This window comes from Chamaea fasciata, unplaced genomic scaffold (genome assembly GCF_029207755.1).
Source record: "Chamaea fasciata isolate MVZ Bird 193981 ecotype frontalis unplaced genomic scaffold, bChaFas1.0.hap1 SCAF_12, whole genome shotgun sequence".
Taxonomy (NCBI): Eukaryota; Metazoa; Chordata; class Aves; order Passeriformes; family Sylviidae; genus Chamaea; species Chamaea fasciata.
In genome coordinates this window covers 12,729,590-12,800,033 of record NW_027094097.1, presented here as the reverse complement: position 1 = coordinate 12,800,033, position 70,444 = coordinate 12,729,590, and the positions used below count along the sequence as shown (strand labels likewise).

At 43.6% G+C, this 70,444-nt stretch overlaps 4 protein-coding genes across 6 annotated transcripts; 1 reads left to right on the top strand and 3 right to left on the bottom strand.

The window, feature by feature from the left end:
- Window positions 1-35,631: 35,631 nt before the first annotated feature.
- On the top strand, window positions 35,632-43,418 carry MPHOSPH6 (M-phase phosphoprotein 6). 2 transcript variants are annotated; one of them, XM_066194684.1, is made up of 5 exons: window positions 35,632-35,791; window positions 39,217-39,329; window positions 40,890-40,980; window positions 41,932-42,029; window positions 42,477-43,418. In XM_066194684.1, the coding sequence occupies exons 1-5, from the start codon at window positions 35,741-35,743 to the stop codon at window positions 42,637-42,639; spliced, it is 516 nt and encodes a 171-aa protein (XP_066050781.1). In that variant the 5' UTR covers window positions 35,632-35,740; the 3' UTR covers window positions 42,640-43,418. The 2 variants fall into 2 exon arrangements, with proteins under 2 accessions (XP_066050781.1, XP_066050782.1); XM_066194685.1 differs by lacking the exon at window positions 35,632-35,791 and adding an exon at window positions 37,312-37,344.
- Window positions 43,419-47,251: 3,833 nt separating this feature from the next.
- On the bottom strand, window positions 47,252-52,177 carry LOC136295936 (arylamine N-acetyltransferase, pineal gland isozyme NAT-10). Its single transcript, XM_066194683.1, has 2 exons — window positions 51,779-52,177; window positions 47,252-49,849 (listed from the first exon to the last, which is right to left on the bottom strand). Exon 2 carries the CDS (start codon window positions 49,842-49,844, stop codon window positions 48,972-48,974), a length of 873 nt encoding a protein of 290 aa, XP_066050780.1. The 5' UTR covers window positions 49,845-49,849; window positions 51,779-52,177; the 3' UTR covers window positions 47,252-48,971.
- Window positions 52,178-52,327: 150 nt separating this feature from the next.
- LOC136295935 (arylamine N-acetyltransferase, liver isozyme-like) lies at window positions 52,328-63,042 on the bottom strand. Of its 2 annotated transcripts, none has more exons than XM_066194682.1 (2): window positions 63,005-63,042; window positions 52,328-54,474 (listed from the first exon to the last, which is right to left on the bottom strand). In XM_066194682.1, exon 2 carries the CDS (start codon window positions 54,467-54,469, stop codon window positions 53,573-53,575), a length of 897 nt encoding a protein of 298 aa, XP_066050779.1. In that variant the 5' UTR covers window positions 54,470-54,474; window positions 63,005-63,042; the 3' UTR covers window positions 52,328-53,572. The 2 variants fall into 2 exon arrangements, with proteins under 2 accessions (XP_066050779.1, XP_066050778.1); XM_066194681.1 differs by lacking the exon at window positions 63,005-63,042 and adding an exon at window positions 57,223-57,311.
- On the bottom strand, window positions 60,066-63,094 carry LOC136295934 (arylamine N-acetyltransferase, pineal gland isozyme NAT-3-like). Its single transcript, XM_066194680.1, has 2 exons — window positions 63,005-63,094; window positions 60,066-61,105 (listed from the first exon to the last, which is right to left on the bottom strand). The coding sequence occupies exon 2, from the start codon at window positions 61,096-61,098 to the stop codon at window positions 60,226-60,228; it is 873 nt and encodes a 290-aa protein (XP_066050777.1). The 5' UTR covers window positions 61,099-61,105; window positions 63,005-63,094; the 3' UTR covers window positions 60,066-60,225.
- Between the last annotated feature and the right edge of the window lie 7,350 nt (window positions 63,095-70,444).

Sequence of the window (70,444 nt, the reverse complement as noted above, 5' to 3'; positions counted from 1 at the left end):
GGGTGGGGAAGGAAAAACCTGGGGATGAATCCTGCCTCTCCTGAGTGCTTTGCACTCAGAATTCAATGTAAAACCCTCATCCTGTTGGAGAGCTAAAAACCTCCTCAATCTGCCCCAGTCTCAGAGAAGGTGACTTCATGTCACAGGCAGTGCAAGCAACAGCCCCATGTCAGGAGCCAGAAGATGTATTTCCTCTTAACACAAGATATGGTGGGTCTAAAATGACTGCAATTGCCATCACATTGAAAAATATGTCTGCTGCCTTCAGGGTTTTGATGTGAGGTGCTCCCTTCAGTCTCTCCTTAGCTGACAGCTGCATTTCATGGTCTCATGTCCACTCCAGAAACAAAAGCAACCTTTTCACCTCAACAACCAAGAGTGGATGACCTCCCTGGAAGCACCTTCTGATTCATGGGCGTTCATTTGTCCTGCCTTGCCTCTTCTCTCTCTGTCCCCCTGCAGGAGCCAGGACACAAGGTGCCTGGAGCTTGCGTCCATCCCTCTGTGTGACCTTGGGTGAGTCACTTTGCTCCCTGCCGTGCTTTGCTGTGCAGTGGTGGGGATTGCAGAGGTGGAGGAGGTGGAATGACTGGCACTGTGCATGGGGGTCTCAGTAGCGACTGGCTCTGTGTGTGGGGGTCTCAGCAGTGGTCCCTGTCCCCTCGTGTGGCCAGCATTGCCCATCTCTAGGATACTCTGCAGGAGCAGAACCAGCAGCTCCAGCAGTTCCGACCGCAGGAAGCACGTGCTAATTCCTGATCAGCTTTTAATGATCCCAAACCCTGCTACTGACTCACACGACAGCTAAATTTATCCCAAGGTTAGGGTGACTCTGCTGTACTGAAATCTATTTAAAGTCAAAGCAAGCACTTCAGAATAACAAGTTGTTATACAACTCCAGAGACCAGGCAGCTTCCCGTCTTCTTTTTTTAATGCAAAAGATAACACATTTCCGTATTTTGTACGTGCTAATTGTTGGGAACACTGTCAGATGGTTCAGCAAATTGGAAATGACAACATCAACCTGTTCAATCCATTAAAATCTCTCAAGGATCATAAGGGACATTGTCAGCCAAGTGATGCTGGCACCCCTGTGGCAAAGCCATCTTGATTCTCATTAATGACTGGCTTTACAAATGAGCAGGTTTCCTCAGCGTGCCCTGCTCCATCACATTATCCAGGAGGGGCACGGGCACAATGTAAGGAAACCCAGAGGTAAAAGAGAAGACTCTCACCCCAATGCAGACTTAATGAAGAGAACAGATGAGTAAAATTTAAATAGGTCCCAGGCCACACGGCCAAGATAAAAGGCTGGGAATCGCTTTCTCCTTGTCCAAGGACCTCCATAGGAGTTTAGAGGGAATACAGTGCAGATTCTGGACCAAGTTTTTATAGGAATGAAGTGATACCTTTTGGAAAAACTCTCGCGTCCCATCTTCAGGAGAAGCTAAGGAAAACAACAACCCCAAATCCCCAAACCAAGCCAGCTGTAATTCAGCTCTGGGCAGTCATTCAGGGGAGTCAGTGTTTAATACCTTGACCTGAACCCAAGCTTCTCTGTGCAGAAACACAAGCCAGCTCCAGTCCAAAAAGCTGTAGAGATAAGTTAGTGCCATGCTATGCCCAAGCCAATATATTGTAGTATTTATTTCCACTAGTATTTATTACCTTGGCTGTGGTATTTCCCAAAAGCAGAAAGCAGCTGTGTCTAACTTCCACACCAGAATTTTCAACTAGCCAGGACTGAAGGCAGAAAAAACTTGCATCTCTTTTTATCCATCCTGACAGACACATCCAAAATCATTTTGCTTTTGAAAATGTTGTCATAAAGCTGTTAATTCATTGTAGCTGTGAGATATTCAGTCCATCCAAAAGCTGAATGTGAAGATCCTGTATCTCACCCAGTTCATCGTGGGCAGAGCCCTTAAAGGACAGTAGCACTGTCATAAAAAAAACCCAATATTTCATTGTCCTAATATTGATGGTTCTCTAATACAAAAATAATAATAATTTTTCACTTCCCTATTATTTCTGCACTCTCCTTGTCTCTGCAATGTTACAGTGGGTATAGAAGCCTATCGGGATGGAGCACAGATAGAGATTGCATTAATTTAAAACAGTGATGGAGTAACGGCTAGGACACGGGAGAAACACAAGGCTGTTATTTAAGAGCAAAATTTTATTTAAGAGCAAAATTCCCATTGTTTTGTGGTTTAGGACTGTGGAGTAAGTCCCAGGAATGGCACATTTTCTCCTTTGATATCCCCAGCTGGGCCACGTTACTGTCTCATGAGCCAAGCTGTTGCAGACTGTTAGTATTTCTTTATCTTTCATTTATGCCATCTTGCCTGCTCTCCTGGGCTGCTCCAAGGCAGGCTGGCATTGCCAGGGAGATTTACTGCGTGTACTTTGTATACAATTTAATTAGGTCTCTATTCATGCCTCTCACCTGACACTTACATAAGAAATCACTCATAAAGTGCTCACACAGCACGCAGATCAATACACGTCTTAACTGCACGGTGACTTTCAGGCTGAAATGAAGTGCCTGCACTTCCTCAGGCTGTGTCCACCTCTGCTTTATGGGCTTGGAGACACATGGCTTTGTTCATGGGGTTTTCTGCAGCCAGGCTCAGCATGCTTTGGTCACACAGAGGCACCAGCTGCCCCAAGCACAGGGGTCTCAGCCCATCTGGGATGGGGTATTCCCCATCTCCTCTCATTTTGGCACATAGTAGCTGCAGCCAAGCAGGTGTGCAGGAATTAAGGCTTTAAACAAGGAATTGTTTCTTTTCGTCACCTCAATTTCATTTTATTAGAGTTCCTGACAGCTTCAAGCTTCAAACATAGCTGGTAAGAGTAGCTAAAACATAGTACTATTATAATATTGTCACTTCCATTTTTGCCTGTGTTTCTAATAGAAATCTAAATTATTAACTTTCATGCTCCATCAATGTAAGGCAGAAAAAAAATACAGCTGCCTATGTTAAGGTCTAGCACACTGGAAAGGGCCCTTTTGGAGAGGGGATTTTCTCTCAGCTGTCAGGGTAAATGACTTTTCCTCATCCTGGCTGAGATGGGCCTCCCATTTACTGGGCAGATCATCTTCAGAGCAGGAAGGATGGATTATTATTCTGTTTTGGGGTGAATATTCAACTTGTGCCAGCACTGTGCCCTTGTTCAGCCCAGCCCACTGCTGTCAGCAAGGCTGAGCTGTGAGTTTGCATGAGTTTACACCCTAATCGCTGCTCTGTTTCTCTTCTTGCAGCCTTGTGAGTACAGAACCTATAAAGAGAGGGTCTGCCTAAACATAACCTCCCAAGTTGCATGGGGCAGTCTTTATTTCCAGGCAGAGGGAGGTGAAAACCTGCAGGAACCAAGTGTGCAAGACATACAGGAATCTACAGGGAAAATCAACATCTGAGGTGCAATCCCCTCCAGAAAAAGAATGTCTTCCATATAGAGCTAACATGAAAAAATTTTAATAAAACTTGAAAAGACACATGGCCTATCTAAACACAGACTTGCAAAAATACAGGAATTCAACTGACAGCTGAAGGGTTTTTTCATTTTTCAATTAACAAATGCATAGCAGAGCTCAATTTAGTATTTTTTGTTTGCCTTTTGAAAAGAAGGTACCTGGGTGCATGCATTCAAACCTGCTCAGGACACATCAGTCATTCCCTGAGTTTTCCTTTATACTCCTAATTTCATTTTCATGTGTCCTTTTCCTCTCAGCTGTGACATTCAATTCCAGAGCTCTTTCTCCTGCTTCCTGGCCCCTTGAGAGCCACTTGCACCTCAACAGTCTTCTTTTGAGAAGAGGGAAACTTCATCAAAGGAAGCTATTTTGGCAAATGTGGACTGCACTGAGGGAGGTGGGAAGCCTAAATTTCTCTCCCATTTGGATTCTCTTTTCTTGGACTAAAAACCAAAACTCTTTTTTGGCTTCAATGAATGGTCCCCACAGGCTGTTTTCCTCTTCTCAGAGACATCTGTTGATAAATCCTTTCCACCTGGCAGCATTATTAAAATTTAATCTGAAATCATCACACTGTGATCTACAAGATTTCTTCCATGTGATACAAACAGCAGCACTGTTTTGAAGATCAGAAATGAAAGATTGTATTTCCTGCATCTGGACACTTGAAATCTACATTTGAAATCTCGACATCAGGAGTCAATTTTGAAATCTTCAAATCCAGAGAACTTAGGGGGGATTCCCATTCTTACAGTTCAGAGGAAAGACATCCTTCTGCTCATGAACACATCCAGTAGAATATCTCCAGATGGAAATTAATTTGTAAGCAGAATAATAGTTCCATTAATAAGATTAATGCCAGGTACAGCTCTATAGATTATTGAAAAGACAAAGTAGCCTGATCCATGCAGTTAGAATGAGATACCTGCATTAATTAGGATACTCATCTGACAGTAATGGTTACATCAAACAGATCAAGGAGCTCAATCTCCTCTCATCTCATATTTCTTTCTGGTTATTGTTGTCGATAGCTTTATCAGTTTTCTCCTGTCATACATATTTAGGAAGAATAATATTGCTGTTCTGACACGCAGCGTAAAATCCCTTCTTTCTCCATCTTGGTTCTGATCTAAGTGATAATCAGCATCAGGTTTTTTGTGTGGACTTATTTGAATGAGGGAAAAATCCAGAGGTCTGGTGGGTGTGAAATAGGGCAGCACTGGCTTCCCTTATCTGAGCACTGGACACTTTCCCCTTCAGACAGAAACAGCAGAATTCACCACCTCAGTTTCCATTGTGGTGTCTGCAGATTGCCCTCCATTGAGTCCAAACAGAAGGCAAACAACAACCCAGGCAGGAGATAACATAATTCCACAGTCTAGAATCCTCCTAAATGTCTAAAACAACCCCAAATAACACACTGCTCAAGCAGAGGACACAGCTCAGGCCCGTGTTGTGCTGATGCTCTGCCCTGCAGTGGGGCACCTCTCTGGCCTCGTGTGTGCCCTGGTTTGGGGCCAGGGCTGTGCCATCCCCTGGGTCCTGCTGATGCAGAGCACAACACATGAGTATGGATGAGGCCACTGGCACCTGGGCAGTGTCCCCCTGCTTGTGCACCCCCAGGACAACTCCCTGGTTTTAGCCACAGGTGAACTTTCCCTCACTCTGTTCTGCAGCGTTGCTGGGAGGGTTTCTGTGGTGCGGTGAGTCAAGCACCAAGAGTGCCACATCACCCTAACAACCATCCTTAGGGAAGGAAATCACTCTGTTCTGCTCTGTTGTACTCATCCCCAATTGTGAGCCAAGTATCTCAGTCATGAATGTCAAAACAGATAATGTCTGGTTAAATGATACAAGATAGGAGCAGTTAAGCCATAAGCTGTCATGCACCCAGAAGTGATTGACAGGGAAGCTGTCTCCTGATGGTACCTGGGAATTAGTGGAATGCTTAAGGTGAAGTTATGTCTGCTTAGCAGAGCCCCTGTTGTTCCACATTAGATGTAATTCTGGCAATCTTGCTGTTACAACGCGTTATTTCCTTTTTTTTTTTTTTTAACAAAGATTACCATGCTTTTGTATCTTTCTAAAAATGTGTTGGGCCCTCTAACCTGCTGTGATTAATTTTCAAAAACCAAAGCTACAATTTAGACTAAAGAAATGCTCCATTTTTAATCTCTGCATCCCATGAACCACATTGTGCTCAAAACCACTGCTCCCCTTTGAGGGACGGGTGCCCTGAATGGTGAGACCTGGAAACGGTGCGACTCTCCTTTGATTTCTGCCTGCACTGAGTTTTGGCCATTGCTAGTGATGCCCAGCTGTGAGATTAATGTGTCATTCCTGTTATGTCAGAATTACTGGCATGCTGTTCTCTCATTTTGCTGAGCTGCAGGAGCTGCTGGGCAGCTCTGGATTCTCTCCAGCGGGGATGAAAGGAAGTATCAGGCGAGGTACAACTGGGGAATCTGTACTTGAGATCTCGCTGCTCCAGCTCTCAGAGTCACCTGCTTGGTCTTGGCAGGTGCTAAAATCATTTCTGCCTCCTCCACTGTTGTGAAGGTATTCACTGTGAGCTTACAGATGGGAAAGGATGGCCAGGTCAGCCAAAACCAGTTTAACTACATGGCCACCCTAAGCCCTGAGCTCTCCTTACACACTGGACCTATCTTCTTCTCTCTACCCTCCAAACCACTGAGCAGCAGGTGGCTGAGGGCTGGTCTGTGCTCAGAGCAAGGGGCTCCATCCACACCCTGGGTGGGTGATAGATTCACAGGATATCCTGAGCTGGAAGGGACCCATAAGGAGCAAAGTCCAACTCCTGGCCCTATGCAGGACACCCCAACAACGTCCCAACCATTGTCCAAATCCTCCAGGAGCTCTGTCAGGTTTGGCGCTGTGATCACTGCCCTGGAGAGCCTGTTCCACTGCTCAGCCATTCTCTGGGTGTAAAACCTTTTGCTGATACCCCCATGATGCCATGAGCAGATGCTTCAGAAGCAGATGGGTGCAACAGCACAGGAGCACAAGGACGGGATGGGGGAATATGAATCTCCACTCTTACAATGACTTCTAGAAGAAGAGTAGAAGAAATAACCAAACATACCCCAAACCATGGTAGCTGTACGTTGAGGCCTTCTTTCAGCTCTGGAATCTCCACCATCAGCTATGCTGAGAAGTGTTCCACTTCCACCCCATGTACTTGCCAATTGTATTGCCCCATGGAAATTCAGATTTCTTCTGAGTGGAGGGGAAGTTGTAAAGGTCTTTGGATGCTTTTCTGCCCAATTATAAAGAAAAGAAATCTTACAAAACAAGCAGGAGGGCTGTCAGTACATCTTTACAAACCTGAACTGTAATTTCTTGTGTTTTTATACCAAATCATTTGTAGCAGGTTGGAGACACACCTGAACCCCACGCATATCCAATGCACAATTGGCCAACAAGGCTGGGATATCAGCTCCAAGCCCAGACACATTCAATTTTGCAGAAGAGTTGCTCTAACTCAGCTTTATTTGACCTAAATCCCACTCTGGATATTTCCAGAGCAGCAACCACTTGGGGTCAATTTGCAGCTTTCAGACTGGAAGCAAAATTTGACCTTTTTGCTGAGAACGCTTTTCCTCAGGCACCCCAGAGAGTGTCCCAGCAAAGGGGGGTGCTAGAAGGAGGCTGAGCTTCTTTATCCTGCCCTCCAACCACATCTCCATGGTACTTGGACAGGCTGAGCAGTTTCAGGATCTTCCCACCAGTTTGGGGTGTTCCAGGGACACCCCGCACAAGCTCTGGTGTCTGATGCTCCCTCACACTTCTCTGTTTCTCCAAAATACATTTGAACTCTGCCCATGGTGTTTGTTGAACAGGGAGTTGTTTGGATAGCATTTGAGTCTGCTGTGTTTGAAATGTTCTGATTCTGCATAAATTTGTCAGGCCTGAAGATTATATTAACCAGAAACTCGCAGAGGGAAATCTCCCAGCCGTGCACACTTGAATGGACTTGCTAAGTGCTCAGGCTCAGGAACCCTTTCAGTCCAAGTTCATGAGTCAGTGAACCAGCCCTGAAATGCAATTTCAACCCTGAAAGTGAGATATGCTCTCATTTCACTCCCATATCTGCTGAGCTTTCTTTTTTTTTTTTTTTTTTTAATCCTTTTTAACATTTTCTGCCCTGGTGTTTATGGCCTGATTGGGCTTGTTCTCCATTGCAAAGAGTTCTATGCTTGACAACATTGGGGGCAACCTGGAAGATATCTTAGGAGATCTTGAACGTTACCAGAAGGCCTGAGGAGGAACAATTTAGCTGGCAGATAAATCATTGTAATAAGTGACCTGACATTTCCTTCACGTTTGACCACATTGCAGGGTGAAAATTGACAAAATCCTGTTCCAGTTGAAAATATTTTCTCCTGGTTATGTAGCTGGTTAATCCTTACAAACACCCAGATTTTCCATCCCATCACAGAGGAGCTCAGCTGTGGCTGTGTGCTCATTATTCCCAGCTGGCTGGAGATATTATTCAGCTTTTCTCATTCCCAGCTATTGTTCTAGTTCACCTTAAGCCTGTTACACTAAAAACATCTTCAAGAATGGCAGTGGCACCATTTTCTGGGCAGTTGACGACTTGAAAGCATGAAAGCTAAACAGGCAGCCAGAGTCAATCTGCAAAAGTCAGCTCAAAATCAAGAAGATGATGCATTTCAGGTGAGAGGATGCTGAATAGTTATTTTAAAATGCCTTGGGATTAGACAAAATGCACTTCCCACCCCATTCATCTATAATAAGCTGTTGGCAATTTCTGCATGATTGAATTTCATTTCATATCTAGGTTTTATAGTAAGGTTCACCTGCACCTGTATATTTTTTTTTCAATCCACAGATTATTTTGAAATGTTTGGGGTTTTGGTTTTTTTTAATAAAATAGTATCACCCTGAGGGCAACTGGAGCAAATAGTTCTCTGGGATGTGCCTTCTGTTGAAGAGCTTTGCTAGTAAATAAAATTGTCCTTTTGGGAATGACAGATGAAATACAGTTTGTGAGAAGGAAGCCAGGGGACTTTGCTGTGGGATGTGAAAGTTTGCAGCCCTTACAGCTTCCCTGAGGGTGCAGGAGCAAACCACAGCGAGTGGGTACTCCAGAAATGTGTGAGCACCTGCACAAAACAGCACTGAATGGGGGTGTGGGGGGAATAATGAAAGCTCACTCCCACAGTAATTTAGTTAGCTCCATGATTAATGATTAATGAAGAAAACTTTAGCAAGCTCAGTACAGAGAAAATGCTGGGGCTTCTTTATGTAATTTCCCTCCAGTTTGTTTGGGCAGTATGTGCACACTGGAGGTGAGCTGAGTGAATTTCAGGGATTTTTCTTCCTGTGTCTTTGCAAAACTTGAACTGAGCCTGGTATGTTCAGGGTCTCCTCTAAGTGCTGCAGTGTGAAAGGGAAGGGCTGCCACGGTGGTCCAGGCTCAGAGGGCTCAGTGCTGGAGCATCACAGGGATGTGACAGGTTTCATCTCCTCCAGAAAGGGCATGGACCAGGCACAGAGTCCCTGCAGCTTCCATGGCTGGTCCTGCCCACCCAGCTGCTCCTCCCTGACCTCAGGAGCAGGGCAGAGCTCGGGTCACAGCCCCTGCACAGCTCCACACTGGCAATCCAAACATCGTCACTTTCTCCAAACTCTCTGGGATGCAAACCTGATTTCCTTGTTTACCATCAGCTTCCAAGTTTCCCACAGCAAAAGTCAGCCCGTGTTGGGAAAAGCCCTACCACCTGTGTGCCTGTTAGTCCCACGCCTTTCCAGGGTCACCCTCTGCTGCAAACAAATCTGTCACTCTCTGGGGTTACTGATCATTTCAGTGCATGATTAGTATCGTGATGGGGGGGGAAAAAAAAAAAAGCAGCATAAAGATATACATTTTGCCTCCAGTAATTCCTCCATCTGTTGATAGGCCTAGCAGGGTGTGATGCTCAGCCTGTACAGATTTCAAATTAAAGGTTTGCCAAGACACTTAACTGAGTTAAAGGCAAATCAAATACAGCAGTTTCAGGAAATTACAACCAGCCCATTGTTTGACTTTCACAGTCTCTATTTCAAGCTGCCTGATTCTTAAGCGAAGCAAGATTCACCTTTGTATTTTAACAGTGTGAGATTCAGAGCATACAATTACAGGTGGGACAACTGGTCTTTTGTGGTCAGAGGGACAAAAGTGCAGATTGTGGTTGCCCAACATCCATTCACATGAGTTTGGCGTGTCCAAACCACACATTCACATGAGTTTGCTGTTTCTAACCACCACTTGGGTCCCAGTTATGGAAATCATGTACAGACATTTTTTAAAATCTCCCAACTGATATGAATAAATAGTAATAATGTATTTTATACATTAATGGCTATAGAAGGGTATAAGTTGTCCAAGAGAGATAAAGAAATGCCTTTTCCTGCATAATTAGTGACTTTAGAAATGGCATCTGGATGAATTAGCTCTCACAAACATGTAGGTAGATGAGCAATTTCTTAAGTGAAATATTGATTTTAAAGATTAACAACATTTTCAGAACCTGTGCACTGCCAAGTGTTTTTGCCAGATGCCCAAATACATAGCTGTGTAGCTAGAATGAAGATTTAAATAAGTATCTGAGTTGAAATAAATGTCCTATTTCCTACTCTCTAATCTTGTTTGAAGCTCTGGGAGTCCCTCCATTCTCAACATCAGTTGGTAGTCAACAAGCAAATAAAGCCTATGTTGGATTAGTGGATTTTTGTTCCCCCCTTAGGACCTGAACATTTTTTCTTTTCTTTAATGTTCAGACTGAAACACTTACTGCATAATAACAACAACCTGAGTCAGATGCAAGATGCATAACTGTGAAAAACATGTTCATTGCTTTCCTTGCAGCCTGCCAGTTTGGGAAAGAGAGACCCTGGCTCACGATCAAGCTTTGGGGATTGTATCATAATTTTGAATGCAGCCCAGCATGCACCTGAATCAGGAAAGTCAAAGAGCCAGGGGGGTTTATCATCTTAAAATACTACTGGAAAGATATGAAATGGTCAAAGAAAAAATCCATCAGGTGAGGGCTGTAATTAATCTGTGGGAGCTCCTTGCAAGAAGGGCCGTGCTGGACACCAGGTGCGCACACTATGACCTGGTGCCAGACCTTATCCCCCTCCTCATGCTGCCTCGCTCTACAGCCCACCAGACAGGACAGCAGGGACCAGACTCCCTGTTCTAGAGCACCAGAACTGGTGAAATTGAGCCTGTACACCAACTCCCTGCTTTAATCTTCTCCTTGTTCAATGCCAGAACCCCAACTCGGATCAGCACGTCCAAAGATGTAGAGCTGGTTTTACTCAGGAGACAGCTGACAGGAGAAATCATTTCGTTTCTGGGCTGTGTGGGTGGTTCCAGCCAAGCCTCATCTTGATGGCAATGTGCAATTGTGAGAGAAATGTCCCTTCATTCATTTATATAGAAATAATTATAGATGTATACAGCCATATAATGGAGACATGCAGAGATCAGCAGAAATTAATGCAAACTGTGTGTTTATTCTGATACAGGAGAAAAGTTCATCTAGGCTCCACTTCCCCTGCATTCTTGATTCTAACTGTGCCCAAAGCACGTGTCCTGGACAGGGTGGTACACATGGGCAGGAACTGGTGATATTTGCCAGCTGTAAAGTCCCAATCCCCAGCAGTCTGTCCTCATGTTTGGTGATGGAGCCAGACAACACAGGCTCCCAGCCAGAAGCCGGGCAAGGCCAGAATCTTCTCCTACAGGATTCTTTCAGTGGGTCTTGCTACTGACTGAACATTCTGTGGATTTTCTATGTGTTTTCTCGATGAGAAAAGACCTTCAGTGACTTTTCCTACTGTTTGTGAAAAGCCAAAATTCAGCTGTTGGTGCTGACATGGCATCACAACTTCCTTTGAAACTGTCATCCTAGCAAGTCTTGTCACTGGCTTTGGTGGGATCAGTGAAATAAAAATAGAATGAGCTCTCAACAGGTAAGTCTGTGGGAATGCATTCCCCTCTCCGGATGTGGCACTGACCTTATAGCACTGCAACTGTCCCTTCAGGCAGAAACATCTCTTCTTTCACACCACACATGAACCTCACATTCTGCTTGACTCTTCTGTGAGAGCTGAACCTCAGTTTATCATCAAGCAGCTGCTGTGTGACTCTGCATCCTGCACAGACACCTCAGCAGCATCAGTGCCTCTTCCAGCATTATGTAACTGGCAGGTTTCACACTCCCCCTGTGACATGTCACCCCAGTGCCACCACCAGACCTGCAGGGACAGGAACAGCACCTCTCATGGCCCTATACCATGGAGCCAAAGTCTTACCCCTAAAGCAGAAAGGATTTCCTTCAGCTGTGGTTGAACAGAGAAATGATACCTGAACCCTGCCCATTCTCTGCCCAGGCTCTGGTCCCTGTCACTGGTGAGAGGTTCAGACCTTCAGTGTGGCTCTCACCCAGTGACCCTTTGTTGTACCTTTTGTGCTGCTTTGCTCCTCCAGTTTGTGCATCTTCCCAGTGCTAGATTTTGAGACCATTTATGACAGAAGACAGGAAAAACTGGCAAAATAACCTACCTATTTTTAATTTCTCCCAAGACAACTAGACCTATTCCATATGCACAGCCTGCTAACATCTCCTGCCTTTCCCTCCTCATTAAACCATCTTGAAGAGCAGATCTCATTCCAAAAAAGCTGTGAAGCAGCTTCTTCCCTGGGTAACACTTCTTTGTTCTGGCTCAACTTCTAGAAGTTATTTTGATATTCCGCATGCGTTAATTCTCTGCTTGGAGGAAAGGACTCTCAGAAACGAGAGATTTAAGCTCACATATTTTACCTTACACACACAGTAGCCAAAAAGTGTGGCTGGCTCAGCTCTTCCTACTGGTACACTGCAACAACTTGTTGAGCCGTGGTAAATAAATTGTGCTTCCAACCTCTCAATCTGATGCTTCAACTGCCTTTGAAGGTGTCACCTTCCTTCTTTACACAGCTTGCAGCTTGATTGTTTAATTAATGTAGAATTTATCTTTTCCTAAGGACTTTCAGCACTCCACATGAACACTGGCCATTTCAAAAGGCCCAGTGAAACAGCATTGCGTAGAGAAGATGTTCCATCAGTCAAGGCTGGACCCTTTTCCATATTTTGGAGATGATGAAATGCACATATCTCTCTAATCTGGTTCATAACAGAGTTTTTCTGCATCTTTCCCTCCTCTTTCACCAAAAAGAGGGGTTGAGCTTGGTGTCACATAGCAGTCTATTCATCTCCTTGAATGCCTACATGGAGAAAATGATCAAAGGAAGAAAACAGGAATTCCTGCTGGGCAGGAATATGGGCAGTGAATGCTTACAATGACAACAGGGAACAGACTCACTCCTCATTTTCACCAGTAGCAGGACAGGACACAACGTTTCCCAAATCTTTCCTACCGAGCTGTTTTGAGAGTCCCTGCCTTGGGGCCACCAAAGGAACAAAGCCAGGAGGTTTGAGAGGTGAGAGAGTTCCCAACCTTCTGGAGGGGTGCACGTGTTCCACAGGGAGCCTTGTGGTTTAATTCTGAAGATACATCAGCTGAAGTATTGGAAATACCCTCCAGTTTTCTTCCTGTGTGCTGTCACTTGGGGATTGTCTCAATGTCATCCAAACCCGTGCAACTGCAGCTGGGTCACCTCTGCACAGAACTGCAATGCTCCTGGTGGCCAGGAAATGGCTGTTCATTTACCTGCCTGTTACATTCTCTACAGGACTGCTTTATTTGATCTCAGCTCTTCCAGCTGTGCAAATTTTTACCCATTATGTCCCTTTCCCTCCTGGCTGTTGATGGGTTGGCAGCACTTTCCCGTGGTACTGCTGGCAGGTCACTGAGTTCACAAAGTGCTTCAGTCAGCAGCTTCTGGCTCCAGCAGAAACCTCCTCTGCTCCCCACCGAGCAGCACCACCCCAGAGCTCCATCCAGCCTTTGAACACCAGAAAGATCAGGGTCCTGAGGCTGGATGTTAGCCCAAGTTCCCTCAATAACAACCCAGCGTGAGCCCAGATGAGCTGTCAAGCTGGCTGATGATGCTGCTTTAAATTCACGATAATATATTTTTCTAATTTAATCTCTAAAATGGAAATGCACATTTCAGCTCATGATTTCCAACTTATCTCCGATTTCCTTTCAGCTTTTCAATGTTGCTGAAATGCCTTGTGCTACAGGCAAAACACACTGATTATGATGGGGCTTTTCTTTCAGCAGCTGCCACTGAGCAATGTCACACACAGAGAAAATGGGAAGTTGACTCTGCCCAGTTGTGTCAAACGCTTGAAAAGAAGAGAGGAAAAAGAACTCTTGGTAAAACACAGGTGGTAACTGTGACTGTTGTGTCCTGCTTTAAGGAAGAGTACAGGAAGTTTTTTTAAGGAATTTAGACATGGTAAAACTCCATGAGGTGTGTAATCAAAAATGTATTATTTGTTAGGCACAGTAATTAACTGAGCTCTGGCTCTACAGCATCAAGACAAATGCATCTGTGTATCTTTGAAAAGGAAGGGAAGATAGCAAACTATTCATTTCTACAATGTGACCAAAAAAGCATGGCCAAAACCTCGTTCCTAACAATGTGGCCAAGTCTACCCCTTCCACAACAGGGACAATTTTTTTCTGGTCCAAGGGATGAGTGACACGCTGGAATTTCAATTCTGAAATTAAAGTGAGTACATGTACCCCTTGCACATTGTAGCCTTGGGAAAACACCAGTGATCAAATCACTCACACCAGAGAGACAACTGCAAATTAGAGTGAGAGCTGGGGGGGGCTTCCTAATGATCTGAGGCACATCGTGCAGCACTGTGGGATGCAAGGGTTTCTGCTCAAGGGTGTCCTCTGCCTACAGACACAGAAGAAGCCCTGCTTGGATCCAAACTGGGAAAAACACAGCAAGACACACAGTTACTTGCTGCCTTCAAATAACAGCTGTCCTGAAGCAGCACATCTCTGCCTTTTTGCTGTCAAGAGACTTTGCACTCTGCAAGGGCAACCTCGATTAGAAGCTGCTTGTTGTGACAGCCTGGGGAGAAGTCTTTGTCGGATCAAAAACTCCCTCTTTGTCTTTGGAGAAGAAGGTTGTCCCTCTCTTTTCCAAGGTAACCTCCTCTGAACCAGCACTCGGTGCTCTCACCTCCGTTTTGGATAAAACCATTCCCCCTCAGTGAGAAGCTGAGCCCAGCAGGTGAACAGCCAGGTACGAGGGACTCATCAAAACCAGCAGCTGTTCATGACTTTCCTCCTGCAACAACAATTTTGCAGCTGATGAGGGACATTGATTTCCAGTAGATTTCAGTAGATACAGACCATTTGGGAGTGGGGAGCTTGAATCTCTTAGTCTAATTATAGGCCAGAACTTTGCCATTTCTTTTCTGTGAAAGAAGGGGCAGAGAATATCATGTAAAGAAAAACTGCCAGAGAAAGCAAAGCTGGGAAGAATCTCTAAACCCAGATTCTCCCTGGGTATGGTGAGCTGGGTCACCACGCACCCCTGACGGCACCAAACCATGAGCGAAGGCGGAGAGGGAGGGAGCCAGGCTGGCACATCTGCCATCAGAGCCTGCATAAGAGACATCCTGGCAGGCTCTGCCCTGCTGAACCGGTGTCTTTCCAGCTCGCTCCTGGCCTCCACACAGGCACCTACTGCCTGGCAAAGCTGGGGCACAGCTGCTTTTTGCAGTCATGTCTCTATCTCTTGGCTGCTGTGCTCCCAGAGCCAAGACAGCCCATGCCTCTTCTGTCCTTTCAGCCCATAAATGGTGCTGGCTCGAAGGCAGGAGCACCAAGAGGCCGTTCCCAACCCTGCACAGCTGCACGCTTTGCCTACACCACACATTTTGCAGGAGCGAGAGCCAGTGTGTGCTCCCAAACTGTCATACTGCACAATTCTTCCTTTCCCCCTGTAGCCCTTTTCCCAACAGCTTGGATGTTTCAGCTGGAGGACTGGGAGAAAGCTTTCCCCAGAGTGGAAGTGGGAGGACAGATCCCACAGGACAGACATCTGCCACCCCTGCCTGCGGTACTGAACACATCAGAGCCGAGCTGCGCTCGTCGCGCCGGGGCTCGGTGGGATTTAAACCCAGGGGACCCCATCTCCTCTCCTTTGCTTTAACCACTGTGGGAACTGTTCAGATCTGTGCCATGCACTTTGAAAATGCGAGGGATTAATTTAGTCCCTCGAAATTTCCCTGCCTCCCAAAGTACACAGAGCGAGCGCGGCTCTCATTTAGTGCTCGTGGAAGAGGCTGTCATCCTCGCTGCAGGGAGGCAGGGATTGTTTTCATTCAGAGCAAGCCAGAAAGGTGCATCTGATGTAGGGCAGACAAAAGATGTGATGAAGACGTAGTGCTGGGGAGGAAGGGGGATGGAGAAGCACTCGTGGCGTGGCTTTCAATTAGGTGCCCTATTTTGTTGGCAGGGGTGGGGAGGCGTTTTCATCTGTTCTGTAGGCAGACAGTGATTGCTCAGGACCAGTGCCCTCTGTGAGGATGCTCACATCTCCATCCAAAAGCAAGAGAGAGGGACTATCAAACAAATGTTAAATCATGAAAGCAGCCACACGAGCAGCCTATTAAAGTCTGAGGGAGGGCTGTCGTGTCCGCTTTCCTGACCGACAGCTGCACTTTCAACTTCATTTCACAAGTCAGGAGATGTTCATCACTCAGCCTCTCCCTCAGACTCCTCCTGCATTAGCAACATCCAGATCCAAGGCTTGTTTGCCATTAGATACCAGAGATTTAGAGTGGATTTGGCCTAGAAGCTGGGATTTAAGAGTTGGCTGGCACAAACTTGGTAGAAATTCTACCACCACACTTCCTCATAGGCTTCATTTGTTTTATGAGTTGTTCAACACAGTTCTTGAGACCTGCAAATAAATTCCTTACCTGCTTCTGTTCCCAGCTTCTTGACTGCAGTATTTCTTTGGATTAAATTGGACAGCATGGTTGAATGTGGCTTTGTCACCCACATGGCTTTGGCAGGGCAGCTCCTTCTGATTGCGGAAGTCTAGCAAGGCAATTTGTCTCCATCAGATGCCACAGGAAAGCTGGGAGATGAGAAGCTGTTAAAAGCAGCTATTTGAGCATGGTTCTGGGCTGCAGCCCAGCAGGGGAGCAGGTCAGGCAGCTGCTGGACAGAGCTGGACGACCTTCTGGGGTGAGAGGCATTGGAAAGTGGCCGTTCAGCAAAATCAAGCTCCAGTCTCTGCGCCCAGCACCATGTCAGGGTCAGGACAGAACTGTTTGCCTGTTGCTGTCTGAGATTCCTTTCTTTCTCTGGAGAAAAAGGTGTGTCTTGAAGGAAGTCAATTCAGCTGTGCCTTTAGTCCTTCTTTGGTGGTGAGAATTGTCCAGTGATGATTCAAGAAAACAGAAACTCCAAGAGGTTCATAACCTCAAAATGATGAAAAGCAACTGAAAATGCACAAAAGTTCCAGGTGATGCAATTGTTTGTCCGAAGTGATGCTGCAAGTATCCTGGTGTGTTACACAGTTTTTGTGCTTTCTCAGAAGAGAAATTGTAGCACTAATTCACCCTGTGAATTTAACTCGTCTGAAATTTCTCTTTGCTTGAGGTTCCTGGCTGTAAAAAGTTATTCATTAGGAAATGTAATCATAGGGATATTCATGAAATTCATGATTAAGAAGAAGTGGGGAACCCTCACCTCTGAGAGGGTCAGGAGCAAATGGTCTAATGAGGAAGATTTCTGGCATTGCTGATCCTGCCCTTGTGTACAGGGATGGAGGACAATCTTCCTGAATTCTCTTTCTACCTTATTTCCTCTCAGTGGCCAACCACATACCACCCTGAGAGGGGACTCTCAGGAACCAGGAAAAGGTAATATGTATTTAAAGAGCAGCAGGAGATCCTCAGTATTAGAAGAGAATATGTCTCGGGACCTGTTAATTTTGGTCTCGCCCAGTTCTTGGATCTGGCATACTGCACATCACTGGAGCATTTCCTTTCCTTGTGAGCAGCAGAGGAAGAGGCAGAGGAAGCAGGAGCAGGCAGGGATTCACTGAAGACCATACTCCTCTGGCAGAGCCCACAGCTTCTCATTTCTGACATTTATATTGGCTCCACTGCAACACCACCCTCTGAGCATGGGATTCACCCTGCCTAACTTTAAATGCCTATAATGATTTTTCTCTTCCCAAACTTGCTCAGATGAATTGTACCTTGGAAGAAAACCCTTCTCCCTGTTTGCTGTGGAAGGAATAGAGCCAAGGGCTGCACAGCACAGCACTGGAAGCAGGCAGGATGTGTCCCTGCTGCCCAGTTCTGCCTGGGAACACTTTGCCTGTACTGTAATCCCTGGAATAAAATCAGGTTTCCATAAAGCGTAGCCTCGTGGCAAAAGCATCTAACTTAAAGGAAGCACAAATCACTTTGGGGCAGCAGAATCCATAAAAACTCGTTACCAGTGTCCTGTTGTCTGGAAATTGAGCTCTGGCGTGAGTTTTCTGATGCCTGATGAGAGCTAAACTAACACTTCAAAGGCTTTGTCAGCAAGCTGGTATAAAAACTGCAGAAACAAAATATATCTAAGAGTGTCCCCCTCAGCCGAATTTGACCGAAGTCAGCCCCTGGGTTCAAAATGCTCACAAGCACACGAAGCACTGCAGTGTTGGTTTGATTTCTGCTAAAACCAAATGGAAATGAGATTCTGACTCTCTTGAAGTCAATCACATCTCTGTGCCCAGGAGTTTCCTCAGAGCAAACCTGAAATTATTTCTTTCCACAACAAGAGGATGTTGCCAACTGAGCTCTTTGGAACTGTAAACGCTTCCCCATCATGCTTTATTTTCCCATTATCTTGAGTGCTCATAAACCTATTGTCTTAATTTTAATAAGATTACATACAGTTTGGTATAAATGCCTTCTATCCATCACTATATTAGAGAAAAGAGAAACAATAATAACTTAATTATCTCTTATGCAGAAACTAATTATAATTCTCTGGATTCATAATCAATAGTTTAAAGCTGTTCTATCTCAGAGAACAGTTTGTCAATATTTTATACACTGTTAATAATTCATGGGTTTATTACACAATCAAACAGGAATCCAACTGCAGAAGGTCTCAGCACAAGAGGAAGCAGCAGAGGGAAAGCTGAAATGGAAGAATGCAGAACCCTCAGGGTACAAGGTGAGGGGGAGGTGGACAGCTGCCCTTACACACATCACACACCAGTCTGCTCCACCTCTGATCTGCAGGGGTAAGGCTGTGTTTGGAAGACAGGAGAGTTGGTTAGAGGAAAGAAATACTCCAAAAATCCCCACTGAAAGAACCAGCTAGAACGGAAAACAATTTTTCAAGTGTGATGTCAAAAATTAATATTTCCACTGGGAGCTGTGCCTTTGGGAGTGTAGGAGAGAAGGGATGAGGAATGCCCCATTTGAGAGACAACCAGCATTGTCCTGGCTCAGCTGTACCATCAGCTCTGTCCTAAAAAATGCAGAGACATAAATTACAGTCTCCTTTCTTAATATCCTCCTGTCTTGAGCCAAACACTTGTCCCACGCTTGTCCTTTGTTGCTGCAGTGCTGGAAATGTTGACGCCACTGTCCAAATGCCTGAGCCCAAATCACCCAGGATGACGCAGTCTCTCAGAAACCCCTGCAGGGATCACCTCAGGAAGTACAAAAACTGCCTAAAACCAGAGACATGTGCAAGCACAGTCTCTGTGATGTGAGAAAAACAAAGTGAAATATTAATTATGATGATCTAATTTGAAAGAGCTCATCATCACCTTTTGAAGAAGAGAGAGCCCAAAAAATGTAGGAAAAAAAAGAGCTCCTTGGGTCAGCCTGAACATTTGCTGTCCCATGCGTGGGAAAACACTCTGGCTGAAAATAAGATGTTACAGTCATGAGGACTTGGAAGCAAAATGGGGAAAGTGTTGGCTGTGATCCGGAGCAATTAGGGACAGCTGCCTGTGCTAGTGGGCTAATGTGTGTGTAGGAGAATGCAGAGCCTGCAGCAGAGAGGCAGCTCTGGAATCTGCACTGAGAGGTGATCAAAGAGGACTTCTGCCTCCCAAAGCCTGAGCTGGTGCAGCAGTGGAATCAAGGCTTCCTTACCAAAGGGAAGCCCAGCAGTGAAGCAACAAACACCTTTGTCGGTCTGAGAGTGTGACCGTCACCCTCAAAGTGCTGCTGCAGAGTCCAGCACACAAAACCATCCTCTACATCAGTTTGTTCTCTTCAATGAGTGCAGCACTGGGTTTGCATGGAGACGTTCTGGTAGCAGGGGGTGCTGCAAGGGTCACTTCTGGGAGAAGCAGCAGAAGCTCCCACAGAGCCAAGGCTGGCCAAGGCAGACCTACAACTAGCCAAGGCTGAGACATGGTTGGCATCAGCTCTGGGAGAGCACATTTAAGCAGGGGGAAAAAGGTGTTGCATAACAGCAGCTGAAGAAAGGAATGAGATTTTGTCAGAGAAACAGCTCTGCAGACACTGAGATCAGAGTGAAGAAGGAGGAGGAGAAGTTACTCCAGCCATCAGAGCAGAGATTCCCCTGCAGCCCATGAAGGAGCAGAGATCCACCTGCAGAGCCTGGAGAAGCCCATATCAGAGCAGGTGGATGCCCCGAGGAGGCTGTGACCCACCACAGTGGGAATGCTGTCTGTTTTTTCTCTCTCTTGGCATTTGTACTGTTCTTCATGAGGAGCAGTTTTGGTAGGTCTGTAGAACAGACTGGGACAGAGTAGCTCTCACTGTACACTGACATATTTGTTTTGATTACATTTTTCTTTTCACATCATTATCAACTTCTATAAGCGTCTATAAAATAGGTGCAGGATAGTAAAATCTTCGGAGTAAGTAAATGGACATTGTGCTAAATGACTTCTGCCTTTGACGCTGTTATCTTTAAATCAGCATAGATTATTCAGGCTAGGGGCTTTTAGAATCATAAGTGGCTGACATCATTTCTCAGTTCATCATCCTATTATAATGAGAAAACACTTCTAAATATGAAGATAACTCTTCCAAAAGATCCCTTGTGAACCATTCCCCAGGCGCCGACAATATTTAATAACTCTTTCTGCATTGAAGGGACTGAGAGAAGCTCAAAATCTTCAAGGTTTACCCTGAAACATTCAGCACCTCTGAATTTGCTATCACTCTCCTGGAACCCCTTTGGCTCTTCACTCCCATCTCTAACAGAACTTGTTTAGCTTCCACCTCTGCAGCTTCTTCCCTGCAGTCATGTAAATCCAGCTGCTGGGGCTGAACCTGGAGTGCCATAAAGCCTTTTAAAATTTCATTTCATTATTTTTGAGTGGGTCTGTTTATGCTGATATTAAGTTTCCTTTACATCAAGCATAAGTTTTGCTGTCTCTCCAGCCAATGATTTCTGCTTGCCAGCTTGAAAAAATGACAGCTCCCTTCCCTGCCCAAATTGGGAACACCCTCAGCGTAACCGTGATGAAGCTTCCCTGTCATTCCTTGATTTTTCCACGCCTTTACTGACTCGTTTCCTTATTGTATGGGTAGAATTACCGGGTTTATTTATTGGGCTGCACATTTCTAACAACCTATTTAATGCACAGTTTCATAAGACAGTTTTCATGGAATATAAACTTCATATCCCAGCTCTCGAGTAACAGATTCCTTTTACCTTGCACTGACTAACACACTTTAGGTCTATAAAGCAGTACCTTCTCTTTCTGTTGGGCAAGGTGAGATTTCAGCACACCACACCTAGGAGCTAATCACATCTGGGAAGGCTGCTGCTCTTGCTGAATTTGGTCCCGTTGGATTTCCAAGGAAGAAACTCAGGTCTGTGATCAAGGAGCTGATTAGGTGCCAAAAGCCTCCATACAGTTCAAAGGTCCCTTGCAACACCATTTTACATCGGTTTCTGCTACCTGCATTATAGAATTCCCCTCTGTTGCCCATTTACTCAGGTAGTAAAAATCAAACCAGCTGCATGAAGTCATTCATAGCCTGGCTGAGCTATAAGTGAGTGACTGGGCATCTCAGAGGCTTCACAAAATCTTCTGCATTTCACTGCAAAAATTACCATGCTCAGGTTGGCCAAATCAGCACCATATTTTCATTTCTGTAAGCCATACTTCTGTAAATCAGAGAGGTAATATCTTTTCCTTTTACAACAGAGCAGGAAGCAAATGCAAATGAGGTTTTCTTCTCCAGGTGAACTGGGATATTTTGCATTTTATATAAAGAGCAATGCTACCTCCTGCTTCTGCCCTGCTTTGCTGCTGTTTTCTTAACCTCTTTTCATAGAAAATTACCTGTGCTGATCTAATTATTTCTCACAATTTCTGGTGGTAGTGAGGGATTGTCAGAGACCTGCATCTGCAAAGAGCCCATGATGTTTGCAAATGTTTTATTTCAGAATTGTTTGAACGATTTCACGGGCAAGCACCAGCCCGGGTGTTAACAAGCAGCTCTTTGATGCCAGATTATGACAGACTTTTCTTGTATCATCACAAAAGTTGAAAGAGTCTCCTGTTAGCACCATGTCATACCAGAAGCCCGAGGTTTACTTGCTGAAATCATTTAGTGATATTAAACATGAGCAGCAAGAATTCACAAAAAAAAAAAAAAAAAAAAAAAAAAAAAGACTGAAAGATAGTGTGAAGGGTGAATTATTTTACAATTGCTTCCTGCGTGATCTTTACTCTTTCATCCACAGCATTTCCTGTCAGCTGCTGGCAGAGACAGCACAGTGGGTTAGAAGGACCCTCATCCAAGCCAGTTTGACAGCCACATTCATCAAAAATAGATACTGGCTATTTGTCTGCTCTTTCATTCTTTCATCAGGAGATAATTTTCCAGTTGTCTCTCCATGCAGCTCCATAACTACAGCTAAAATACACTGCAAGATGTCAACATTTAGAAAAACATCCCTGGAACTATCAGTGTCTCCTGGATCTGTTCCCCCACAGTTTTGCACACATATGTACATGTGATGGTTTGTGAGAGGTTTATGCATTATGAAACTCAGTTTTTAAATTAGATGTGGGGGTTTAAACATAGCTGGTTTACTTCCTGCTGTCTTGTCATACAAAGTCTGTGAAATTCTGTGTCATTCTGGGAATTTTTTTGGGGTGAGATTTACTTTCTCTGCTTAGGCAGGGATGGATAAATCAACAGGGCCACACATCTTGGCTTCTTTGAGAGAGTCAGGTTTTCTCTGTAAGTGCTGTACATTGCATTGGATGCCAGAGCTCGGGTTTTGTTTTCTTCTTGTGCAAAAAAGCACCCTTCTAAATAGTAAAAGTCCATTTCTTTACACCTTACTGGCATTTAAGGTGACAGTTGTCCCAGAGATCCCAGGGTGGGACAGGACAGAATACAGATCCTGTTACATCCCTGCAAAGAATCCTCGTATTAACCTGAGATTATTTTTTTCTGAGCCATGTTATTGTTGCTTTCTGAATTTAGGGTTGCATATAAATCAGCCAATTTCAGCTGCATTTAAGAGCCAGTGCTATTTCACTTTTCCTGTGTCTTGAAACCCCACATAAAGCACATTAATTATTCTTAAAATAACAACAATAACAAAATAAATAGCCTACGTATTTTCTCAAACAAACATTTTTTTATAATTTCAGAATGTCTTGTTTAATTACCATTATGCAGCCATTTAAAATAAAGTCTTTCAGGAAAGATGTCTTCATCCTAAAGAATATTTTAAATTGATTTTTCTGTTTTTCATTAAGATTCGCCTCAAAAAAAAGCAAAGACTGCTTTTCAGTATAGACAGGCTCCCAACATGTGCTGCCAAAATCTGTGCTTGTCACTTTTTTGGTGGAAATAGCTATTTTAGAACTGTTTATATATTATCAAAATTAGGTTCCAAAATGAGCTGCAGTATCTATTAAAAAAGGGGATAATATTATTTTAGAGAAACTAATTGGAAACTTGTTTTTAGCTAAAGTAGTTATTATTTCCATTATGACAAGCTGGAAGCAGATGAAATTCACCTTTATCTTCTGCAGCCTGGTGTCTCACACTATTTATTCAAACTGAAATTAAAACCTGAGAAAATCCCAGCGAGACATTTTACACCAGTTAAAGATTATTCTTCTGGAAAAGAACTTTTGCTCAATGATTTCATTATGTTGTTACAAACATATTTACTATAAAAGGGGGGGGGACGGACACATCAATTAAAGTGTATCTGGCCTTGCATATCTCCCCCTACCCTTAATTAAAAAAATAGCTTAAAATTGTACTTTTCTAAGGAAACCAAATTTAGGGAACCTGAAGGAGGGGTGGTGCAGCACAAGGAAAACCCATGGGAAAGCAGATGCTCTGCCAGCTTTGGGAACCAACTGGGCCCTCCCAGTGCTGTGTAAGGGCAGAGTCCAGGCAGCCCATCCAAAAGAAGGGCAGAAAATAAGGCAGAAATCTCTGTCTGCATCAGGCTGCCTTTACCCTGCCCTGTCAACCTGTAGCTCCATGCCCAGGGAAAAAAAAATATTCTGCTTGGACTTCCATGGGAGAAAAGGGACAATGCTGATCCTGCACATTGCACAATTAAAAACAGCACCACAAAAAGCAGCTGGATGTAAACTTTTCCAAGGCCTGCACACACAGGTGTTGTCCTTGGGTGAGTTTAAAGCCCTGAGTCCTGTCCCTCTGTGAGGGCTGCCCCACACAAAGCCACTGGATCCGTGGAGTGCACGGCCCAGCAGTGGCACTGGGAAAACATCACCTGCACATGGAAGCAGCGGGGTGAAAAATTGTTTTCTACTCTACTGACTAAAGTATAATAAAAAAGGATAAGGTCACAGGGGTGCAGGCTACTTTTCATATTTTGAAGAAATTTGTTCCAAGAGTGTAAAATGATAATTGCATGAGGAAAAGGGTGGTTAATAATTTTCCGTATTAATTCGAATGCACAAAAGTTAATTGCGGTTTTGCAGTATGAGATATACAAATTAGGAGAGTTTAATTCTGCTAATCCTCAGTTTAAGTTGCAGGGTATTGAATATAAATATGATTGTCTCACAAAGGGATGAATCCTGCCTCCACCAAAGCCAGTAGGATCTTTCCCTTGGCTTCAGGAGGAGCTGGGTTCAGTCCCACATGTCTGGGTTAGCTGTGCATGGATGAGAGAACTGGCTCAGGGAAAGGGGGACTAACATGATTTTTCTCTCAGAATATGGGCCAAAAATTCCTTGGAGATCCTGAAAAACTTTGGAAAACTTCCCCCGGCCCTGCTATTCAATTCAATCAGCTATTTTTGGCTACTCCCATGCACTGTGGATGAAGTTGAGTTCTCTGTGGTTTTCCATTTCCCACCTCATTGTCTGACTGATCAAAGAGCCAATGCCAGAAAATCCCTAAAATTCAAGGGCTGTAACACAGCCTGTGCTATTTCACATTCAACAGCCTGCAACAGTCCATCAGCTTGACCAAACTCCCCTCCTTCTCTGAATGCTGTTGCCACCACTTGTTTTATACATCTCCTTTGAAAACATGTCAGATTTTAGCCCCTTCCTCCTGTGAATAAACTCTGAGAGATCAGAAGAAAGCCAAGCAAACTTACTGCCAGAGGCTGGATATTCCAGGTGAAAATGATGCTGTAGGCTTCAGTGGATGCAGGATGAGGGATGATGCTGTTCAGACCTCTGCCCCTGAGCTAGTGCATGTTTTGGGGACAATTCTTATCTTTGAATACCTCTAAAATGGCAATAAAGCTATTTATCCATCTTTGCAAGGTATTTGCATAGCTGTATAGCTGAGAAATGTAATTTAAGGTTCATCAAGGGAGAAGGATTTAATCTCTTATGGTGTGATGTACCTGGGCCAAGCAGCTTGCTGTCGCTTGATTTGAATTTGTGTGCACAAATGATGTGATATAAATAATACAATGATCAGTCCAATCAGAAATGTACATTGCTTGAAAATACCCATTTGACTTGAAATACTGCAAGAAAATCAATCCAGGATCTCTACAGACTTTAATAAGAACACAAGTTACCACATACACCTGATGTGAGCCAAACCCCCTCATTTTGAGTTCAGTCATCACTGACCCTTCAGCCATTAATCATCAATTCAAGGGGAAAAGCTGAACCCAGAGTGTTTCCCAAACACTTCCCCTGCCTTCCTGGTGATGATTATTAAATGCTGTTCTAATTAAACAGCTTAATTTACATCTCCCATCATGAGAGATCCCAGCACCAACGCAGAGCTATCTCTCTGGATTGCTTCCCTCAGTCACCATGAGGCTGCAGCAGTACTTCCCCCTGGACCTTTGAAAATGCAGAAACAGAGGTGCTCTGTGATTCTGAGCGAAATAATTTTGATGTCACAAGAAATGTCATTAAAACCACTGCAGTCTTTTAATAAGCTCCTTCTTGGGAGGATGGATTTTCAGCTTCTTCGCATCAGTGCTCGGCAGAGTAACTACAGGGAAGCTTTGTGCCCGTGTCCCTGTTACAAAATCCATTTCTTGAGGGTTTATAATTACAACATGCCTATAAAAATTTACTTTAGTCTGAAGCTCGGGATATAGTTTCTCAGATGGGGAGGAAATATTGCTGGCTGAACTTGGTTTAAATCAATTTTGAGTTTCAAGAATACAAAAATAATAAGGTTTGTGGGTTTTATATGCTTTTTCTGTGGCTCTATAATTCAGAAAGAAATCACTTTGTAGAATAAAGTGTCATGTTTGTTTATACAGCAAAGCGGGAGAAAAAAATAACAGAGATAAAACTTTTTATAGTGGCTAGTGAAAATCCTCAGACATTCATTTTCCCAAAGAATTTCCCTATAGTGTTCTCAGACCAAAGCCTTGCCCTGAATAGATACGATAACGCATTTTGCAGGAGTTCAGTGGGTTGTGGGGAGCTCTTTAAAGCAGCTGGAGAAATAAGGGATGGTGGTTCCTGCATCAGATGAAGATTAGACTGCTTTGTTCCCATACCCTGCTGTCCAGGGGCAAAGGGGCAAAAGGCAATGCTGAGAAACCCTGGCCCTGTGGCTGGGCACAGGCCAGAGATGTGTTCAGTCAAAACTGGCTCGTGCTTAGCTCATTCCAACAGTCATTTTCCTCATCTCCACATTACACCGCTGAGGAGGAAAGCAGAATGTGCCCTTATAAAGATTGCTAATAAAAACATCAATAACTGGGCTGTACACAACTGAGAATTCCCATTTATATCGGCATAGCCAAATGTCTTGCAATATTTAGCCTTTGGCTTTTATCAATAAAGAATGGAATGGTGCTGCTAAAACTGAAAGATTGGCGACACAAGCAAAGCCCAGCAAACACAGGCAGAGAAAAAAAAAAAAAAGACAGAAAACAAACCCTATAAATCTTAGTGTAATATTTTTAATTTCATTTGGAATTCCAAATCAAGTCAGTTTTATCCAATTAAGTATTATTCAGTCTGTCTTTGTCAGCTCTTCCCCATTAGACAAAATGTTCTACTTCTCAATATTCTACTTCTGTGTCAAATTGACAGGGTCATTTTTCACACAACAAGCTGAGATTAAGGTGATATTAAACCACTTTGCATACAACAACCAAAAGCATGCTGCAACAAAAAAGAAAAAAAAAAAAAACCTTGCTATTTTCTTCTGCTGATGTCATTAAGGATGCCCTTCCTAGCTAATCTGGTGGGTTCCTGAATACCTACAGCTCTCCTTGCCCCAGGAAATACTGATATGATATTGCAGGTTTGGAAATTCTGCTTGGGCCCCTAATCATAACACTCTCTTTTTCCCATTAGCAGCTTTCAGCATAAAGCAGCGAGATACAGCCAGTCCTAGGTAACCTCAGGGCCCACTAACAGGCAGTGCAGGGGAACACCCAAAATATTGCAAAAAAGATACATTTGCCACAGGTGAGCTTTTTTCCTTACATTTCAAGGGAAGGAAAGGAAGCATTTTATTAACTAGTTCAGTTAAATTATAAATTTGAAGCCTAGTATTAGGATTTTAAAGTCAATCTATATAAGGAGAATTTCCTCGTTGTGTGTTATTTCCACCTTGCAATGGATCAAGCATGTCACTCCCACAAAATGACTGAATAAATGATCTTTTAAAAAAATAAAAACCTTATCAAGAAACATGGCTATAAACGCATTTGTCCTTCCTTCAACCTCAGGCTTTTAGTATTACTGATTCAGATTCCATATGTAAAGGAATATATTGAGTATGTGCGTGGGTATAAGAGGAAGTATGTATATCTTCCATGCCTGGCTGAAATCCCAAAGTGTTCCTAAATCCCAAAGAAACTCTGCCCATCTGACATCCTGGCAGTATAGGAGCGTGTAACTGTGGGGGAAAGGGTGGGCTCTAAGGAGCAGACAGAGCTGTGCAGAGAGATGCAGGATGAGGATGGTTTATTCCAACAGAAAGGCTGCCCAGGAGTTTAAAAGCTCCACCTCTGTAGCAGCTCTGGAAATCCCAGAGCAGATGTTGGACATAAGACAGATCTCTGGGTAATCAGGTCTCAGCTTTCTGCTGTTGCACCATGTTTGGTTTCCTATCAGCTCAGTCATGGCTCTAAGAAGAAATGTTCTCTGGTGCTAAAAGGCATTGGAAATCAGATTTTTCTGTACATTTGGACTAAACTATGCAACCACAGGTCCTGCAACAACACAGGGGGAAAAAAAAGACACAGGAGCATCATCACAAAACTAATCACTTGCAGTGGTCCCACGGCATGAGACAATCAATACACCACGAAACATCACCGTTTGTCAACCATCTCTTTTCAATATTTTCCTTTTAAATGTCATGGAAAGCTAAGCAGTCTGATTTTTCTGAGTGAGCCTTCAAAAACGCATTTTTCTCCCTTAACAGGAAATTTCTCGTGATCACTCCTGTGCTTCCTTTGGCGCAACAAAAGCAATATTCACCCATATTAAAGCAGTGCTATGTAATGGTCCACTGCAAGAGAATTCAGGAAGAAAAATAAAAAAAACACACTGTAGGAAGGGTAGCCAGACAACAGATACACTTCCCAAATGAGGAAAAATGAGATTCTCGCTGGCCTTTTTCCCAGGGCAGGCCTAAGCCAGTAGCTTTTCCCATTCTTTTACAATATTACTCCACTGCTTTTATTCACCTTTTAGACCCTGCAGTTTCTTAGCCCTATGGCATAAGGTCAGGGGAGGTTCATCTCTGCTGTACAAAACTTTCAGAGAGTGATTTTTTTCCTCTCTCATACTCAGGTAACTTCATAATGAAACTAACTTGGAACCCATAAATCCAGTTACTTTCAAATAAGTTTCAGATGGGCATCAGAACTTTAAGGAACATATTAAAAATAAATGGATTTTTTTCTGGGCTTGTCCAGTAGCATCCAGGACTCATAAAACTACATTAAATATCAGCTTCACTTTTCACAATATTGCAGTGATGAAGAAGTAGCTCAAAATTGATTTATTGATCTCTAAAAAGACAGATATATAAGGTTATTAAGTTACTACGTCAATATGCGAAAAATCTATTACTTGGGCTTGTTAACATTCCTGTGTCGGTTAACAGTGGATATAAAAAGGACAAGGCAGACCCCTCCCCTCTAAAACTGCCCACAGACAAGGACTCAGCATGATGACTTTTCTGGAACGTATCTACTTCTAGGATGGAGTCAGTGAGAAGCATCAGTTGATGTTTATTTGCTTCCAAAATAAAGTTTTGTATTTAGTCCATGTTCCAAAATGCGTACTTGATTTTTCCAACCTCAGTGTCTACAGTTGTACCAGGACTTGACACAGACTTATACTTACACATGTATCTGAATTATTTGGCTAATTCTTTTTCCTATGAAGTTACATGCCAGGAGAAGAAGTGAATGTTCAATGTTAGAAAATCAGCCATGTGCCAAAGTATGGATTTAAGGATATACATATATATCTTTTTTTCAGAGAAAAATGTTTCACTTCACAGATGTAAACAGAATCCTTTTTCAGTCAGAGAAAGCAAGGTCCTTGTGGTTCTTCATTTTGAATCCATTAGAGTTTTCAATGATTTATGCATATGTAGAGTTTGTGTCGCAGTGGGTTTGCTTTTGTCACATCACCTCAATTTTTCTGATGAGTCGCTAATGAGGGGTCAATTACTTATGGAAATTAGAAAAACATTCATTGAGGAACTGGTCCGAGGCAAAGTGTGCTACCCCATAATGTTTTGATATAAATCATTATGGCATTAATGAATATTTTACTCTTTTTCATGTTACAGCTTATTTCCCCAACCTTCAAAATGGCCTTAATATGATTTTGAAACAAACATGAGTAACTGCCCTAAAAACATAATCTTATTGTATTTATGATAACTGGAGATTATCTTTTTTTGCTTTTGCTATAAAAGGTTTGCTCAGGCATCAACATCTTGCTGTGAAAGCTTCAGCTGATCAGAACAGCGGTGTCAGGAACACCAAGTTTGCTGTGCTGAACCACAGCCCTGATCTGGCACCTGCCCTGGCTCTATTTCCAGGTGCTACATGGTGGGAAAAGCACATCCTGTACAGCACCTGGATTGAATCCAAACTGGTGCTTGTAAATTGTCCTCCTGACCCCAGGTACCCAGCACTGCAGGAAAACATCCAGAGCCTGCAGCACCTCATCCTGACCCCACTGCTGGTGAACCCACCCCCTTTTTTAGTTAAAGACCATCAAGAATTGGTGGCAGGTAAGAAGTCAAAACATTTCCTTCTCAACTCACCCTCTTTTTGGGCACCTATTTTGTGTTTTCTAAAGGTCTCATATGAATGGCATAGAAGCAGAAGAAAGGAGGCAGAAAGAATTCCAGGGACCAAGATGGATAGTGGGTTAGTTGCAGTGCCATGCAATTAAATTTAGAGGCCAGGGATATAATTCACTGCTGAAATTCAGCTTTGCGCCACCGTAAGTTATTATTTGAGAGCAGAAGCTGAAATGGCCAGAAAGGGGAAAGTGTACAAGCAGAAGTATAATTGGACTTCAGTATTTCATATTGATACCCTGAGATTTCCACTGCTAAGCACAGTTTCAGAGTCTGACCAGGGTAACACTGCAGTGTAAGTTCTCCCATATTCAGGCCATTTGATTATCCCGTTTCCCCTGCAGGCACCGTAAATCAAAAGCAAAAGATATCCCATTATGTTCTGGAGGACAGTTTTGTTGGCCTTTCTTTTCAAACACAATCTGAACACACATGTTTTTTAATGTGAGTCTCCATTACTTCAGCTTTACTTTCTTGAATACAGATTTAACTTGGGGGGAGTGAAGGCAAGTGAAAAAAAGCAGACCTTGAAACCCAGCAGTTATCCACAGAGAAGGAAGGTGGCAGCTGGTTAAATAAAAAAATATGACTGCATCATCATGTGGATGTGATTTTCCCAATCTCTAAAGAATTACAAGGACTTTATCCCTTTGAACTAGGTTCAGTCTGGACTTAGGTGAAACCCCTGCAGGTTTTTGACTCGGAACCCATCATTTTGGTGTGGAGAAATCCATATTAAGGGGTTGGTCCAAAGTACAGTGCTGCCACTTACTCTTAACATCACATTGCGTGGCACTCAGTTTATGTTTCTAATTCCCCCTCCCTCCCTTCCTTCCTCCTTGGAAAGACAAACCTGTGAACAACAATGAGGTATCCGACTACTAATCGAAAGCAATATAGTTCTGCACAGATCAGCTCCGTGATGGAATAAAGGAGTGAGCATGGATCTAAGCACCTTCTCTTCATATCATAGCCTTCATGTTGTTTTCAGGAGCATTTTTGTCAGGCAGTGATGAAAGGCTGAGAACAAAGTGAACAAAATTTCCTTTTACTGCTTAAAAATTCTCGGCTTCTTTGCTATATCAAAATGCTGTCTCTTTAAACAAATCGCATGGTTAAAAATGCCAAGTTATAATTCAGCAACTAACTCTGAAAATGACAATTTAATCAATCAGAACCAAGCCTCCTGAAAAAGAGAGGTGGGAAAAAAAAAAGAAAAGAAAAAAGATCTTAAAGCTTTCATGCAATGCGAGTGGTTGAAACTATAAAAATGTTCAATCACTGTAGAACAAGCCTGCAGCATCAATGTTTATTAAAGTCAGGGGAGCCATTTATTGACCTGGGAAACAGCAAAGCACCAGCAGCACTGCTGGATTGCATTTTTATAGTTAACAAACGGAGAGTGATGTTTTCCTTTTCTCTTTTAATTGTGATTCCATCAAATCCAAAAAGTTAAAAGCCTCCTGATTTTTAAAGGAAAGCAAAGAGAAGGATGCTCCACACCGTTCTGCAGTCATTCTCTTGGCTCTGACTCCTAACATGGGGATATATCAAATAATTTCAAAGATTTAGGCTTCTCCACACGCCAGGAGAATGACAGACCTGCACGTGTTCTCTCCACCACTTCAGCTGATGGCAGAATATAGGGAGCTACCACGATGAGGCTGGTTCTTTCTGTAATCAAAAAGGAATTACTCTATTTATTCATACTAAGGTCACCCTGCCACTGGACCAGCCAAAAGCACTCAAAACGAATTGTCCTCTCTCAAACTGACACCAGGCATTTTCTCCAAAGACACATCTTAGTTGTTCTGGAGATTTGGTAACTCTGTTTTGCCACAAGCACATTTTTAAAACACACCTTTCTGTGCTGCATAAATTGTGAACTACCGACGGCTGTTAAAAGGAAAGAGTCAGCAACGTGAACAGTGCTCACAGATCCGTGTCACCCAAAATTACAGGAGTCTGGCTCCTGCTGCCTCCTTTCCACATCATCCCCATCCACAGGAAAACCTGCGGTCAGCTGAGGAACGCGGGGCAGGGATTTAAAACGCCCTCTGCGTGTCACCTGCCACCTAAACCAGTGTCAATGCCGCAAAACGGGACTTTAAAGAGAAGAGGGTGATGAGTGCAGTGTGAAGGAGAGCTGGAGCTAGCCCGCATCCTCCGTGGCTGAGGTACGAAGCGGGATGAGCAGCGCGGGCTGTACGTGAGCGCATCAAAGGTGATGAATAGTGAAACAAATCCCCCGGCACCCCGCACCTCAGCAGCTGCCAATACACCGCCTGCATTAGCGGCTCGGAGCGGGGTGGGAGCAGGAGAGATGAAAAACGAGTCCTTCGCTTGAAAACGACACCTCTGCCCCGTGGAGGACATGGCGCTCTCACCGTGGGGAGCACAGGGGACAGAACTGCTTTCGTGATCGCACCCAGCGCTTCACACCTTCCTTTCAGGTTTGCAAACAGACCTCCGGCAGCTCCACCTCTCGTTTTCTTTTCCTCATTCATGGAGAAAAACACACAATATCCATACTTGAAACACAGTGGAGGAGTCTGACACAAATTATTGACTCGCCTATCATCCTATAGGAATTTTGATATTTGCAAGGGGGGGGGGGGGGGGGGGAAAGGCTTCAGGTATTCTGAGAACTGTAAAAAGCTGCTTCGGAATTCAAAGACAGCTCATAAGAAATCAAACCAGCTGAGAGGTTGCTGTAAGGTTTGAGATACTCCTTTTGCACTAAAATCACACTATTACGAGAATATGAATAAATAAAAGGTTATGGGAAAAGTAAGCCACGAGTTCCCTCAAATTAGATCCCATTGGCGTGAAATTACTTCACAGCTGCCACATGTGTTGCTCCAAGAGAAATTACTCCTTAAATAATGTTAATGACAACTTTGATTTGACTTCTGTAATTACTAGAGGGAGAAGGGACCACATTTCCTAGGAAGAAAAATCTTTTATCTGCTTGTTTAATGTACAGTCTTTGATGAGATGGAGCTCCTTTCCCCCAAGTTATTTCCCCAAGTATTTTTGTTTTGAAAAAGAAATGGATTTCCAGGTTGAAAATGGAGCTGCTGTGCAGCACTCAGAGCTGTGGGAGAGACGTCTAATTGTCATTAACAATGACCCTAGATTCTTCTCTAAACGTAGAGAGATTCTTTTTCTCCCCTAACTCTCCTCACCCTCACTCCACTTCACAAGCAGGCATATTTACAGGGCTGGATTCTTCTCTGAGTTGCTTCCACCACCACCAGTAAATCATAAAAATTTCTCCTGCAATCAATGGAGTGTCTTCACATTACCAGACAGTATAATCTGGTCCACAAGGCAGCTGATTGTTATCTATAACCTCCCTATCCAATTCAAGCGATGGGAGATGCAACCCAAAAATTTCCTTTTGACTTTTTTACTGCCAAAATAGATCACATTCTTTGGCAGCCTTTTTACAATCTCCACTTTTCTAAATAAACATCACAGAACCTCTATTGCTTTTACTGCAAAATGATTTTTCCTGCCTGTATTGAGGGGGGTTTTTAGCTGATGCGCCAACAGACAGAGGCAGAAACTCTGTGTAAGTGTGGGGTGCAGCACCAAGACATGGGGTGAAGGGGGGACCAGGGAGCACCGGGAATAATTTTCATGGTTAGATAAGGTGAAAACCCCCTGCACTCTCCTCATCCCAGTTAGACACTGCAGAGTGATGGAAACTATTACAATGCAGCTCCCCAAGAATTGGGGGCAGGATGCTCCTCAACAAAAGTTGAGAGGAGCTGTCACGTGCCGTGCCTAAATCCCAAACAGGCTGTGAGCAGAGTCTGCTGAGGAATGGTTGAGCTGGGATGTTCTGCAGGATGGAGGGACAAAAGACAGCTCTTGCAAAGACCACCAAGCAAAGCCAGGCACTACCACAGCTCAGTGGCTGCCAAAGTGCTGAGGAGAGCACAGTATTTAGAAGAAATCATTCAAAGTACACTCCTGGACTGTAAATGAACTGAAGCTGCTCAGAAAAGCCCTGACACTGAAGGTCATGCAATTAAACACAGAGCTCTGATTTGCAATGATCAACAGAAAGTAAATGCATTATTAAAATGCACAGCAAATAGAACATAATACCAAAAATGAACAGATTCTGGCCGTACTGTGCAATTACATTAATTAACAGCTTTCCCCTATTGGTTTGCTCACTAAGATTCAAACATATTCATTCTTTGATGAACATTTGTACTCAGAAAACGGCAAATTTCTTCCCAGCCTTCTTTTGTTGGGAAGAGATGATAGCTCTTAATGAGAAAGGGAACAGAGAAGGAGTTAAACAGCACAGCTCCCACACTCACAATGTGACTTTCTCACTGGGGCCTTGAACTTCAGAGCAGCTTCAACTCATTTACAGAGCCAGGGAGTGAAGGTGCCTTCCCTATATGAAAATTAAATATTTTCGTGCAGTGTTATGACTTTGCCTTGAAGCATTTGTGGCTCCATGTTTCATTGGCATTTGTGGTCATTTTAGTCCACTGAGCTTAAATGTGTAATAAGAATGCCTGGATGTGGATAATTCTTCCTCCTTTCCCACTGCAATCAGGTTTTGTCCTTCATTATACCTTTCTGCGGAGTCTATTAGAGCATAAATCTTTACAGAGTTCTTCAAGCTTTGACCTACATCTTGCATATACAGGAACTTTTCTCCCTAAATTGTCTTTTGGAGCACACCAGTTCATTAAAGTTTTGAACACTGAACCTTCACTCTTATTGCTTTATCACCCGGTTTATGTGCCAAATGTCAAAACAGGCATCAGAAACCTGATTTATGAGGATATATAGAGAAATTGTGGTACATGCTTCTGACTGGGAGTCAGCTGGCAATTCCCCATCAGGATTTCCTCCTCAGCTCCCAGTGCCCAGCACGGCAGTCCAACAACAGCGCTGCCAACATCGAATTCACAAATCACCATCCAGGACTAACAAAGCTTTGAGGCTTTTTGCAACATCCTTGAATTTGCGCGCTTTCCAGTTTTAATCACATTTGACCATTTTGTGATTTTCTCTTTTTCTTTTTTTAATAAAAAGTCAGCGCTGGTTAATAAAAAAAAAAAAAATTAAAAAGTCAAGCAGTCTCCAAATGCCAGTGCGAGAAGTATTTCATACTCTTTTTGAAATATCAGAAAATTATGGGTGAACTGTAAGCCAGCGGTGCTAGACAGCACACAAGCACGGGTAAGGCATGCCAGGTTCCCCTGCTGATCTACCATTTCATACCGAAGCGGAATCATGCCCCGCTCGCACCCCCGACCTCCCTGACCCCGCACAGCCGTGAAGCTTTATATTTCCATGGCCGGCTCGGCATCCGCGGCGGCCGCCCCGGCCGTGTGGGCAGGGAGCCGCGGCCGCCCCCGGCCGGAGGGTGGAGCCGCGCCGCCGCCTCGCCCCGCTCCTCCCGCTCCTCCCGCGCCGTGCGCGGCCTCGGCGCTACGCGAGCGCGGGGATCCGCCGCGGCCTGTGGGCCGCCATGGCCGGGGAGGTGAAAAGCAAGCTGTCCAAGAACCTGCTGCGCATGAAGGTGAGGGGGAAGGAGGGGAGGGCGTGCGGGGGGGGCTGGAAGCGGCGGCCCGGGGGGCTGGAAGCGGCGGCCCGGGGGGCTGGAAGCGGCGGCCCGGGGGGGTACCCGTGGCTGGGGCCCCGCGCTGTGGGCCGGCTGTCCCCGGCCGCACGCGGCCGTCCCTGGTGCGGGGCATCCCGAGCCCATCGCCGGCCGGCCCCGGCTCTCCCCAGGCTCCGGACACAGCTGTGTTTATCCGCGGGCTGCTCCCCCGGCAGGACATCGCTGCTGCCCGAGCGCGGCCGCCGGGCTCGGGGGTTACACACCGCAGCGTTCGGTGCAGGAGAGCAGCTTCGTGATTCCAGCTAAAGCCTGGCCTCAAGAGCCGGCTCCAGCGCACCTTTTCGTTCCACCTCGCTCCTCTGCAGCTGGGTTGCTTATTGGCAATTATTTTAATTTAAATTAAAAGATTTCAGTAGCACATCAAAATGAAAATATCGATGCTGCTTGCTTTGCTTGGGGGTGGGGCTTTTAGTATTGAGGGACGAAAGTTTAGGTTTGGGTGTGTCCGTTTTTTACCCCTGTTTACGTTGCTGGCTAAGGAAATCCCAGCCCGAATGGGGATTAATATCCAGTACTAGCCAACTTTCCCAACTCGTAAATGCCAGGGGTCTCAGTAACATCCCGATGTGCTTGTTACCCTTGGAATTGCGAATCTCATGTCACCAGAGTGAAATTAGCCTCTGCTCACTGGCTGATGGATTCTGCTTTGCACCATGTACTACAACTCCTGATTCATGAGAGTAGGCTTTCCTCTGACTGATGGTCCTTTATTGCTGGAAAACAACCAGGAAAAGCTGAGTTCCTTTTTTTATTATTTTAATGTTAATATTCAGATTTTTTTAGCTGACTATGATGGGGCCTTTGTGGCTTCTTGCTAGGGGTGGTTTATATAGCCATTTTTTTCCCCCACGTATTTCTAGGGGCCTATATTTCACGTTCTGGCTGAAAAGAGTTAGCTGACTTCAGTTCAATTTTTCACATAAAGTGCACTCCGCTACAGTTGGATGATGGACTATTTACCCTAATTAACAGATGCTGCTGAATCTAAAACTTGTGCACAGAAAGAACAAAATACATCTTGCCTCGCTCTCAGAAGGGAGTAGGTGTTGAACTGAGTCAGCCAGCAATGTGTGGCTCCCATAACCTGGATGGCAGCATCACTATTTTTCCTTATTTTTATATAATACACGTTTTAAATGAAATTTTTTTCTTTCTGTTGTTTGCCAGTTTACTAACCCCCTGGAGATTTCAGAAGCAGGTTTCTTGGTTGTTTGTCTGTGGGAGGCAGTGGAGAACCCGCCATGTGAATGTGCTGCCATGACATTTGCAGGTTCACAGTCCAGGCAGTAATAACCAGCTTTGAAGAGATCAGTCGGTTTTGAAAAGGTCACGCACAGATCTTGCATTGAGCACTTTGTTTCTGCGGGTCTTCCTGTTTACAAATGTTTTAATTAAGCCTTTAGCAGCTGCCTCAGCTGGTAGTGATCCAGTGTATGACCAGGATTCGGCAGGTGGGTGAAGTGGCACCCAGGGGTGACCTGTGGTTGGTGGTGGTGGAAGGATCATTTGCAGTACATACTGGGCCACATGGAGACAAACTTTGAGATCTTGCACCATTTGATCCAGGTCTCACAGCTTGGGGAAACTCACCCAAACATCTCCTCAGTTACTGGCTTGCATATTCTGTGCCTACCACAATGGGTGTATTTTTAATTCATCAGTGTGTGTTTACATTCAAGAGAAACCTGATCACATAATTTTTATCTAGGTTTTTCCTGTAGCAATCTTAAGGAACATAATCTTCAAAATGGAGTGTGAAATGATTATTTAATTGGGTTCTTGTAGCAGAATTTCTTGTGTTGAGATTTCTGACTGGCTAACCAATTTCTGTGAGCAATATGTTTTTCCACATGATAGACTCACTTATTTTCCTCAAGAAGATACTGTAATTTTAATTGGAAAGCTTTGACATATTCTGAATCGACTCAGAAAACAGGAGTAAATTTTCCTTTCATTAAAGATCTTGTACAGTGGATGCAAATAGAAATAGAATTGAAAAATGAGACACTAGCTCTCTTGGCTTGTACTTCTGAGTTTGGTTTGGTTGGGCATTTTGTAAAGACTGAAAAGATGTGTGGGTTGTCTATAATACATACATTGCGCACCTATGTCACATATTTTTACAGGACCATGTGTGAACTGTGCTGTTAGACTTGCCTCTATCTGGGGGTTAGGTTGGTATAAATGTAGACGTCTGACACAGTTATTCCAACACCAATTTCTGTAGATCCTCAGGGAGGTCCCAGCTTTCAGGGATGTGGGGCTATATGGATTATCACCATAAAATTTTGAAGAGTTCTGTTTTTTTCCCAGCATATTTCATTGACATTGTTTAGACTTAATTGTCACTCAGTTCAGGCGCCTGACTTGAGACAAATGGAAATTAAAATGCTGTTTCACAGGCCTCAGGTCTGTAGTTCTGTGCTCTCAGCAGTTTTTTATGGGCTGTGACAGATGTCTTCTTCTGCTCCCAGCTGTTGAGAGGTTACTGTTCCTACCTGCCTGTTCCCATCCTCTGACAGAGGTTATCCCCGAGGAGGCAAGTGACAGCAGTGTCCTTGTATTAGGAGAAAATAGCACTCTTGCCCTAAACTTCATTTTTGGTCTCAGCTATTTTGGCAGACTGTTCCTGCAGTGAGTTAACAGGTGATTAAATTTAGTGCTGGGCCATTCTTCTGTGGGTCAGTGAGAATTGAGGAGCTGGGAACATCTTCCTTTAGCACAGCTGGATACAGAGGACTTCTCTTCATAGTCTGGTTTCAAAGTCTTACATTTTTCCACTTCCAAAGGCAGGCTTGTGCCTTCAGAGCTATAAATGCAATCCAGTTCATTAAATCTGAGAAAAGAAGAAGGTGGTTGAAAGTATAGATGTTTCAAAAAATGGCCAGCCTGGTATGACCCCCCCCCCCCCAGCTCTGAGCTCCAGTTTGTATGGGTGGAGTTGGTTCCTGATGTGCAGCAATAACTTCATTACCTTCTGTCTGGGTTTTGCTGAAACATTAGAAAAACATTAGTTAAATTAGGGAATTGTAACAACTCCAGTCCCTCAGAACTAGCCAGGACAGCTCTGTTTCTTCATATGTAAGTACAGGTGTGACTGTTGACTTTTGGTAGATAGCAGATCAGCAGCTGTTTCAATTTTCCATTGTCTATTGGCCCAAACTTTGACCAAACTCAGAGGGAAAAAAATCACCAAAAACATTTACTTTGTATCAACTGCTAAACATTATGTAATGGATAATTGCCATCATGTAATTACTGCATATTCAGAAGATAACTCACAATGCAGAAAACTGAAGCTGTGTGTTTGTCTTTCTTTCTAGTTCATGCAAAGGGGTTTGGATTCACAAACTAAAAAACAACTGGAAGAGGAAGAAAAGAAGATAATTAGTGAAGAACACTGGTATCTTGATGTACCAGATCTAAAGGAAAAAGAGTAAGCTTGTAATCTTTTGTACTTCTTATCATTATTGAATTGTTTTGAAATGGAAATAGCATATTCTTTTTTTTTTTTCCTGTAAGATAAGTATTATAAATAACCAGTTAACAGAAGCAAAAATAGTGACAGACTGGCATTACAACGTTTTTTATTACTTATTTTTAGGGCTGTTCTTGAGGTTGCCTAGTGTAGTTTGACCTACTTTCAATTCTTGTGTGTGTTGTTCTCACTCAAACATTCTTCTAGATGCATGTAATTAGTTTCTTTCAGTCAGGATCCAATTCATTCATTGCTGGTTTTCCCCTTCATTTGAAAAAAGAAGTTTGAAACCTTGTGTTAGTAAATTCACCTCCAGTCACATGGTTGATTCAGGACAGTTCTGTCCTCTTGTGTCCAGCTCACTTCAAATCCTGGTTTTGAAATAGGAGAGAGAATGGCAAATATAAAGGAAGGCTTAGCTAATAAGGAAAAAAAGTGTCCTGCTCTTTAGAAAGGTCCTTTAAATAGCAGAAGAACTACTTTTGAAATTGCTTGGGTTTCATCCTTTCAAAAGTGGAAAAAAATTCCTCTGAGGGAGAACACACATACTTTTGAAAAAGCTGGGAACCAAGGAATTAACTGTAATTGAATAATGCCATTGATAAACTCTTTTCCATAACTCTTGGTGGATATGACAGAAAGGTATTTGAGCTTCAGTTGCAGCAAGGAGTGTTCAGGCTGGACATTGGGAGAGTTTTTGTAACAATAAGGCTATTGAAGCTCTGGAGTAGATTGCCTGAGGAGACACTGGGATTCTTCATCATGGGAAGTCTTTTGAGGACAGGTTAGCTGGACCTCTGCTGTTCCTGGCACACGTGTAGCTGATTCTGCCTTGAGGCAGGACAATGAGCTCAGTCTGCTCAGCCCCAATTCTGTGATCATGAGAGTTTGATTTACATGGGAGATGAAGAGGATGAGGAAACAGGTACATATGTGTGAGGAAAAGGATGGAACAATCCACGGAAATACTTTTATCCGATATGTGTATTATGAATGCCTCAGGGTCATGTTTCTTTTCTCACTCCATGCTCATTAAAAGAGGGAAAAAAAGGAGGGAGAAGGGGGAAATCTGTCTGCTGAACAGAGAGTGACACAGTGTTTTATACCCTGACAGATTCAATGAATGCCTGGTCTAACAGCACAATGAAAAATTAATTAGAAGCTTTTGCTGGTGTAGTAGTGCCACCTGGGGAGTGATATTTATGTGGTATTTTTATTCTGGCAAAATGTTAATGTAGGTGGAACCATCCAGCAAAGAGTACTTTTTGTCAGGAGAGTTAATTTTGCTTGTGGAACTGGCACAGCTTTACTGGCGAAAAGGATTCCTTTGCACTCCAAGCTCCTTGTACTGATAGATTTATCAGAGCAATTAAGCAAAAAGTAGTTGATGGTTTAAAATACGCTGTGGCTTTGTTTATTTGCGTGGGGGGAAGACAGCACATCCTTTCTGCATTTGTTTAATTTGATTATTTTAAAGTGCATGGTTTGACAAAGTGCTGGGTTTGGGGTTTCATGCAGGAGCTGTATAATAGAAGAGAGAAGCTTTCTGCGATGTGAGGATCTCGTTTATGGCAGAATGTCCTTCAAAGGATTCAATCCAGAAATTGAGGTACCATTTCAATGTCCTGGTTTGAGTTTGTGTTACATTAGGATTTGAAGCCCTTGGAGATGGGGATTTGAGTGTTCACACTGCAGCCTTATTGGCCTTTGCAGCACCTTCCATAAATCCTCCCATGTCCGGAAACTCCCATCATTCAACCCTAAATGTTGATCAATGCAGCATCTGGTAAATAGAATGTTTTTACCTCCCTCTGTTGTTGGTCAGTAATTACATGACTCCTGCAGATTTTCCCTCCCTGAAGTAAGGAAACCATCCCACATGCTGCTCACCAAAACAGAAGCTCACTTTTCCTCCTGACATAGAATGCAGAGTCCAATCTACAAACATTCAACCCTATTTATTCAACACTTGCTTGTGTAAGTAAGGGCTTAGAGTTCCAAAGTAAAAATGCTGGGCAAGAGAGTCTATAATTTCTTTGTGGAATGATTCATGCTGATAGAAGTACACAGGGACAGTAATAAAAAGGTTACCACTGAACTGAAGCAGGAGGATGAAGGTGTAAAGACTAAGAGATTTGCAGAAGGCAATGTAAGGTAATTTACTGGGGAATTCTTTTAGTTACTTTGAACTTGCTGTCCCTGTGACTCAGCATATGATTGCTTCATGGCTTTTACTGTAAATCCTTGAAGATATTCCTTCTTCTTAACAAAACCATTTCAAGGTCTCTGTGCTAACATCACAATGAAAAATTAATTATGATCTAACTCTCTGGTCTCCTGGAGATGTTTGGAGTGCCCTTTAGGAAGCTTGAAAACACCATCTCTCTGTTGCCTTTTCTTCATGAGTTTTCATAATTATGAGCTCTACCCTAACCAGGAACAGAAAATGATAACTACTAAATTTGATTCTTACCTCTTACGCTCTTCCACCAATGAATTTCAGCACTGTTGCCATTGTGTCATGGTTACATGTTTAAGCTGTTTCTCGCTTCATTTTCAGAAGTTAATGATCCAAATGAACTCAAAGTGCAAGGAAGAAGAAATTGAAGAGGATGATAAAATGGAGGCTGATGTATCAGATGAAGAAATGGCCAGAAGGTAAGTTAGATTTTGTGACATAATCAGTACTAGCTAGGAATATGATGTGTTACTATATTATGTGTGGGGAAATAAAACCCAAAAAGGAAACAAAACGAAAAAAGCCCACAATAGGTATGGAACTGTACCAGATTGATTTTCCAGGAATGCTGGTGTATATTCACTTGAATCTACATCACACTGGGGGGTAAAATAACTTATAGGGGTTTTCTGCCCTTTGATATCCAAGTATTCCATGCTAATTCCCTCCTTGTTACCAGTCGCTAACAAACTGAAACCATCAGAGTGAATAGTAATGTAATAAGTTATGCAGTGCTTGTGCTTCTCCAAGCTTTTAATGACCAGGTTTTTACACCACTTAAACTGTTGATTAGGTTTAGGATATGCCCCATGATTTTTTCCCTCTGATTTTAGTAAAAGGTGTAATTTTTTTTATTCTCTCTACAGATATGAAACATTAGTGGGAACAATAGGGAAGAAATTTTTGAGGAAAAGGGACCAACATGTACTCAAGGATGATGATGAAGATGAAGATGCTGAAGTTGAAGAGGGGAATAACAAAAGACCTAGTAAAAGAGCTAAGAAAATGTTCTTAAAACCTCAGGATTAATGTCAACTGCACAAGTGGAGTACCAAGAGTACCAAGAACTGGAGATTGATTGGAGTTTTTGCTATTTAATGTAAAGGGTGGATTTGTAAATCTGTTCTATTCTCATTGAAATTTCTGCCATCCACAGGACAGACACTTTCTGAAGTGGGTGTTTATAAAATGGATGTTGTACATCCTTTCCTCTCTCAGCAGCTTTTCATGAGTGGGGCACTCATCCCCTCAGTCTCTTTAAATGTTCTGCGTAGTTAAATTGAGTGTTGCATGCAATCAAAAGCAACATTATTTACAATATAGGATAACATCTGAAAGCAGAATTTGGAGTAAAGATGAGCTGTGTCCAATTCAGTAAGGCAGTTCAGCTTTCACTGCTTGCTTTATTATGAAAATGAAACCTGTGCTCTCTTTAGATTAAAAAAGTGTAGCAGAAACATGCTTGGCTTGTGGGCTTTTTTACTGCGCTAAAAATAAGATGGGAGAAGAACAGAGAGATAAAATCCACTTTATTGAATTTTATTTTTTATAAAGTTTATTTAAAAATAGAGGATTTTGTAGTGAAACTTTTTTTTATACAGCAAGCAAAATATTGGGCAACGTTTACAGTTTGACATCTGAGCAGATTATGAGTCTTAGTTTCTGCCTTCCAGAAGAAGTTTCCTAATTTCTCCTCTTTTTCAGCAAAAAATTCCAATCTTATAATTATGTAAGTCTTGTCATAAAAGCATAATAACAGTTTCAGAAACACACTTGAAGGCTGAATAAAATCTGGGGTTTTGTGTTAATGATTGTGGATTAGCTTATTTAATGTAAAAAATCGTGCTTAATACAGTCTGATACAAGGAGTGATCCTGTTCTGTGCTGGCCACAGATGTCTCCCAACATTAGCTGAGTGCACTGATTTTATTTAGCATGTGGTGAAGCCATCTGAAGTAGTATTAGGATAGAAACACCATTCTCTTTGGTCAGTTGGTGCTCTGGGCCTGTTGAAAAACATCAGTGTGGTGTTGTCTGAAATCACAGCAGGTCTCTGTGTGCAGCCTTTCAACAAGAAATACTGCTATTGCTACATTTCCTCAGGATGTCCAAGCTACTCATTCCTAACCCTGGCTCTCTGGAGAAAGAGCAGTTTGTTAATTGAAGCGAGGAGTGGCCATTCTGCCTTGGGCATGAGGCTTTTTTTGGTCTTTTTTTAACAGCTCAGTGAAGCAAGACATGAAACTCAATTATTTAAAAAAGGACACACTGTCTCTGCTGTAGTTTGAATGTGATATATGAACTATGATCCATATATCAGGAGCACCTAATTAGATATTCAAGATGGATCACACATGGAAAGAGAAATATACTTTTAACCTAGTGAGGGGACTTTGTGCAGGTGGAAAGGCTGTGATTCATGATCTGAGATAGTTTTTCAGAGCTAATTAAATGCTACTGGTTCAATTACTTAAAACCTGATCATATATTACTGCTAGCTGAAAAGGAGTTAATGATGGCAAGACATTTTTCTTCCCATGGAAGATGTGACCTAAGCTAAGAAATGATTTATTGTTGGTCATCACAAGAAAAACGTGGAATATATCCCATTATTCTTTCTTGCTTATTAGTAGGAAAATGATTCCTCTCTCTCTGAATGCATTTCTTGAATGGAGAGTGAATTTCTGCATAGTTGTGCTGAATAGTTGAGGGGTAAAGTGTGTTCTGGTGAACCAGCAGCAGCCAGGAGATGTCACTGCAATTGCATGTCCTGGGAGACCGTGGGTTGGGCAAGTTTCCAGTGGTGCCATGTAAAGAAGTTTTTGGGTTATTTTGATAACAGCAGTGGCTGAGATGAATTCTATGTGGAGCCTTCCTTTTTTAGGGTTCTGCACAGAACTCTCCTGCTTTGCAGGGTTCTGTTCGGTCCGGTGGGGGTAATTCTCATCAAAGAACATTCTGCCTCCTTAATTTCATGTAATTTCCTGAGGGGTAGCTGTATATGTGAGAGGCACAGTCCATGAATAAGCACATGAGAAGCTAAAGAGCTTCCTAGAAAGTCCATGAACTGGGACAGAGGAAGGTTGATTCTGTTTCCTAAACATGCCCAACAGCAACTCTGAAGAAAAGGTAGATTTTAGTTTAATGTCTTTCAATCTGGGGGCTTTGCTGTTCATATTCAGCTGGTGGCTCAGTGCTACAGTAAGACCAGCTACTTATTTTTAGCACAATCTTTTATTCATGGGGCGTTTGCAAAATGTGTCTTTAAAAGCACCATCCATAGTGTGTTACTGTGAACAAGACAAAACCAAAAGTCAGCCCTGTGTGACTTTTTAAATGTACTTTAAGTACAGAATTACAAGCAGACATGGTGGGATCTTCTGAAATACCTGTCTGCATTTGCAATGGTATAAATACATGGATGCTTGGATTTAAATCTGACTCGAGCTTCCTACCTGAGGTAGAAACATTCTGCTGTATAAAATCTGTGCTTGAACTACTCTTGACTGAGGTTGTAAGCATGGCAGTGAAATATTCACAAAGCAAACCTGCATTGATTCAGGCTTTCTGGGCTCTGTCAGACTCCAGTACATTTTATGTGCAAGCTCCTAAGCTGTAGGACTTTCCCACGTGGTCATGTTTCTAAATGAAAAGTGTTTCTTTGACAACAGAAGCAAGCTGGGTAAGTAGTGTTTTTATTTCAGAAAATGGCTACCTGCAAAATGAAACTGGTAAAGTGCTACCAGAAGTGTTCGTGCCTGTGACCCTGAGGTGCCTCAAGTGTGGTTGTAGGTGGTGCTCACTGACAGCTCACATATCTCTGTCCCTTGTCATGAGAAGTTTGGTCCCTCCCTTCGGCAGGCTGGTGGTGCTTATTTTGTAATAACTGCTGGGCTTGAAAATATGGAAGTACTGAACAACTTCGTCTTTCTTGCTGATGTTTCTCTTCTATTCTGCTTAGTATTGGATCTTAAAAAGCCCAGGACCAGAGTCCAACTGAAGTGAGGCATCCAGTGTGAATTTAGTAATGCTTGAGCTGATTAAACTTTGGTTCTTGGGGAGGGGCAGGATGTTCATTGGTGCCATGGAGTTTGAACCGTGTTTCTTGTGCCCTGTGTCTTGTTCCCTAATGAGACACTCCATTATGCAATGTTACAGCCATGGGTGGCTGTTGTTGCCATTGGGCATTTCCTGTGCGTGTAATGGGCAGCTGGGCTGGGATTCTGGGACTTCATCCAGCATTCAGACTTTAAAAGAAGTTGTCTTATCTTTCTCTTGATTGGAATACCATGCTTTAAAATTGTATTTGGAATTAGATGAGACTAGGGGCGGAGGGGGGCGGTTTCTCAGCATTTGTTTTGCTTCATTTGAACAACAGTCCACAACTAAAACTGCAAAATCTCTTAGGCTCTCATTAAACCTTTCTCTGAGAGTGCTAATAAAGCATTGGGGTAGGGAAGGATGGCAGGCATCCCACAGTTCCCCACCACATGTGAATTCAAGTTTCTGTGAGAGCCGATGCTTTAAGGATTTGGTGGTTTGTTTCCTTTTCAGGCTGGGAGAACATCAGCTCCTACAATACTGCCTTGCTAATGGAACCCCAGCATGAGGCCTCGGGGTTTGTTTGGTTTTGTTTGGTTTTACAGCATTCTCATCTCAAACCTCTGAGGCATTTTGGGCCTGCCATTCACACCTCAATAACCTGCTTTCATCAGCTTTTGGGGAGCTTTAGTTAAACTGTGAAACTGTTCCTTAGCTCTATGTGTTGACATTTCTTTTTGTGATTTCATGTTTCCCAGTGAGGACCTGATTATAATTGTCACGTCAAGATGAAAAATCCCTCTCAGAGAATGGTTATTAACAGATGGGAGTCAGGAGGGTGGTTGGGGCCTGTCACCAGCAGCACTGTAGATCTTTGGTAAAAAGCAAACAATTGAAGGGGTAGCTGGGTGAGTCCCATCGCTGCAGGCCCGGTGAAATGCAGATAGGAGCCCATGACTGCCCAAGAAACCCTTGCATACCAAATTCGAAGCAAGTATCTGGGAGCAACAGCAGGAAAGCCTCCAGGGAAGTTGTGGGGCAAAATAACCACCCTGTTAATGGCTGTCCTCAAGACAGTAGAACAGCTGTGGTTGATGGCGCAGAGAAATGTGGTTTGGTGAGCTGGGTAAATGAGAATCCCATCGGAATGGAGGTGGTCAGTGTTTTGAAGCTTGTAATGTTCCCTGAGGTCTTGGGGAGCACCTTGTCATGACCAATTACTTAGAAAGGGGTAAAAACCTTTAATGGGACATTAATATGAGGGAATAACCGGAATGCAAACTACTGAACAAATTCCTTAATTCCATTATTAACAGAAAAGCTGTGTTCTGGCCTGTGTGTAAGGTCTTTCAGTGTCCCCTGTCACCTCCTGCCTGGCTCTCAGTTCCTCATCGCTGTGCAACTATCTGTGCACCCAGGCCATGAGCTGCCACTGTGGCTGGTCACAGAAAGAGCTGGCACCCACCACAATGAGCCCAGAGCTGCTGGCTGCCAAGCCCAGCAGAGATGACTCCTGGGCCTCCTCTTCACTGATCATCTTCCTCAGCCTATGACCTCTTCATCCAGGTACCTGTAGGAACTCGCCATCTCCAATACCACTGCTGTATTTCTTCAATATTGGCCTGTTTAGATCAAGAAGTAACAGGTAACAGGTTCCAAAGGAACAGGTAACAAGTGACTGAGTAACAGGAAATGGCCTCCAATTATGCCAGGGAAGCTTTTGATTAGATACTAGGAAAATTTTCTCACAGGGTTGGAAAGGACTGGAAGAGTGCCAAGGGCGGTGGTGGAGTCACCATCCCTGGAAGTGGCACCTGAGGACAGAGATTAATGGTGAACATGCTTGTGACGTTGGGTTGATGGTTGAACTCGATGATCTTAAAGGGCTTTTCCAACCTCAGTGATCCTGTGATCCTAAGAAGTTGGAGGTGGGAAGGGCTGGCCAGCAGATCAGCAGCGTGAGTGAAGAGCCCTCACTGGGCAGATGGTGTGTGCAGGAGTCAGTGCAGCTGGGGGCAGCTGTACCTGAAACAACTTGTAATGTCTTCATTTTTCTTTTATTTATTTTCAGGTATACACTTAGAGCATTTGTGAGATCAATGATCAGATGATGTCTTTGAGCCAAAAGACTATTCAGTGGGAGGAATCAACATTTGACCAATACTACAGACTGGGAGAGAGAGTGTTTTTCAGTGTTTCTGCTTATTTTTGATGCATTTAAGAATGTTTCCTCTTTCTTAGTAGTTTCCTTGGTTGGGCTTTTTGCAGAAAAGCGTGGTAGGAGAAACAACATTTTCTGAAAAATGGGGAAATGTGATTGTGAAAAAAGGTTTCCTTTAGATTTGGCTGGCTCCTTGGGTTGCTTGGATACAGATGAACAAACACTAATGGCATTAACGCTCCTGTGCTAAGGGGTACCCATTCAGGACAGCCATATGGACACTCATGTTTGCAGGACAAAATTAAGGGTATAGCAGGCCTAGCTTCATATACAAATATAATGGAGTCCTAAAAGTACAGAATTTCCACCCCTTTTGGGACAAAAGTAAATCTAAGCCAGCTGTGACATTTAAGTACCAGTCACAGTTTATAGGATGATTATATCTCAGGAACAAAGCTTAGTAGTTATCTCCTTAGAGCCCATCAGCCACAATAACACTGCGATATATAGAATTTTCATCACCAGAATAGCTACATACCAAAAATTACTTGGGGCAGTTTTCTGCAGCAATGGCCGGAGGGACGCACATGATGATGATTTTCACTTTGTTCTATGGTTTGTCTAAGGATGATGGTGAAAGAATTATGCCTCCTAATGCTCCTTTCCAAGATGACAATGTTTTACTCATATTAAAGGTAGAGGAATGAGATGAGCTGTGAGAGGTTGGATCTTGTAAAAAATGAAGTTTTAAATGTGTACTTCATTGTCTAAATGCTCACAGATGACTTGTCTCCCTATAAAAACCTTAGAAAATGTGCTGGCAGCATATCACAATTAATAATCCATACTCATGTGCTACAGGCAGTCCAAAATTCCCCAGACATATTTCTTACCCAAGCTTATAACCAGATTCAAATCAAATCCTACATTTGTGCCAAAAATTGAACTGCAGTCATCTCCCAGCAAATAATTTTACCTAACTGACTCAAGAGTCTTAAATTCCTGATTTTCCCCAAAGTGAAATTCACATTAATCTCATATTAATGTATATATATCCTTCAGTCACTTGCAAAAGAATCCCATAACCTTGCAGTATGGATTGCACAGACAGTGGAAGGTGCTGTACACACATAGCATTACTGTAGGTTTTCCTGGCCATCTAGATTGTGTAAGATCCTTTAACATTAATGGGGACAAGTTTTCTCTCTAGGGTGATGTTGAATTTCTCTTTGAGGGTTTTTTCCACCTCTTCATCTTCAAGAGTTACAAATTCCACCAGATCCATGTTTTCCTTGTAGTTGTACGTGGTCTCAGTGAGCGTCCACCCAATTAGCGCTCGGAATCCATCGGTGGTCTGGAGGGCACAGATGGACTTCTTTGTGAAGAGGGAATCTGGGGAGGTCTGCAGGTATGTGCACTGGAAACGGAAATCTTCCACTGTCCGTGGCTCAAGGCTGAACATATAAACTTTCCTACACTCTTTCTTCTCCAGCAGATCAGAGTTGGAGAAGCTCTGATTGGGGATGTACTGTTTCCGCCTCATCTTCTCCAGGTACCAGACGCCGTTTTTTTCTGTGAAGCGGAAGACGCCGGGAGCCTGGGGCTGCTCTTTCCCTGACACAAGCTCCATGGGCTGCCACATCTGGTAGGACACCCCGAAGCCTCCATCAACGACGTAGGCTTTGCCATCGATGACGACCTTCACCACGAGGTGAGTCATGAGGGTGGCGTAGGCGTTCTGGTGGGGGTTGAACACGTAGGCTCCCAGGAAGCTGGTGTCGTACCCCAGGCCCTTCAGCACCCAGCCCAGCAGCTGGTTGTTCTCCATGCACCAGCCACCCCGCTTCCTCCTCACAATCTTGTTGTAAACGTGCTCCAATTCCAAAGTAATTTTCTCCCCGCAGTGGATGCTGAGGTTTTCAAAGGGAACGGCACGGATGTGGTGCTGGAAAATATCGGTTAAGGTTTCCAAGTCCTTTTTTTCAGTGGAGCCTTTGTAGCCAGTTCTTGCAAAGTACTCTTCAAGGTTCATCTCACCTGTAAAGGAAGGAATTGTGTTTTGGTTTCATTACATCAGTGATTTATGATGCTGTGAAAAGCTGCCCTGGCTCTGCCAGCAAAGATTCTTTAATTCACTGAACCTCATCAGAACAGCTTTTAAAGGAAACAAGTATTCCTATCAAATGGTTCCCTGAGCAAAGAGCAGTGCACGTGACGGTTTGCTTTTGTCTTAGAGTCATCCCTCTGGCAAACAGCTGATGCCATTTCAGTTTCAGATGAGGCGGCTGTGAGTTGGGGATTTGCTGTATTTGCATTGTAACAGCGGGGTTAAGAGGAAATGTAAGATCATGCTGGGGAGTGTGTACAAGGGTTCATGAGAAATGGTCTAAAGCCACTGCTCAGTGACAGGACCGTCACTGGGGGAGGCAGTGTCATCTGCCAGTGGGAGGGAGGACAGTCTGAGCCAGGATTCACACGTTCTTTCCATGAGTCTGCCACTGATGGACGTGACAGTAAATGAATTGCTCATTCAGTACACGTTGCTCTTCCACCACTTACAAAAAGTTAACATGGAAAATAAAGTGACAAGCTTTATTCAGATAATTATAACTGAAAAAACTCTGACTTTTGAAAGAGTCACAGACCACTGAGTCTTATGTCTGCTCTGAGTGTTGTAGGAACTCATTTTGGTGTTGGAGTGATGGATCTGAACAGAGGTAAGTGGCCTAAAAGACAAGGAGCACATCTCCATTCCCTCCTGTGCCCTGTGTCTCACAGGCCACCCTGAAAATGAACAGGGGCTGATTTACTTTCTCTGGTCCTGAGCTTTCCCAAAACTCACCAATCCTTAAACTCAGCAGTGAACTGTTGAATGTTTACTGCAAACTAGACTTTCTCAAGATGATTCTCAGTGGCAGATTCCTACTGTGCATATTCATGGTGTAGAGGCAGCTGCCCCAAGTGAATGGAGAGCAACCAGCAAAAAATACAGGTTACCTGCTACAGAGAGAAATTTAGCTTTCAGTGATACCTAAGTGTATTATTGGAGGATCTGTTCAATCTAATATTTGCTAAGTGTAACATAAAAGTCATGGCACTTTCAATTTGCAGAATCTGAGTATATCTGATCATATCACTCTGACTGTAAATGCTAAATAGAGCACACCAGTATAAAGCTGGTTCTCGAGTTTGTATTATTTGTGATTTCTTTCTGCAGCTCCATAAAATGCTTGATCAGCATTAGATCTGGACTGCAGGAGATGAAAGCCACTGTTCTTTTGAAATGTGAGCAGACCAGATGAAAAGCTAGGTACTGAAAGGTCATCCACAAATGTGGCTATTATTTATGCAGAGAAAAACATCAGCAGAAGAATTTTAAAGGTGCAAATGAAGGTGTTCATACAAAAATATTCCTTACCAGGACTATACACGGTATCAGCAATTCCACTGTTGATAATATGTTATTTGTCTTCCTTTATCCTAATACATCAGCACATGGACTTTCTGGATTACACAATCCAGTCTGTAATTTTTTAAAGTTGTTTTTAAAAGGCTGTAATTTTATTCCCTTAAAGCAGAAATCTATTGATTATTATACTGAACTTTTGCTTCCTTTGCACTTGCAATACTTTTAAACAAATTTAGGTATCTAAAAGCATGACTTCCAACAAGAAGTTGCAGTTCTAAATTCATATCTACTATTGTACCTAAACAAAAGAACCTATTTTATAGTGAAGCTTCTCCTGAAGAGTGAAAGGTACAAGAATTGAAATTGCACACCAGTGTTTTGCCCTCTTTAAGAGCCCCTGTTTAACAGGTGATATTTTAGCTCTATATCCACACATTTTTAGAACATTTTTCCTAGACAATGTTGCCTACGTTATTGTCCATGACCTTTACCATCATAAAGAAACCAGGTTTTTTGTATCTTTCTTTGGAGGGGTTTTTTAAAGAAAAAAAGCTTACCTCTTATGAGATCCCTTTTTTTTATTGAGGTATTCAGTTTCTGGGTGGTTTATTACAGGGGCAGCAGTCAGTGAAACCAGGAGTGGATACAGATTGTGAGGGTTGTCTTTCTAAGCTCTGCTGGCCCTCGCTCCTGAATCTTAAATTCCAAGAAAGGGCAGAGTCCATCCAAAATGAATTCACATTTTTGGACTTCGCTGATCCGTGAGCAAATTAAACTTTGTTTCTTCTCTATTAGTAGATGTTTATGCTTTCCCCTAGTTAAGACCAGAATGAACTCGTTTTCCATATTAAATAATTACAGTAGGCTGTTGCACATGGCATTGTAACTTTTTAAAATTAAATACTGTTTTTTTGCAGACCAGCACTTTGCAGTGGAGGATGTTCATCTGTGCCCTGGTGGGGACACTGAGGTGCCAAGGTGTTCCAGGCTGTGTGTCCCTGAGCTCCATGGATGCACAAATGACCCTTCTTTGCCCACACGGGAACTTTTTCTATCAGTTCAACCCCTCAGCTGCAGCAGGGAGTTACAGTGGAGCTGCCACACCTAACGAATGCCATGGCAAATATTGCTTTGCATTTCTGCTCTTAAACTTGGCCTCCTGCATCCTTGAAGCACTGCAGTGCTATTTATTTAATTCTCCCTCAGTCAAGCCTGTATCCATTTGATGGAGGTGGAATATCAGAGGAGGCCTCTTTGGGAAAGGCAAAGAGCACATTAGAGTGCACCTGGGGAAGCGCCTGAGTTTTAGTCTGTGTGGTTGACTAAAATAAGCATCAAATTCTTTTCCTTGGCTGATGTTCTTCTGTCACCCTCTTTCATGGCACATCCTGTACAGTACCACAGGTATCATCAGGTAAAAGGCTTCTGTGTTACGGATGTCACACTGGTGGCATGTCCTCACTTCCCAGAGCTTCCTTTTGCATCCACACTTTTTAAAGTAGCTTTTGTGCAGAATACTGTTTGTAATGAATACGAGGACTTTTATCTATAATACTGTCATGTCCTCTTGACATCAAATGAAGGCTTGGTCCCGAAAGTTTAGATTATGGTTTGATCTTTTTTTCCAGTTTTGATACCAAAAGCCTGATTTTTAAGAACTGTTGAGTCACCTCATCTTCTACAGACTTTATTTTGAGTTCAGAGACACAGATAAATCAGACTCAGAAAAAGTGGGTACTCAAAATTAGAGAGATTTTGGGAGGTTTAGGTACCCTTGGATAAATATCTTACTTTAAGTCAATTTCTGAAAAGGGAACAGGATTCAAGTCTTTCAACTTTTCATAAGCTAATCAACACCTAATGGTGGCTTGTTTTGAGAAAGTCTTAACCTTTCTTTTTTCTACAAAGTCTTTAAAAGTCAAATTCAGCTCAACTTTAAGACTGTTAAGGGAAGCAAATAATTTGTAAAAGTCACTGAGAAGATTGGAAGTAATGCCAGAAAAGGTTAGAGGTCTTTCGTGTAAAATGGTAACACAACCTCTCCTTCTGCATCATTTTGGTCTCATTTGCCATAAAATATATCTGCAATAAAATGAGTTTTTGAGAAGGTGATCAAAAAGTTAAGGAGTCAAAAAACAATTTCCATGTGAGCAAAACAGTGCTAGTAAGATGTCTTGGTTTCTAGAGGAGAGGTTTAATAAAAAATCTGCAATCAATATATGCAGTTAATTAGAAATGTACTAGAATTTACCAAGCTTGGTGACTAGCTCAAGTTAAAAATGAAGTTATTGTAATTAATGTTAATTTTAGAATTTTCCTCTTGGCTATTTAAAGATCCATCTCGCAGAGTGTTACAGTTGGATCTTATCCACTAAATTAGGTGGCAAGCCACGGACATTTACTGGTACAAGTTTGTTCTCCAGTACGATATTGAATTTATCTTTCAGTGTCTTCTCAACTTCTTCATCTGTAAGGGTTGTGATGTTCACCAAGTCCATGTCCTCTGTGTAGTTGTACTTCATCTCAGTGAGGGTCCATCCAACTAAGGCAATGACCCCACTGGTGGTTTGGAGGCTGCAGATTGACTTCTTCTGGAGGATGTTATCTGGAGACACTTGGAGGTATGCATTTAGCTCCTTAAAGTCGTCTATATGCCGTGGCTCAAGAGTAAATCTATGTATTTTTCGGATATTCTCCATTTCTGGAGTATCAGGGGAGGCATTATGACTGTGCTCAGGAATAAAATGCTTCCTTTTGACTTTCTCTAAGTACCAGGTGCCATTATCTTCCATGAAGCGGAAAATGCCAGGGCCCTGGGGTTGGTCCTTCCCAGAAATCAGCATCAGTGGCTGCCACATCTGGTAGGAGCCACCAAACCCAGCATCTACTATGTAGGGATCTCCCTTGATCACCACCTTTAGCAGGATATGGTTTATCTCAGCAGTGTATCCCTTCTCTGCTGGTTCATAGCTGTTTGCACCAAGAATACAGACGTCGTACCCTAACTCTTGCAGGGCCCAGAAGAGGAGGTGGTTGGTCTCCAGGCACCACCCACCACGTTTCTTCCTCACAATCTTGTCATAAGTAGACTGCAAATCCAGTTCAATGGCCTCCCCACAGTGCATGCTGAGGTTCTCAAAAGGAATGGTCTGGATATGGTGCTCCAGGATGGCTGTCAGGGTTTGCAAGTCTGTGTCCTTATGGGGCTTGTTGAAAGATATTCTTCCAAAATACTCCTGAATGTTCATTTTGCCTGTGTGAGCAGAAAAGTAGCCAGTTAGTGCTGTGCAGCTGTCAAGGGGTTCACTCCTGTCTCTGTATCACAGGTTAACCAGCCTGCAAATATAGTCTGGGCCATTTTATTGAGGATCTAAAAGAATTTAAAGTATTTCTTTAAAAAGAGACAAGGACAGGAACAAGTGGCAATAATGCTTTCCCTCTCTCGGGGGCTGCCTTCAAACCAGGGGGGTGTTTTTCCCATGGGAAGACACAGCACATGCCATAACAGAATCCCTGGCCACAGAGGAGGATCCCACATGAAAATCAAGAAACAACAGGTTTGCAGAAAAGCTGCCACACCATACCAGCATAAAAATCACAGGAAGAGCTTACTGTTTCTTTTACTATACCAGGTAAGCAATTCTTTCTTTATCCCACTGGATAATTTAACTGAAAGGTTTTGCATTTGTGGATTCAGTTAACTGAGATTAACATCTCAGTGTGTCACCATTTCAGACAGGTTTCCATGTGAAGTAGATCGTTGTTGTCTTAATCTCTTAAATTTCCCTGAGGAGTTTACACAGGGCTTTGGCGGTGAAAGGAAGGGGCTTTAATTTTTCTAACCTAAGGATCAAAGGAATTGATCTAAAAGTACATACAAGGCATATTCATAATCCTGTGGTTTCTTTGACCATCTTTTACAAACTAAAGGCTTTAGTTTCAGATCAAATTATGGGAATTATTTTGTGTCTTTTTATCTCTGATCCACTTTCATTAGCAGAAGGACATTGTCATTGGCACTGGTTTTGTGGCCAGGATACAAAGGGTTCCCTGTAAGACTTCTAATTCAGTGACTTCCCTCTGCAAGGATTTCTTTTGCCTTTAGTTTAGATTTAATGTGGCTTTTTTTCCATGCAAAGATATTTGTTGTTCAGAACAATTCACAATCTGTTAAGGGCTGTGTTAATTTCCACAAAGTCTGAGGATTTCTTGCTTCCTTCAATTGTATGAATGTTCCCTGGGGGGATTTTCCAAAAATCCTTTCATGTGGATGAGACAGGACAAACTCCCTTCCACTGAGTATTCTCAGCTTTGGTCCAACTGTTTCCCCCCAGCAGTCTGACCCCATGTCCATGCCAGAAACTTGTGAAAATCCCACCTCAAATCCATAGGTGGAAGTGCCCTCACCCCAGCAGATGAGCACATCCAATGGCCAAATCTCTAGACTAACCCCAGTCTTGATTCCAGCAGCACAACTCACATGACTTGGTTGTATTGATCCTGATCTGCACTAGTACCAACATTCAGACTAGCTAATGCAAACCCACAGGAAAATATGATAGAATAGAGGATTATCCCAATAAAGGAATAAGAAATAAACATTTTCACTTCAAAAGGACCCAAAGAGTCTACATGAAAAAACAGTAATGTCTCTTTGATAATGCATTTTATGATTTCTTTTTTCTATCCCTTTTTTAGGACAAGGGCACTCATCTCTGGCAGGATCTCCTTGGAAACACTAGTAGAAAGCCATTTCCTTCCCAACACACAGCACATGTGTTCACTGGCAGGCTCATCTTGTGGTCTTCTGCTTCGTTTTTCTTTCTATTCCCACTTTCAGCAATTTTACATAGGAAGATAGAAACATCTTTACCCCATGAGGGTGTTGAGCTGAACCTCTGTGACCAGCAGGAGTCCAGAGGAGTGCATCAGCCTGTTGGGTCTGACATGCTTGGAATTTACCTTCAAGCAAAACCACATCAGTCCCTGCCCTGGGTTACAGCAGAAGGCCTGATGCCCTCCCTGTAACCCATCTCCTGGGTCTGGGGATCCCCACTACATGGGGAAAGCACAGGATAAACCCAGGTCCCCTCATCCAGCCATGGAGAGCCCCCATGGGGCCCTGGCAATGAGGCCTCAGGAAAATATATTGGGAGAGCATTTTGGGAAATTCCCTGCCTGTGCCTCAGTTTCCCCAGCTGCCCCTTCTCCGGCCTCATCAATTTAAAGCCTGCTTCAGAGACAGCCTTGGGGTGGCTGACAAAATGTGCTCTGGTCTCAATGAATACTTAAAGAGATTTAAGTATAATAAAGCTGCACTACAACATCACTGACATTAGGGAGCATCCACATAAATCAGCGTTTACTCCCTCGCCTTCCTGGAGGCAGATTTTTCCTTGGCACGGCCATTCCCGCTGTGCGAGCTGCAGCAGTGAGCAAGCCCTGTCCCAGGGGACAGCTTGTGTTCCAAAACTGAGTTGCCAAATATCCCGAGCCTCATCAGCCTTGTTTGCTTCTGCCCCTGCAGCAGCTGAGCTCTGCTCAGCGCTCCTGCAGCTTCGTGGGTAGTGAGATTCAGATGTTAGTTCTGCCTGTCTGCACGTGCCCCTCGGGATCGCTGGGTCCTTCTGAAATTAGGCTGAATATCAGGATCAGTTCTTCTCTGCTAAAAATCATGAGGGACTTCCAAGGCTGGATCCTCTTGCACATGCCTACACTGTTTGTTGAATTCTAAGTTATGCTGTGGGTCAATAGCTGCATTTTTCACAAGCTCTGGCTCAAAATAAAGGGTTAGTTTAACTCTCACACACTCCGTGTTGCATTTGGAAAAGGCCCTTGCAATGCTCCTTCACCAGCAGCCCTGGGGCTCCTGTAGTTTATGCTTTGCTAGTGTACCTGCAGTGCTGTGCACAGGCAGTGCAGACTCACAGGGGTGAGCTTTCCCAAAGGGGCTGACCCAAAGCCGCAGGGTGAAGTTAAAGATCAGGCACGCAGCGCTTACCTCGCAGGCAGAGTCAGCTCAGGCTTTCCACCCTGGGCTGTTCCAAAGTTCCCAGGAAGAGCTGCACTGGCAACTGCTGCTCTTAAAGGTCCAGGCTGCCTTTACTGCCTGTCAGGGACAGCCTTCTCCTACAGCAGAGCAGCCAAAGAGGGGAGAGAGTTTCTTCTTCTATAGTAGTTTATATTCTGATGGTTTTGTTGGTTCATTTGTATTGGCATACGTGTGGAAAGCCCTGTCATGCAATTTGTTGTGTTAGGTGCTGCACGGAGAGCCTGAAAATGATCCAGTCCCCACACTGCTTGTAATATTGAGATTTTAACCTTCCACATCACTGAATGACAGCTGAAGCCCTCCAGGAGTGCAAAGCATGGGCATCATGAGCAACTTTTGTAAGTGGTTATAACCTGTAAACCCGTCCTCAACCCTGCAGGTCACCCAGGGGCTTCAGTGTCTGGGGCACCTTGCTGGGTGCTCCCATGCTAAAGCAGCAAAGCAGTCGTGTAAAAATGATGCAGATTTTACACTGTTGACACTGATGTGGTCTGGATCCCTGTAGGAAGTGATTTATGACAGGCAGAGAGTACTCCAGGGCAGGAAGTCACTGATTTATTGGTGGGGATGGCAACTGTTGAACTAATCACACCACTCTGAGCTATTCCTCGTGGCTGACACCAGCCCCCGCAAAGCAACAAGGTCAGATTTGCCAAGTCATGTATTTCTCTAAATTCCCCTGGGTTCAAAGTGTAGCCCTGTCCTTCAAAAGGGAAAATGCTGCTCCCAGAGAACTCTGAGCTCCCTGAACCTGCTGTGCCTTTAAGTATTTGCCTCCAAAGTTAGTGATAAGGAAAAAATCAACTAGGGCAATCCAAAATGAAAACTTTGTTCTTTTTTTCCTTCTTTCTTTTCTTTTTTTTTTTTTTTTTTTCTTTTTTTTTTTTTATTTCTTCCAACAGCAAGTTTTCTTGTATTGCTTGGCAGGACACTGTGCCTCTGAGTGAGCAGAAGGGTTGAGCTGTGCCATGCAGGGGCAGCCCCAGGCACAGAAGGCGAGTCAGCAGAAAGAAAAGTGCCTTTCCCTGTTCCTGCCCTCCACACGCTGCATCTCGGGGGCAATGGACATAATGCCCTACTCTGATCTTAAAGGTCTGTGTGATTTTACAGCTCTGGACTTAATCCCCTGAGCCTGTGGAACAGCACAAAGTGCAAGAAATGCCCTGACACAGGGAGACAGGAGTGGGCACAGCCCTTTCTAGGTGTTTTCTGTGTTTATTCCCACAAAGGATGGAGCTTCTTGGCTCTGCATGGATCTTCTCCTGCCCCACAGCTTTGCAAGACCTGCCTGGACTTTTACCTGCATCCCAAAGTTTTGTCCCTGCTGTCCTACTGAGTTCAGCTCCTCTAGCTCTCCCACTTATTTGGGGACCACAGAAAAACACAGATCAGAAACAAGCCAGATCCTGGGGTAATTTCTTCTGATTATTTGTGTTGCAAGCTGCTGGCCCACACCATAAGAAGCCTCTCTTTCTTTTACAACCACATTTCATTTTCTCATAGGATGGGAGGGCCTCATGTGCTGTAACGAACAATTGCAGCCCTGCAGCCTGCCCATGTAAGTGAATTTGACTCTGGGAAGACAGAGGTTTCAGGAGCTTGCTGTGTCTCTAAGAAATATATTTTGAACATGCAGAATAGCAGCTTTTATTAAATCTAAACTGCTAGTTCCAGAAAGCTGCACATGCTGCATAACAAGTGAAAAAGGTTTAGTGAGTTATTGTGTTTTTTAAAGCCTTAGCTGGAAAATATTAGCACATACAAATAATCAGGACAACTTCAGTGATGACTTTTTTTTTCTACTTTGGGAATACATGCTGTAATTTGCGGGGAAAAAACATCTGAATAATTCTAGTTCACAGTGCTTGATTTTTTTATTTAATTGTAATCCACTAATATAATTTGCTTAATTATAAGTGCATAGTTGTAATGTTTCCAAGATTTGTACATAAAGGAACATCAAGGATCTTCTCAAAGGGCAAAGTGGTCACATTTAAGTAATTTCTCCTCCTAGAAATCTTAGCCATTAGGTATGTGATTAAGATTCATCATTTCTCCTTATATCAATATAATTAGTATCACTGCAAACACATCCTCCGTAAAACAGACATGTTTCAGAAAAATAATTCTGTGCATGTGTTTGGGTTCAGCCATAATAATTAACGTGCAATAACACCCAGAGTTGAGTCTGATGAGAGGAACATGTATTCCCAGCAGTCTGCTGCTGAGTGTGAGCAAACAAAATGCTCAGGAGATGCTTTTGGTTCAAAGAAATGCTGCTCTCTGGTTATGGCACCAAGAGAACAGAAGCTGTGCAAAGTCTGAAACAACACAGAATTGTCGCTAACATTTCTTATCATCAGTTCTAAGTCATAAATAACCTGTCCTCAAGTACTCACATGGTGTGTTTGCACAGGTGTGGGATGGCCTGACTGCCACATGAGAGGGTGTTGTGGATGTGAAAGCAAAAAGAGCAGGCTTATGGAGAAACTGGAGAAACTCAGCACAGGATGTCTTTGTTTTTTTGGCTGTTACATTCTCAAAATAATATAGTATTCATTTAAGAGGCGGGTATGATTTTCCCCAGGTGGCAGCACCAGGTAATAAAGGCCAAGACATACAGCTCCATCATTCTGCCCAGCTACACTGGGTGTGTTTAGAAAAGCTTTTAAGAGATGAAAGGAGTAGGGAATGGGCTGAGTCTGCTTCCTGCTAAGCACAGACAGAGGGGCAATGATCTGATTGAGATAGGCAGGAATTATTTGTACCCAACCTAAAAAGAAATGCAGGAATAATTTTGAAAATCCATTTATTTTCCAGATTCATGCTAGTATGTTCTGCCTTACAGTGGTGTAGATGGAAGGAGAAAGATTAACCTTTGGATGCTTGTCAGAAAGAGAGGGAAGAATTGCCTGTAATGCCTCTGAACTGAATTGAAATTCAGGCAGTGAGTTAGAACAGAGACAACCTGCTCATATTGACAGGTACAAATTTCTTGTCTAGAGTTATATTGAATTTCTCTTTCAGTGTTTTCTCTATTTCTTCATCTGCCAGGATTCTGATTTCCACAAGATCCATGTTGTCCCTATAATTGTACTTTATCTCAGTGAGTTTCCACCCCACCAGCATGCGGATGCCGTCGGCGGTCTGCAGGCTGCAGATGGACTTGGTCACAAAGAGCGAGTCAGGTGCTGTCTGCAGGTGGGAATTGCAGCCCCTGAACTCCTCAATGTCTCGTGGCTGAAGGGTGAAGAGATAAATCCGACGGCAAACCTCGTTTTCCACATTCTGGGGAGTCGAGGTGCTTGGGTTGAGAACCCACTGCTTCCTTTTCACCTTCTCGAGGTACCAGGTCCCATTCTCCTCCTGGAAACGAAAGACCCCAGGAGTCTGAGGCTGATCCGTCCCTGAAATCAGCTCCATTGGCTGCCACAGCTGGTAGGCCATCCCAAACCCCCCATCCACAATGTAGGATTTGCCATCAAGCTCCACTTGTAGCAGCAGATGATCGATTTCATCTGGATAGGCGTCGAGCTCTGGGACATAAACTTTTGCTCCCAGAAGGGTGACATCATAGCCAAGAGTTTTCAGGACCCAAGACAGAAGGTAGTTGTTTTCCATGCACCAGCCCCCACGTTTCTTCCTCACTATCTTGTTGTAGGTCGCTTCCAGGTTCAGCTCAATGCCTTCTCCACAGTGGATGCTGAGGTTTTCAAAAGGGACAGCGTGGATGTGGTGCTGGAATATATCTGACATGATAGCCAGGTCTGGCTTACTGTGGGAGCCCCAGTAAGAAATTCTGGCAAAATACTCCTTGATGTCCATGCTGTCTCTGAGAGAAGGGTGGGAAAAAATAATAGGCTCTGTCAGAAGTGGTGGAAGGCTCTTTCCCATCCCTTATAATGGGGTGCTCAGAAAAGGAGCAGGATTTGACTAATGTCTGCATCAAAGGCAGCTGAGTAATAGTGTTGAGAGAAGCCAATAGGGCACTGCTGATGAGCACAAATGTTATTTTTATTTGCCTCTTTTACAGCTGTGACAAGAGGCTCCAGCTGTGCTAAGCACATTTCAGCAGAGTTCCTGCCCAGCAAAGCTACAAATCTCTGTAGGAAGGAACAAAAGCAGTAGCAGCGATGTTTCCCTGCTAGAAATTATAGGAACTGAGACTCTCCAGATCTGAACTGCTTTGCTCGTGGTTTGACTCAGCAAAGCAGAAGCAGAAAACAAACCCTCCCACTTTTGCAGTGTGATCCAGAGCCTCTTCTGCAACCAAATCTGAAGCAAATCTGTCCTGGTATGGTGTTTCATTCATTATTTAGGCAGCCAGGCATGAGCTGGTCTCACCTGCTCCTGCTCCCCGTGCTAGTGATAACAGATGTGACCTGGAGTGCAGAAGGCTTTTTTAGGGCAGGAAAGGCTGTGGGAGGTTTTTTGCTGCATCTGCTGTGAGCTGCCTCTCCACAGCACAGCTTAGCTCCCCAGTCTTGCTAATCACAGCCCCTTCTCCAGCAACAGGAGGAAACCAAGGTTTGGGCCTAAACCACAAAGTTTAAAGGCCTCACATTTTCTGAGATCATTTTTGGGGATGCAGTTCTGCTCATGGTCTTCCCACTGGTGGGTGGCTGCCCGTGGGTGAGGGAGCAGGCATTGCCCTCCTCTGGGATGGCAGAGGGCTCAGTGCACGGCTATTTCACAAACACAGGGGTGGAAAGCAGCTCGAGCCCTCCCAGCCCTTGATGGAAGGAATGGGATTTTGATGGAGCCAAGTACTTTTTTTATTTCTCCCCAGGCACTGCTAAATTTCAAACATCTGTAAATATGGAGCAATGTTGTTCCCATTATTAACCCAAGAGGTCCAAAAATGCTTTCAAGTTCCTGTATGCAACTCCCAAAGTAAAATCAAAAGAAAAATATCCAACTGTTCAACAAGATTATATTCCTGATCTGATGAAAGGTGGCATACCCAAAATTGTATGGGAATTTTGGTAAGATACTTTCATTACATAAACAAAACAATGAAAATGAAAAATTCCCATTTGGTGTAATATCCTGGCAGAAGCAGAGGGTGCCATGGTTTGGGTCCCCACGTAACCTTGAGGACAGAGGTTTTACAGAACTCTGACTATTGGACTGTATATTTGTAGGCTTTCCCTGTCTCACCTTTCTCAACCATGGACACCACCATGTCTCAAAATCCAAGCAGGCCTGAATTATCCACGATGGGGTTAAGAGCACCAGAATCAGGAGGTTCTCTTTGTTCAGCTTTTGGCTGTTCCCAGGATTCTCCCAGAACTACAGTTCTATTCATTTCTGAAAACTTGGCATAGGCTTAGTTCTTGTCGCGTGGATTTTAAACCAGCATCACCAGCAATGAGATGTTTTTCCCTTTTTCTCCCTTCCTTTCCCTCCGCCACAGCAAGCAGAACATGTGCAGTAACTTTTTTACTTACAGGGAAAATGTTGGTGTGAGTTTGTCTGTCTGTCCATCTCTTGGGGGTGTTTACAGGGCTGTTTTAATGGAGGTTGCTTAAATGGGGCAGATGGCACAAACGCCCGAGTTGCTTGAGGCTCACAACTGAGTAAATAAACCAGCATATCTACAACACCGAGCAGCTGAGCTCCCTGCTCTGCCCTTACACCATTTCTGCTGTGTTTTGTCCCCAGGCAGATTTAACTTCCTGGTTAGAGAGCACTCAGCTACCAAGATCTGGGGGTTAAGAAAAAGGCTTACCTGGAAAATCAAGTGCCAGGGTACCTCCGGGGCTTGGGGGTGGTTCTAGGCTACAGCAAGTGGCGTGGCTGGCTGTCGTCTACTTAGCACAGACAGGGCTTGAGGACTGCTCTCCAGCAGCTCTCCACGGAAATGTCCTTTCCTTCAACTTGCTTTCACCCGCCTCTGTCAGATTGCAGAAGCTGGGAAAAAAAAAAAAAAAAATCACCACCCCGAAGGGTGGAGCATGAGAGCTGGAGTGAGCCAGCAAAGCCAGCAGCAGTGCAAACCTAGCTGTTGTTAGAGCAGAGGCTGCTTCACATTTTCACTTGTTTGATGCTGTCTGCAGGGGCCTGCTCAGGCTGTCACCAAAATGTTTTTGTTTCAGCAGCTTGCTGGATGTACTCAGGTGACATGGTTTTTTCACCCAGTCATTATATTAGTATTTGTTTGGAAACGTGGGGAAGGAAAGCTTGTAAGTGTGCAGTCCAAGAAGGTTTTTGCACTGTTTCTGAAGAACAGCAAGATTTCAGCACAGTGACCTGCACCTGCAACCTGCTTACCCCAGTCCGCAGCACAGGAACTTCAGTGGTGCCTTTGTCTCCTCTGCTCTGTGTGATTTCCATGTGGTTTTTATTACAGCAAATTTCACAGAATATAAGAAAGCTCTGGGCCAGCAGTGTGTCTCCTTTGGTCTTTGCCCACAGGAATCACCTGCAGATGTTGTTGATGGTGAAGATGCTCTTCGCACAGTGATGACTAAGAACTATTAACACATAGGGAGCTCCATCCTCTCAGAGTATTTCATGTTTCTTTTGTGTCTCCCAAATTTGCTTCCATTTTGTCAAGTCTCATTCATTCATTTCCTGACATCTACTGCTGGATCTTCCCTGTTAGCTCCCCAAGAGTAGTTCCAGTCCTTCACATTTAGTGTCAATGCCAAGTTCCATTCAAACACTGATTTATTAGGATAATTAGCAGAGATAATAAATCAGATGCAACTAAGATGTCTGTGATAACCCATTACACAGCTCCACTCCCATATCAAAATTTGGCTCTTTATCATCTCATCAGTGGCCCGTGTGTGACCCCACAAGAGAGAACTCGTGCCCAAGCCACAAGATGCTGAAGGGAAAGGAGAAGCTGCCCTCATCAGGCTCATCTGGGTAGATCCAAATTAGTACAAAGAGAAAGTTCATACTCTGGATCTTGCTGATCTTCTCTTCCCACAGACACTCCTCCCACAGACAGGGAGAAGCCAAAAGTCAAGCAGGCAGATCCCAGTCCTGATAGAAACCATCCTGGAATTTCATGGAGCCGTCTCTGTACAACATGAGGAGACCCATCCATGCTCCTTGTCCAGAGTTATTTGGGACCAAAGAGGGTGCCAGAACTGAACAGTTGCCATGTTCCCTTGTGTGAACTGGCTCAGGGTCTGTGCCAAGGAATTTTGAGGTCCTTTTTACATGGTGTTTTCTGACTCAGAAGGAGCAAAACCTGGTACTTTGATACTCAGCTTTTCTCAACTCCTCTCCCTAAAACCTGATACTGAGCATTTACTTCCATATCTTTTAAATTCTCATCCCAGCTCACTACCCTGCATCACTCTCCTTTTCCTTCATGCACATTTTACAGCCAAGCCATTGGCACCACGAGCTCCCACCCTCCCCAGCTGTGCCCAAGGCCAGCACAGGGCAAAGCTCAGCCAGGGAGTGTCAAAGGTAAGGAAAGGCTGATCCTGAGCCCCAAGCCTTGTGGAGGCTGTTCAGTGCCCTGCCAGATCATCAGGGCTAATTCCAGTGGGGCAATAAACTGCAATCCCAGCTGTGGGTAATGGCCACAACGTGCTCTCAGCTGTCCCCAAGAGCCACAAAGGGCAGAGCCCAGCTGGGATGGGGAACAGGACCACGGGGTGGGTGTGCAAATGGGAATGTCCTTGGAAAGGACACTGCTGTCCACCTGAAACACCATCTCCCAACCTTGACAGGAGCTGGAGCTGGCTGGGATTTTTTTCAGGAGATCCTCAATGTAATTGCACTCACTTTTATATAAATTTAAACTGCTGACAGCGTTAAATTTAATACTGAAATCCTTCTCTCATCCTAACTCTCCTGAGTGGCCTCATCAAAGAGTTTGCAACAGTCTCTGTCACTGCCAGGCCCAGGAATGGCTGGGTATTCCAACCTGTGCACCACATGCAAAAAAATACTGTTTCAGTATTTTCTAAGAGGAAAATATTCTCAAATAATGAAAAGGTGAAATGACCAAAGGAGACTTACATGTGTGTGAATACAAGGGGGTGATAAGAGTTTGCTCAGCCTCTGAAATTCCTTTGGTGAGATATATATATATATTTAATTTTTTTCTAAACTCTAAAGAAAAAAAAAGTCTCTGTAAATATGCCCAAATGCAGCAGCAGTCACCATTTATGAGCCATGAAACTACCAAGCCTCATCCTCAGCAGGGTTAAATTGTCCTCGTTCCACCAGAACCACGTGGCAATGCTGCTTCCACTCACCTGGCTTTGGATCTGCTCCTCAAAAAAACTCCTCTCAAACCAAACTGCTCCTTCAGTCCAAAAACCCTCATGGACTTCAGTGGGATTCTGCAATCAGCCTGGAAGGATGCAAAGCAGGAACAATTACATGAGTTCTGTCATTCCCATTACTCAGGATTTATATATATATTATTTGGGGGGGGGGGGGGAAATAGGTGGGAAGGAAACCTTTTATCTCCGTGAAGAGTGTTACAGTGACAGCAAAGGGGGGAAAAAGCAACTGTGCCTTCGGAAAACACATTTTCATTACAATGTACTAACACACATCACAGAAATAATATATGTTTGTGATGACAAAGTATTCCCACCACTCCACTGCTGGATTTGGTGTACAAGTGGGGAAAAGAAAGGAGAGATTCTCTGGATTAAAAATGCTCTCCCAGAGTATTTTTACTTACCTTTACTGGGATTTTATTGGCTTTCTGCCCTGCAGTGTGCTCGGGGGGACACACTGGTGTGACTCCCAGGTGGCACTGCAGGGACTCATGCACACTAAATACCCCTTTCACAGGTTTTTTCTGCCTGCCCTGTATGTTTACAGCTGGTATGGACAGCACAAAGCAATGTGCACCATGTAGAGGTGCATGGAAAAGAAGAGAGGTGAAGTTCCAAGAATCATCCCTTTCCCAAAAAAAGAGCTCCACACCTGCTGTGATGACCCACACATTACCTATAATAATAGATTTTTTTTTTTTTTTCCCTAGCAAGGAGCAATTTGATCCTTGATTGTACAAACCAGTGAATGGCCTTTGCTGTGAGATGATGAACCTGATTTATTTGACATCATCCCTGGGCATTTTCATCCCATAAGATAAAAGGCAACTAATTTCCTTGCAGTGGTCATAGCATTTTCTTTTCCTCATCACACCGTTGCAAATTGATGCTACACCCAGGTCAGTGTCTCCTCACAGGCAGATGCTGAGGATTCTGTCATGATAGAAGATTGCCCTCCACCTTCCAAACCCTTATTTAATAGGAGCTGTGGTGTGAAATTCTGGTCAAATACTCCTTGAAAAGTAACCACCTGCTTTTTAAGCATCTGGAGGCAACATCTCTTCTGCTCCTCTATTTAAAATAAATAGAGCTGTCATGGAGAAAAGCCTGTGGTTCAGCCACGTCCCTCTGAGACCAAACCAAGCACTAGATTTGTCAATTCACACTAACGCTATTTTTAATTGCTTTCTCAGCAGTTGTGCTGGGACCTGCCCAGCTGCACCTTGTGTTGCAGTGCAGCCCCTGCCATCCTCTGGGCCACACAAACAGACTCAAACATGATGTTGACAAATACATTGTTGTCTCTGGGGCTGGAGGCTGAGACCCTGAACCTGGGGTGGTGAAATGGAATAAAGTGCCTTCAACTCAGGATAGCTTTGTGCTAAAATATCCGAGCTGTGTAAACCCTTTGGGAAATTTCCAAGATGCAGCAGGACTTAGCAGCCAGCCAGGCCAGCAGAGCAGCTGCAATGTCCTTTTTCCTTATTTTCCAGCTTTCATGAGTGGCACCAGGTGCTCCCCAGCTCTGCAGGGAAGATGGGAAGAGCAGGTCTGTAAATCCTTCAGCAAATGAAACCCTTCCCTTTCATCCTCCATGAAAGTACTAAACAACCTCACCAAATCATCTGTCTTTTGCCAGGTCCTTACCCAATTTGCAATTATTCCTCCAATTCCTGTCTATGTCAGCATAGCTAGTGACTCTCCAGACAGTATTGTATCAAAATCTTTACTGAAATGCAGCTCTTGAAGTCCCACTCCACATTCCTTCCTCCTAGAAAATCTCACACCTAATGACAGAAACCCAGTAGTTAATTTGTGCTACTATTTTTAATAAACTCCCATTCTGTGGTTATTGCTCACAACAGTCAGAGGCAGCCATAGCATCTGATGTGCCTGAATCTGTCTCTCCCCTTGCACATCTATCTGAGGGATATTCTCCAGCGGCACCCAAAATCAGACAGTGAGAATGTATATTCTGCTTTCAGCTAATAATTGAGAGACTAAACCTGCCTGGCTGCTGGGGACTCAAGGGAAGGGCTTGGAAATTGGCTGAGAGCTTCCTTCTCAACTTTTGTCAAAGCAGCTCCTGAATGTTTCATCGTATGAAAATGCGCCTGCATATTTATGTGGCCACAAAGATTCCTGGGTTAAAGCTGCAAAATAAATTCACCCACTGCATCAGTTCTCCATCCCCACTGTAACTCCAGCTAACCTGGCTGACAGGGTTTTCATCACTCTGCACAATGAACACGTAAATAGGCAATGTCCTGCCCCATCCTCCTTGGAGAAAGATTTTCTTTTAATCCTTTGCTCATTAATGTGCCATTAATGGGGCTCAGCCCCAGCAGGGTGCTTGGGCAGGACAGCAGAATTGAACTCCAGCCTGGCCAAGTGGGCATGACTGTGGCCAGATTGCCTGGCTGATACCAGCAAAAGAAAAAAAAATATTTTTTTTTAACTGCCATCAGTCAATCAGTAACCTGGAGTGGAAAACACTCAATCAACATCACAAAACCAGTTAGCTCCTACTGCTGCCAAGCACAAACCCAAATCCCGCTTTGGTTCAAGATGCAAACCTGAATTGTAGCTCTGCTGCCCAGCTGGCATTCCCTCTTTATTTGCCTTTTCCCTGGGTGTCTGCCTGGCACTGAGGCAGAGCTGCTGCCACACCACATATTCCATCCACGGAATAGGGCTCATTTTGCTTTCCCCTCCCTGGGGACCAGCTCGTACTTTCAGAGCTGCACATCATTTTATTAGTTCTATTCCCAGTCTCAAAAACGTCACGTTTCTTTTATATGAATGTGCTGCAATTTAGTACCATCAGCAAACTCTGCTGAAGCAGGGAGAAATGCAGACCCAGGGAAGATCCCTGCAGAAATCATCCCCCAGCCCTTCTGCAGCTGTGGTACTTTGCTCTCTGTCAGCCCTGCAGCACTTTAATTCACATAACCTAACCTCACTTGGAGCCCACCTCTTTTCCTGGCTTCTGATTTTTCATACTTAGTGTTTAAAATGCTGATTATTATTTTTTTAAAAAATGTTTATTGGTTCCACTGGTAGCACCCTTGTGAAACATTAACCATCACTAGATGTCACTGTGATTTTATTCTGTCTCCAGCCCTACTGAACCTTGGTGATCCCTGGGCTCTAGGGGGCTTGCTTTAAAATCATTCTGAAGAATTTTTTAGTGATCAGAAAATTACCCAGCTGCTGTCCTGACAGAGGGTTTCCTGGGCTGGGAGGGGAGAACTAGCTTTGGCTGAGGTTTTTTGGGGCAGTTGTTGGCTCTGGTGTGTGAATAATGTAAAAAATAAGGCAACTTTGGGGCCAGACATTCACAAACGTGTGTACAGGTGTCACGCATGGCTGTACACAGTTTCTGCTCAACACGTGAAAGTCCTGTTAATTTTCTGTGAGTTATTGAATCCCTCTGGTGTGTGAAGCCATGCAGAGCCCTGGCTGTGTGTGGGTCACTGGGGCCTGGACATCTGTAAGGCTCTTCTGCCCATTTCCCTGTAGCTTTAAGGACCAAATGTACTTAAAATTTTGTTGGTTTTCCTTAATAATCACCTCACTTCTCTCTCAAACAGAGAGCCCAGGTTCCCTCACAATCATCTAAGCACTCCCATCTCCTTTCTTTCCATCCAGTCATCCCATTCTTACTGTAACTTCAGTTAAAACCACAGGTTTTAGAACTCAGAAAGCCCTACAAAAGCATCTTGCCTCTTCTCCTTATCTTAAAAGACGTTACAGAATACATTTCTTCAAGGCCAATGCAAATCCACACTCCCTATTTCCTGAACTGTTGATTTCTCCATTGTACTCAGCCTTTGGGATATGGCAATTTAAATATTATAGACCACACTCCTGCATGGGCACACATGGGATTTAGCCTTTTCTTCTTCTTCCTTTTTTTTTTTTTTTTTTTTTTTTTTTTTTTTTTTTTTAAATTGGAAAAGAATCCACTGCTAAAATTAGTGGAAATGCCTGCTTAAAAATCATTTGTCTCCATCTGATGACATTATCCAGATCAGCAGAATAAGACTTCACTCTGCACTTCAGTCTCACTGGGGAATATGCCAAAATCAGGTCTTTCAAGAAAAATCAGTTCCCGGGTGTGCAGTGCTGGCAGCTGAGCCCGAGGAACCAAAGCTCTTTGCTGGCATCTTTTGGTGAGCAGGGAGAAAGGACCAAGGGCCACAGCAGTGTTCATGTCCCTGCAGTGGCCTGGGACAGAGTGGCAGAGCCTGGACACATCCAGGAGAGCTTCAGAGCCAGGAAAACGAATTTTCTGCGAAGCAGTTCCAGGGAGTCAGGGTGATATGAGAGCTGCTGGGAGGGTGTCTGCTGGGCAGAAGCCAGCTGGGATTTCTGTAACAACTTCTTGCCCTTTGAACTCCTCCACCTTGACTTTGTCACCTTCTGCCAGGGTGACAACAGGATTTTAAAGGCTCCTGAGTGCTGCCACTTCTACAAGCCAGGGGTGGGCTGCCTGGGCAGGGGGTGATGCCACAAATAAAGGCACCTTCTGGCTTGCTACTTTCACCCAAATTACATGGCCTGTCCACCTCTAGTAATCCCAACATCTTGGCTGCTCTAATATAACCTCTAATATGCTCTAATAGCCTGGTATCAACACCATCTCGGTTCTGATGAGCCATTCAGGACTCATTAAAGAAAGCCTAAATGAGCAATAATGCTTCTGGACAAGCATTTTATTTTTCTATGGAACCACCAGAGGAGATTTGTTGGTGATGATGTCAAACACCTTTTGTCTTCTCTGTCAGCCACAGCCTAAAAAGTCCTAAATTTCCTTTGGGTTCTGTTAATTAGTTGAAGTGACACAGTTTCCTCTTTAGAAACTCTCCTCCACATCTCCACACAACCACGTTTTGTCTCATGAGTAA

Bases quoted from the DNA above. Each gene is read 5' to 3' on its own strand.
- MPHOSPH6 (XM_066194684.1), top strand. From the start codon at position 35,741: ATGGCCGGGGAGGTGAAAAGCAAGCTGTCCAAGAACCTGCTGCGCATG. The intron at 39,330-40,889 runs GTAAGCTTGTAA...GGTTTCATGCAG, and splicing joins CCAGATCTAAAGGAAAAAGA to GAGCTGTATAATAGAAGAGA. The intron at 40,981-41,931 runs GTACCATTTCAA...CTTCATTTTCAG, and splicing joins GATTCAATCCAGAAATTGAG to AAGTTAATGATCCAAATGAA.
- LOC136295936 (XM_066194683.1), bottom strand. From the start codon at position 49,844: ATGAACCTTGAAGAGTACTTTGCAAGAACTGGCTACAAAGGCTCCACT.
- LOC136295935 (XM_066194682.1), bottom strand. From the start codon at position 54,469: ATGAACATTCAGGAGTATTTTGGAAGAATATCTTTCAACAAGCCCCAT.
- LOC136295934 (XM_066194680.1), bottom strand. From the start codon at position 61,098: ATGGACATCAAGGAGTATTTTGCCAGAATTTCTTACTGGGGCTCCCAC.